The sequence below is a fragment of the Scomber japonicus genome, chromosome 11 (assembly GCF_027409825.1).
Source record: "Scomber japonicus isolate fScoJap1 chromosome 11, fScoJap1.pri, whole genome shotgun sequence".
In the NCBI taxonomy this organism is placed as follows: domain Eukaryota; kingdom Metazoa; phylum Chordata; class Actinopteri; order Scombriformes; family Scombridae; genus Scomber; species Scomber japonicus.
The window spans coordinates 21,093,197-21,165,285 of record NC_070588.1 but is presented as its reverse complement, the minus strand read 5'-3'; the positions used below and the strand labels follow the sequence as shown (position 1 = coordinate 21,165,285).

The 72,089-nt window shown below is 39.4% G+C and overlaps 4 protein-coding genes across 5 annotated transcripts; 3 read left to right on the top strand and 1 right to left on the bottom strand.

The window, feature by feature from the left end:
- The first annotated feature begins 3,091 nt into the window (after positions 1–3,091).
- gpr45 (G protein-coupled receptor 45) lies at positions 3,092–4,258 on the top strand. The gene has a single exon (XM_053328904.1). It carries the CDS (start codon positions 3,098–3,100, stop codon positions 4,256–4,258), a length of 1,161 nt encoding a protein of 386 aa, XP_053184879.1. The 5' UTR covers positions 3,092–3,097.
- Positions 4,259–8,070: 3,812 nt separating this feature from the next.
- Positions 8,071–10,719, top strand: c11h2orf49 (chromosome 11 C2orf49 homolog). The gene is made up of 4 exons (XM_053328770.1): positions 8,071–8,182; positions 8,400–8,563; positions 9,544–9,796; positions 10,185–10,719. The coding sequence occupies exons 1-4, from the start codon at positions 8,078–8,080 to the stop codon at positions 10,236–10,238; spliced, it is 576 nt and encodes a 191-aa protein (XP_053184745.1). The 5' UTR covers positions 8,071–8,077; the 3' UTR covers positions 10,239–10,719.
- A 1,317-nt stretch (positions 10,720–12,036) lies between these two features.
- On the bottom strand, positions 12,037–14,747 carry fhl2a (four and a half LIM domains 2a). 2 transcript variants are annotated; one of them, XM_053328439.1, is made up of 5 exons: positions 14,588–14,747; positions 14,295–14,470; positions 12,687–12,861; positions 12,378–12,564; positions 12,037–12,290 (listed from the first exon to the last, which is right to left on the bottom strand). In XM_053328439.1, the coding sequence occupies exons 1-5, from the start codon at positions 14,741–14,743 to the stop codon at positions 12,139–12,141; spliced, it is 846 nt and encodes a 281-aa protein (XP_053184414.1). In that variant the 5' UTR covers positions 14,744–14,747; the 3' UTR covers positions 12,037–12,138. The 2 variants fall into 2 exon arrangements, with proteins under 2 accessions (XP_053184414.1, XP_053184413.1); XM_053328438.1 differs by having other exon boundaries at positions 12,687–12,856; positions 14,296–14,470.
- A 20,689-nt stretch (positions 14,748–35,436) lies between these two features.
- nck2a (NCK adaptor protein 2a) lies at positions 35,437–70,220 on the top strand. The gene is made up of 4 exons (XM_053328416.1): positions 35,437–35,656; positions 60,435–60,676; positions 68,800–69,581; positions 69,969–70,220. The coding sequence occupies exons 2-4, from the start codon at positions 60,451–60,453 to the stop codon at positions 70,161–70,163; spliced, it is 1,203 nt and encodes a 400-aa protein (XP_053184391.1). The 5' UTR covers positions 35,437–35,656; positions 60,435–60,450; the 3' UTR covers positions 70,164–70,220.
- Positions 70,221–72,089: the final 1,869 nt, after the last annotated feature.

The following is a 72,089-nucleotide window of genomic DNA, read 5'->3' as shown; positions in this document are numbered from 1 at the left end:
TTAGTAATGATTGTTTTAATTACTAATTATCTTATATTAACAGTCAAAAATGCAGTGATATTCACGTTACAGCACGATTAAACAAAGATAAGAGCATGTATGTATCATGTGCTGTGTAAATATAATTTTTAAACTTTATTACTAGTAACGATTGTTAAGTTAACTGAAACTAAAACGCATGGACAGAGGCACACTAGTAAGACAAAACATAATACTGAGGGCACTGCAACGTTTTTTCCTGTTTATTTATTTAGTATTCATTTATTCTTTAAAAAGTCACAAGGCTGACCGAGTCTCACTGTACTCAAGGGTGTTATTTTTATTATCCTAATTTCCATATATATGTATTTCCCGCACTGCTCCTTTAAATCAGTGACCACCTGCTCTACTGTCGTCAGCAGCATCTGCAGGCTGAACGATGGCGATCGATACAGCCACGAAACGCTCCAACTGGGATATTTTGGGGAACACCTCGGCACGCAGCGGAACAGACACACGGTCACCTCTAAGATCTACTCAACACTATGTAGCCGTCAAGGTAGGATTATTGATGCCTGCTTCATGTCTGACATCCTCGCCCAAATTCCTCTTAACCCCCTATTTGCTGCTTAGCGAGAAAAAAAACCTGGTATGTTAACACAGATGCTTACAATGTAAACCAAATTGTCAATTTTTGATTGTGCATAGGTGTAAGCTAACCTATGCAGCCTCAGTGGCGGGAATGTAAAAACTGTAATATCACTGAATGTAAGTAAAGAATATTCAATAGAGTGAATACACAGGACCAGTAAAAGGTTTAGACATACACATTCAAGGGAATGGGAGGGAGGGTGTGTCCAAACTTTTGACTGGTACTGTGTAAAACTCAGCCTGCACTGGATCTGCAATGAATAACTACATGTGAATAGTGTTTCTTATTGAATCTAAAATACAGGTGAGTAAACGACTAGTGTATTTGTTTGCATTTTCTTCAGCTATGTTGTTGTTCTCTTATGTTGTCTAACATCATTTGAATCTCTTCTTAACTCAGCAGCTGAGTAAAACCACCAGTTTTTTGTTGTAATAAGCTACTTGGAGCACCCTGCAGGGAAAATCAGCTTCTTATCATTTTGAACATGTGTTGCACTTTATCACCCATCTCTAAAGGTGAAGCAGTTATCATTTTAGTACCATTCAGGCCACATGATTACATGATCCCATTGTTGCTAACACTGTTATTTTCTTAGTCACATGCTAATTTATTCATTTATTTATTTATTTAAAAAATGTCCATCTTCAGTGACTTTACCAAAAGATAATGATATAGTACATAAGAACCTTCAAACGTATGCATGTCACCTTTGCTCTGAATTTCCCGTCCTTGAAATAATTGTTTTTAAGTGTCAGTTTAAATCATAAATTGTAAAAAGTCACACGCGTAGTCAAACCTGTAATAAAGAAAACATTTTGTCATAGACACTTGCACAGGGGATGAGAGTATGGGCTGCTTGTTGCCATGGAGCTGGTGACCTTGTTGCCTTGGCAACCACCAGCAACACTATGCAGTGGCCTGTAAGGGGTTTTGTGCAAGAATGTAGCTACAATCATTGAAGGGGACAATTTCATTTTACCTGTTTGGACAAATAAAGTCATATACTGTGAGAACATTATTCTCCTTATTGTGAGTGAATTATATCTGGCATTTTCTCAATGATATATGTACTGTATGTTTTCATTTGTACTGTTGACATAAGACTGGAATCTACAGACCTTTTTCATAGAAGACATTTTGACATGTCACAGTCAGAAAAGCACAGGTGTAAATATTAACATAAGTTTCAGGTCATGAAATTGTGCACACCGGCTCGCCGTCATGGCTTACTGGGACATTTATATCAAATAGAGATATTAATGTTACAAGTAAATACAAGTCAAGATGTCTGCTGTGAAAAAGACAGACAGTATTACACTCAGTTGACTTGTTGTGACCCTTAACTGGTCTCCTTGTCTGCCATCTCCTAAATACCAGGCCACCTGGGAGAACCTCATCTGAGGCCTGAACACCCTAAATGACCTCAACACATTGTTAACACTGTCCCACCAGCAGGAGCAGGAGGTGGGTACCATAGCAACAGACATGTCTTGTGTGTGTCCTGAGGATGCCTCTCTGTTTTGTCAAGGTTTCATCAGAGTCTGAAGCATTCAAGAAAGAGCTTCTGTTAAGTCGACGGAGGAGACACAACTGTGCCATGGGTTTGTACAGTAAGTGTGTTGTGCAAATGTGTGTGAAACATTATACATACTGTGCTTGTTGAAGCAGGGTAGGTGGTGTGAATGTTGTGAATGTGTCCAGCTCGTCTGTTAATCATTAACCTCGTTTGAGCCAGTGAGCAGCACATCTCATGTCTTGTGTGACTACTCTCGATGTGGGTTATCTAGAGCTTATATAACTCTTTCAGCATCAAGGGGACGTCATTCCTCCCCTCACTGTTTCAAATTTAATTAGCGCTGAGTAATACATCACTGAGCAGCTGAACCTCTCTGACTATCGAATGAGATACCAAGTTTTTTCTGCGGCTATGCCATATTTACTGCAGCTTCTATGAAGACAGGAGGCACATTCTTGTACTGCAAAGCTGCAATTGACGATAATTTTCATTGTAGAGTAATCTGTCCATTATGTTCTGGATTATTCGATTAGTTGTTTGGTGCATAATAAGTAAGAACATTGTGAAAAATGTCAATCACTGTTTCCCAAAGCACAATGTGATGTCTTCAAATTTCAGTCCACATTTCAAAGATACTCAGTTTACTATAATAGAAGATGAAATAGACCAGAAAAAACACACATTTGAGAAGCTGAACTCAGAGAAATTGGTAATTGTTTTCTCAAAAAAATGACTCAAAGTCATTCATTTCAATATGGATGAATTATTGATATACAGGTTGCTTTTGACTGTTTCACAAAGTATTTTCAAAAATAATTTACATTGATGTTTCTCTGTTTCTATTTCAGATGTTGCCATGAAAGATGACCATCAAAAGACAACCTAATACCGAAGCAATAATAAAAAATGTACATCTTCTTTTGGGCTGATATCCCCTAATAAAAGCTGCTATGGCTTTTTGTAATGAAAGCTTTCTGGACGGGTGTGACTTCATGGAGCCGGACAATGTAGAGCAAGCAGAAGAAAGTATCTCATCAGAAGCTGGGAGTCCTCTCATATCGGTCACTCTGCGTGTGACCCTGGCAGCCATAATGATCTTCATGATCACTATTGGTTTCCTGGGCAACGCGATTGTGTGTCTGATTGTTTACCAGAAACCTGCCATGCGTTCTGCCATTAACCTCCTCCTCGCCACACTGGCTTTCTCCGACATCATGCTCTCTGTGCTCTGCATGCCCTTCACTGCGGTCACAGTGGCCACTGCTGACTGGAGCTTTGGGAGTGGTTTCTGCCGTGCATCCATCATGCTGTACTGGCTGTTTGTTCTGGAGGGCGTGTCCATCCTCCTCATAATCAGTGTGGACCGTTTCCTCATCATTGTGCAGCGGCAGGACAAGTTGACCCCACATAGGGCCAAACTGTTGATTGTAGGGTCATGGATGTTGAGCCTGTGTGTATCTCTGCCATCTGTGGTTGGGTGGAGGACAGGTGCTGCAGGCATTGGGGGCGCCTGGGCACCTCAGTGTGTGCTGGGATACAGTGAGTCTCTAGCAGACCGTGGGTACACAGTACTGTTGGCAGTCGCAGTATTCTTTGTACCATTTGCGGTCATGCTGTACTCCTACATGTGCATCCTCAACACGGTGCGCCGCAACACCCTGCGCATCCATAACCATACCAGTGAGCACTCCTGCCTTCCAGCCCTCAACCAAGTCAGCAAAATGAGACTTATTGGGCTGCAGCGGCCCCCTCAGATCAAGGTGGACATGAGCTTTAAGACACGAGCCTTCACTACTATCCTTATCCTCTTTGTTGGCTTCTCGGTGTGCTGGTTGCCTCACACAGTGGTCAGCCTGCTGGCCGTGTTCAGCCGGCAGTTCTACTACAGCTCGGTCTTCTACCCAATCAGCATAGGAGCTCTGTGGCTCAGCTACCTAAAGACAGTCTTCAACCCCGTCATCTACTGCTGGAGGATCCGAAAGTTCAGAGAGGCCTGTCAGGAGTTCATTCCTAAGAGTTGCAGACTGTGTCCCAGAGTGCAAGGCAGGAGCCGGAGGAGAGTGAGACCTAGCAATATCTATGTGTGCAGTGAGACTCAGTCAGCTGTGTGAAAGAAGGAAGACCAGTTCAGAAGATGCTCACACCAGCAGCTGTTGACACTGGCATAAATTTTTATTTTTACTCATTTATGAACAATTCAAGGCTACTGCTTTAAAGAATTAACTTGATGGCCATTATGAAAGTTGCTGCCATTCAAACAACTGCATATTGCATATGTTTATTTCTGTTTCATTTATTTCTGGTGTATTCCATGAATGTTGTTTCAGACTACATTTTCAGTCTTTGAGTAGTAGTAGTGATAATAATTCTCTTGTCAGTTATGTGATGAAAAAAAAGTAAGGTTTGGTGCTGAAACACAACCTTGTGTGAGTTGAAACAGTTATTTTGAACCATAAGTGTGTCAACAAAGAAATGGGTTAGTTATTATGCTGTGAATGTGTACTTGAATGTGTTATCATTTCATGAATAATGAAACCAGGTAAATAAATACAGTTTTTAAGAGGGGTTGCTTTGACAGACTGGAGTGCTTTTGATGAAAAACACAGCCAGCAGCCAGCTGCTTCTACAATGTACATAAAGTACAGAGGTACATAATGTAAACAGGCCGCAGAGTTGCTGGGATACAAAATACATCTATTCACTGTGGTTTAATATGTATCAGCGTCACTGAAGACAACATACACAGAGGTTATTATTTCCATCAAGTACCACAGTTAGGTAATTCTATTATAAGAGTGAGGTCTGCAAAAACGAAAAAAGGGAGTAAAAGTTAATTAACAAATTAAGTGAATGTGCTGGTTTTGATTCAGTCATGTGGAACATTTTAAAATGTGTGATTTTAATATTGATAAATGATTACTGCATCAATTTTGAGCTATTAGTATAATTGCAATAAAAGCTAAAAGACCATCATCAATCAAATGGGCAGCCTCCGCTTCCCTGAGAGAGGTGGTTTTGCTGTACAAAACAAAACAGAAGATGGTGCTGTTCTTTCATTGCATGAAATTGCATGAGTCGTGTTAGACCCATTTCCCATTGAATTGAATCATCTGAATTGCCTTTTGTTTCTCTTCAGTCATTCGTTGTATTTGACTTATTTGAACAAATCAGACGTGCGTGGTGAGCTGAAGGTCTGGCACCAGGCTGCTTGACTCTAGAAACAGAAACACTGATGCAAAATCTACAGCTGCTCTGATAAATCTTCTTACAGGGAACACTGATTTCTTCATCTTTATAAAGTGTGTTAGCAATATTCTCTTGTGTGTTAATTTCATGTGCAAAGTAAAAAGGGAAATAGCTTTTATTCCTATAGACATCGATTACATTCACACACTGGATTTAAAGGAAAACTTACTACTACTATCTACTACTAAAACATGAAGGTCCATTTGCCTGCTTACAATATTGTAGAAAGTAAGTGTTTTTCCTCTGAATTTGATAATGTATTTTAGTTATGATTTTATTATTGTCAATAAGACGCAAATCTCCAGTAAATCATTTTTACTGTATATGGACAAACACTAATTCAGCACAGGCTTTATTGATGCCAGCGAGTCTGAAGGCTGTCTTTGAAAACATGTGATGGGTCCTTTACATTTACACTCAACCAACCCACCGTCTCTCTACCATTGTAGAGCTCACGTTTGCTCCTATATTACAGTGCTGACCTATAACTTACATGAACTACTTAAAGTCTGATTGCGAAGATGTTGGAAGAAGGGACATATTTACTTTGAGGCCCACAACAGGCTCAACCAGTACACTAAGGGCTATGGTTCTTAAAAAAAAACAACTTCAGAAAATCTTACATCGATTAACAGTTGTGAGACACATGTTTACAGTGCTGTAACAAAGGTAAATTAGGGCTAGTGTTAACCATAACGTTTAATAAGTTATTTGTCTCCAGTTCCCTCCATTGAGGAGACTGCAGATTAAAAGTTGTTGTGCAACCAGCCAACGTAAGGCTGCAGGGAGCATGTGACTGTGATGGGCCCTCTACACATGCTGAAAGTTTGACGTCTTCTTGTCTGGAGAGAAGTTAAATCTAAATCACTGGACTTGAATTCTGATCAAGGATGTTAAGGCATTCATCTGAAAGGCTTCTTCACTTCTAACTACTGTGAGAAATAGCACTGATATTTTTCCCTTTGAGGTGATCACACCTACCTCCTGGATGTATCCACCAACAGTTAAACATGATGCGATTGAAAACAAGGTCTAATTACATGACTGACTGAGAAGAGCCTTCATGTCTTGCAGCTGCTTTAAACTCATTATAGGTGCAGCATGCTCTTATGACATCTTTGATATTGTTTCAAATTGCTGAAGCATGATTCCCTACTAAGACATAATAGTGTCTAAAAGTACTCTGTGTTTGCCAGCCACAAAACACATGATGTAAAAGGATTATTCTGGTTCATTAAAACCTGGTGTTATGTTTTATAGTGTTGGACATGGTTTCCATTGGTAAAAATAACACTGAACTCAGCAAATAAATTGAGATGTAAACATGGAGGCATTGCTAAAAAATGTCAGACAACCGGGCCTTTAGTTTCAGTGTGGCTGGTAGAGGCAGATTTTTATCAAGCTATACCGGCAAAGGAGATGTAATTTACCTTTACTTTATATGATTAATAGTACAATATTATCCCAGTGTGTTCTTTCAAACATGTATGATGAACAAAACATTAAGGGGACACTTATCCACGGTTGACCTTTGTAAAAGCAAAATACAGCAAAAAGTTGTGTTTTCTTAATTTTGTCTCCTACATGACCACATGTGTTGATACAGCTTCTATGAATACTATTGACCATGGATAAGCCATATGTTTGAGGTAGTTTATAAACAGTGTCACACTTATGTACACAGCAGAGCAATGAAAAAAGTGATTTCTCAACTGTACAATGTTTTGGTCATTATGTAACTTGGTTCAAAACTGTGTCCTCTGTGTTATATCTGCTGACAAATGAAAATCACATGAGAATACCATAGTCCAAACTTTCTACTCTACTACATTTATTTGACAGCTTTAATTACTTTTCAGATGACATCTTACAAAAAGCATTGTGCAGTTAAGGTCACATTTCAGATGTTTTTGAGTTGTTCAGCTCCACCAAACAGTGATATTTTGCCTTTAACTTCTCACATGGTTTAATTTCAATCAATGTTCTAATGCCCCTTTAATTCACAACATTTGACTGGATTGGAGAAAAAGTCCAAAAACTGAAAACAGATTTGTGAATCTGAACTTTGTTTTTCTTCTTTCCTCTCCCATTAATCATCTCACTGTCCCTTAGATTTAACTGGTCACCCTTGACCATTTGGACAACTGGACTAAACTAGTTAACTGTTCTTGTAGTTCAAACAAGCTCCACCTCCAGCAGCTACAACATTAATATGCTGCTTACAGACTGATGCTTCAGTATTAATAATCTAAATATGTCATATCATAATAATAGGCCTGCTACTATATATCATTCAGATGGACCAAACCACTACTTCTACTTCAATACTTGAATAGATTTTGCTACTTTCTTATATTACTTTGACTTTTATATGATTTTTCATATGTATGTATTTTCACATCTGTGTTGGTACTTTTAATCAAGTTAAGGATCTGAGCACTTCTTCCATCACTGAAAATAGCTAATAGACAACATTTTCCTGTCATGGAAAATATTGCATATATTACACACCATGTTAAATCAACTAATAGTTATAGTGGAGTAACTGGTACATTTATACTAGGTGACTTATTTCACTACTTGTGATAATAAAAAGTGAATAAAGGTTATTATAGGCAATATTTTCACAGAGGGAGTCTATGGTCTGTGTTGTTGTGACGCGGTGCATGCCGGGAGTAGCAAACATGGCGACAGGACAAGATGGGAAGGCTGGTAGTACCTCGGAGGTGGATCTCTTACTGCACCCCGAGCTGTTATCTCAGGATTTTATGCAGATGATTTTAAACGAGGTGAGTCAAGGTTTGGATAGAAATGTGGAGAGTGTCATGTAATGCTGTATTGCGGAGGTAAAATAAGCATACTGTGGTGTTAGCATACCGGCTAATAGTCAGTGTAGCTTCTTTTTGACAGCGGCTGTTTTATAAGTTAACGTCATTCATTCATATAATATTACATGTCATATCATATCTGGCGAGATGACCTAACAGTTCTTCGTATCTAAATCAGAAAAAGGTCAGTACCAGAGATTGCACGAGTCGGGACCGGCTCACAGAGCTTTACCTTCAGCATGTCATCCCGCTACCGCAGAGGACTTTACCCAACAGCCGCTGGGGCCAGAGGGTGCAGAAGACCCGGGGGAAACCGACCATGGCCGGCCACCGGGCAGACAGGTAACCGGCTACACAGAGGCAGACTGGACGGGTTATGTGATTGCCTGCCCGACAAACAGTGGTGGAAGAAGTTTCCAGATCCTTTACACAAGGAAAAGTACTAATATAGTAATGTAAAAACACTCTATTACAAGTCCTGAATGAAATATCTTACTTAAGTAAAAATATTAGTAGCAAAATGTAGTTAAAGTATTACTAGTGGAGTAGAAGTAGTAGTTTGCTCCCTCTAACTGATATGTTATTATATATGACATAATTAGATTATTAATACTTAAGCATCAGTGTGTTAGCAGTATGTTGCTGTTGCAACTGCTGGAGGTGGAGCTCGTTTGAACTACTTTACCAAGTTGGTTTAGTCCAGTGGTGCCCAATCTAGAGGTTAGGGCCCCTCCAAAGGGTCCCCAAATAAATCTGAGGCAGAGGATTAATCATTAATGGGAGAGGAAAGAAGAAGTAGGATAAGAAGAAAAAAGTTCTGTTTTCAGTTCTGTCAATCTGTTTTTAATTTGTTTTCCTGTAATCTTTGATTTTTGGTGAATTATTGGATCACTTGAACATTTATTGAAAGAAACCATGTGAGAAGTTTAGAGGGAAAAAAAATCACAATTATATTTTTCACAAAGTTAAAATATGTATTTCTTACTGTGTGGAAACAATTGAAATCATTTGTATGCAAGGTAACACGAGTCCAGGAAAGCTTGATCATTATCTAATGTGGATCTGTCACATCTGGCTGACACCTGGTCCACTCAGTAAGGTCAGTATTGGTGCCAGTATGGATTTAAGGGTTGGGAATACTCCTACAATTTAATCAGTCAATCTAGTTTGTGGAATTAGGTAGCTGTAGAGTAATTTAAAGGAAAAAGACCCTCTTTGGCAACTCACTAAAATGCCATAGTAGAAGAGAGCCTTTATTATCGATATTACTTCATTTGTATGAACCACTGATTATTGTACTTGTGTTTTTTGCTCTTTTTTAGTACTGGTAACGACCACAATAGGAAAAGGCCTCTGATCGTATTTGATGGCAGCTCTTCTCACTCTGGCCTACTAAAAGTGAAGAAACCAGAAGGGTCAACAGGAATCACTGACCGATTAAAACCTCCTCCAGCTGCAAACTTGTCCAACCCCATCCGCAGGCTATCTGGCAACACATCTTCCTCCTCCTCATCCATCCAGATGTCTGTGTGCAACAATGACACAGCAAACCTCAAACGAGACGCAAACAGCTCGGTGGGAATTTCTTTTTGTCACCTCAGTTATGCATTGGTGTCGATGATGTGTCAGATGTATTATTGCTGTGTTCAGTTGTTTGTATTATTGAAGTTAATCTTGTTATTACTAAAATACTTGAACAATAATAGTGGACAAACAATGTATTGAAAGTTCTTTCAGTTTCAAAGAATAGCAGACAACAGCTCAAACTATGTTGAACAAAGGGATTTACAGCAGCCTTTTGCCTTTGAAACACTCCCAGCACCAATTGCAGAGCTATACACAGATTAGAAACTGAACTGCCAGAAAGGAAAATAGTTCCAGGTGTCTGTAACTCAAATCTTTTCAGTCCTAGTCACTCCTATTTGTAATTCCTGTTCCTATGTTTCATCTTCCATCTTTTCAGGGTCTGAAGTCTCCAGAAGTGAAGAAAAAGATCCAGCATGTGACATGGCCCTGACCTCTGACCCCTGTTCATATAGACCTGATGAGAGCTTAAGTACTGGCAGACTGATCACTCCCCTCTCATCAATGAACACCAAACGTTGTTGCCCTCTACCTTTGCTCTCCTTTTCACAGTTAACCCATTAATTGCATCCCAAGAGGGATGGAAACTATTTTAACTGTGTGTAAAGGCCGCCTCTCTGCTCTCGTTCAGTTTTGAGGTTGGACAGGATGGAGTGGTGCTCCAAAGATCGCCCTGCGTTTGAAGACATAAGCTTCCTTGTTGCTGTCGACAACACCAAGTGCCCTTATATCAATAATCAGCAACTATCTGCTAGTCCCACAAATGGAGATCATCTATAGGACAAACCGACTCAGATCAAATTGGGACTGTTCCTATTTGTTTCTGTTCACAGGTTGATTCATGTGAGAGGGTCTTGCTCACTGGTTTGCAAGGGTGACACAGTGAATTTCTTGCTTGGGTTTTATTTAAAATGTTGAAATGGATAGATGACATAGTTGCTCATTTGTGTCAGAGAAGATGAATAATAAGAATTCCCATTACATTTATCACTTTAGTGGACAGATTGATTTTTGCAATCTCATAGTCTTTGACCCTGACGGTCAAAGTGATGGACACATCCAATAGACATTGTGAAAAAACAATATTCTGTTTTTTCTCTGGTACCTTTAAAAATAAAAATACAAATGATAGTTCCTACTAAAGTGTGTCTGTGTACACTTGAAGTTTTAAACCAGAAGGAGGTGTGTCATTTTTGTTCTCAGTGAGCTTCATTCCACTGAGGTTTGGCTTTATTCAAACCTTTGTCCTGTTTCATAAGTTATTCTGGGTTTTTAAATATTAGTGTGTTGTGCTATTGTACATATATTGCACATATTGTGGAATGAATGATTTTATTATTCAGCTGGATCATAATCCACTACTACAGTAAGTAACTATTTTGACACAGGAAACAAATAACTTAAATTCATTTGTTTGAATATCGCCTTTTTATAATTCAGACATACTGTAAGAAAGGGAATATGGACTAGAAAGAGAAAATGGTCTTTTTGAAGTAAATTTATTCGCATTTGTGGATAAATAGACTTTGCAGGTCTGTCTTTTAAAACTGTCGAGTTCATTAAAAACAGAGGGACATGATTCATAAATCATTTTGAATTGCCAGTGTCATGTTTGTACCAACAGTTTTTGTTTTTTTTTAGATAAATTGTCTCAATACAGATAATCACTGTTGTTGATTTAATTACAAGAGAAAAGTCAGCAGCAGGTGACATGTTTGATATGCAGCTGTTGAACTGAATATTTGGGTAAAAAAATAAAGAGACCAACCAAACTACCCTAATTCTTCTATTAAAGTTGTTTGCACTTCCTGTTTAAAAGTTGCAAATAGAGACATGTCACCCCTTCTTGATGGGTCTGTTTATGTTTTTCTTTGACAAGTCTGAAATTCATGTGATTTTATGCACATGGACAGATAATATTTGTAAGAGTAACTATGCTTTTTTAATATATGTAATTGAATATAGCAAAATGCAATCACAAAACAAACTAATTACAGCATCAAGCTAGTCCATGCACAAAGCAGTAATTATTATTACACTTCAAAGCGGATAATTTGCATTCATGTAGATTTGTCTCAAAATGCATCATACAATGCCTTTCTTCTTACATGTTGCTGTTTATTTTATTAGTAATGCCTTCTCTCTCACAACATTTAAATCCTCTGAATTCAAATAACACTGTTAGTAATTTGTATTTCATGTAATATATCCATGTACAATCAGTGCTTGGTTGTAAAATGTTCTGTGCTCAAATAGTATTTATTTTATTTTTGTAATTCTTCTATCATAACGTGGACGTCCAGTCAGATGTGTCGATCGTCACTCAGACCAAATTAGATGTCCTTGCCACACTCAGGGCAGAGGATGTCATCACGCTCGGTGAGGAAACCACGTCCAACCAGAGACACGGAGCACTTCTTACAGTTGAAGCAGTCATTGTGCCACTGGCGCTCTTCAAAAGAAATGTACTTACTGCCTCCAAGGCCTGAAAATGAAAAATGTTAAAGTCAATACAAGAAAGAAGCATGTTATAAACAACTTAAAATGAGAGAGAGTGATAATTAGTGATTACCACTAATGGGGGTGGTGCAGGAGGCACACTTCTTGGCATACAGGTTGCAGAAGCAGTTGAGACAATAAGCAAAGTCATCTCTAGAGGTAAACCTCTGGCCAGACAGCTGCTGTTTGCAGCTAGTGCACAGGAAGCAGTCCTTGTGCCAGGGTTGATCGCGGTAGGTCACTCCACCAGTGGTGATGGGCTAATGAGAGGGAATAGAATTATCATATTATCACACTTTAATGCACACATACATGTAAACGTGGTTCTTTAAATGAAGTTATAATCTGTCTGAGTTAGTGGTGTGATATTTGGCCATCCTACCTTCTTGCAGTGCACACATTGCATGGCAAACTGCTTCTCATAGCAGGGCACGCAGAAGTTATGGCTATCCTTAGGGATGAAGCTCTTGGTGCCAATGGGCTGCTGGCATCTTTGGCAAGTGAAACAGGTCTCGTGCCAGCTGTTCCCCTTGTGCTCCATTTTCCTGGAGCCTTCATATAACAGAGAGTGAAGGAATAGGGTGGCGTTTGTAATAGGATACAAATGAGAAAAACTGAGAAATATGAAAAGAAAATTGGATCAATCATCTGATTATATGTTTTGGTGTTGCTTGTATGATCTTGTGAGAAAACTCACACTTAGAACAATCAGTACAACAATTTGAGCTTTTGTTATTTTTCAGTATCATCTAAAGAAATTTCCTAAAATGTCAAGAGCTTGCATTATTGTTATCTCAGTGTTTCTTTTTATCTAAGAGCTCATTGAAATATGTAATGGTCTTCAGATGTTCTAGAGCATGTCATATTTTGTGAAGCAATGCAAGGCAAGGTAAGTTTACTTTCACAGAACATTTCATGCATAAGGCATTAAACCATGAAAAAAAGGAAAACAACATAAACAATTAAAATGCAAAGTAAAAGAAACATTTAAAAGGAAATTGAAAATCCAAAATTACAGGATAGGTATAGAAGTATGAATACTTACGGTTAAGTCAAAGGCAGCACAGAACATAGACATTTTTAACCTGAATTTACAGGTAATTCAAAGTTGGAGCAAATCTAATTTATAGACAAGCAGCACTTTAAACTTTTTTATCTGACTCAGTGGAGGCCAGTGCACAGACCTGAGAGCTGGTGTAATGTTCAGTTTGACGCCAATAACATGATTCTGAATGAATGGGAAGTTGTCTCAAAGTTTTTTGAGGAGATTTGAGAATATACTATTACATCAATCTAACCTGCCAGAAATGCCAGAAGGTCCTGGCAGGGCACAAATAATCTGATTCTTGTGGCGTTTCAATGATGGTAGAATGCTGACTTTGTAACTGATTTTGATGTGGCTGTTAAAATTACTGTAATTAGGGTCCCAAATTACACCAAGATGTCTGACATCCCTTTGGCTATGAGTACAATCAGGATGCTACATATACATAATTCCCCTATAGAAACACAACTGTCCTGTGCATAATTAAGCAAGTTTCTTGTGCATGTAATGTGACACATTTGGCAGCCTTTATATTTAAGAGTTAATCATAAACCACTCAGATGCACCATTGTGTTACTTCCTGCAGATCTACTGATTCTACCTCTGTCTATCATATTACATAATCACAAGGGTGTACTGGAGGTATCTCTAGTGCTGGAGACAGACTTAGTGGTTAGTGAACTGAACAACATGAAATGATATAATTTGGCAATCCATTCTTTTACCTTATTTACACCAACTTTGACAGGTACTGCAATATTTAATGGATACCACAAGGAAATATTTTACTGGCCCAATAAGTTGTATTAACAGATGTGATATAAACAATCTAGAGTTTTCAGTAGAACGCAGACAGATTTAATTTTAAATTGAGCGATGATTGAGCATCTTTTGCTATCTGTTGTGCCTTATTTAAATCTATTGCCCTCTTAGTGACTTTTCCTACCTGGCATGATGGTTTTCTTGCAGTCATGGCATTTGGAGGAATACTCATTGGAGTAGCACTCAGTGCAGAGCAGTTGTTCATCCTTGGTGGAGAAGGGCTTGTCCACAAGTGAGCGCTTGCACTGGAAGCACTTGAAACACTCCTCATGCCAGTGACGGTCCTTGTAAGACAGATCCTACGGGGGCATCAGATGGGCAGTTAGAGATTTATTCATGGTAGAGAAACCCAGGGAGAGATACAGAGATAGTGTGGAAGTTCTTTTTATATACAGTATATTTTGTGACATCCTTACCCTAGTGTTGCAGCCAATGGGCTTCTTGCACTCCTCACAGGTGTTGGAGTACAGACTTTCATAACATTTCACACAGTAGGGATTTTCCTCTCTCAGAACATATTTCTTCCCAAACAGAGACTCCTTGCAGTAGTGGCAATCGTAGCGCTCAGTCATTTTGACACAGGGTCAGTTGCCTGAAAGACAATAACAGTGAGAAAGTATTCTGTCAAAGGCCTGTGGCATGATACAACAGGAAGTCCTTGACAGGTATCTGATCTCGTTTATCTTTCATATGAAACAAGTTTCTCGGGATGATTAGATTTCCACACCACAGCTTTGCCTAAGAGATTTTGTCAGTGACTTTGATCAATGTCATACTCCATAGAGAACATTTTAAATTCATGTGAATAAATGTTTTCACATAACTAGGCACATGTTTTTTCTGTGGTGCATTTTCCCCTCTTTCATCTCTCTCTCCCATCTTTGAGCACTCCTTCATCTTGTGTTCGGCGACAGAAGTAGAAGGTGACAAATGAAGGGGATATAAATAACTCCTATCAGTCCTGCTTAGAGACAGTCAACTTCTGCCCTGTTACATACCAGCGCTCACCATGCCACTGTATAGTGACCAGTGACCCATCCATCATCTCACCTCCAGCTGTCAGCACCAGATCACAGTATCCCTTGTCATTGTGTGTGTGTGTGTGTGTATCTGTATGTGTGTTTGTTTGTGAGTGAGTGTGTCACCAGTGCGTAAGTGGGTTTGAATGACACTCATAATAATGGCCTCTCACAATCTGCAGCTGTTTGTGGTCTGCCTGTTAAGCCCTCTGGTTATCCCACCTAAATACTCTTACTCTCTGTTGGCCAAAGATAGTGGAGGCTATATACTGTATTTGACTGTATTTGACTGTATGTGGGTGTTTGTGAGAGAAAGAAAGAGAGAGAAAGAGAGAGAGAGAGAGAAAGAGAGAGAGAGAGAGAGAGAGAGAGAGAGAGAGAGAGAGAGAGAGAGAGAGAGAGAGAGAGAGAGAGAGAGAGAGAGAGAGAGAGAGAGAGAGAGAATAACTTAAGTCACTTTAAGGGACAAATGCTGATTTTTGGGTCAGTGGTTAAGGTTATGGGTTAAGGGTAAGGTTAGGCAAGTTCTAGTTATGATTAGGGTTAGTGTGAGTCTCCAGGTAATTCAATTATGTTCCATGTGTCCATCATGTGACCATCATGTGTGTGTGTGTGTGTGTGTGTGTGTGTGTGTGTGTGTGTGTGTGTGTGTGTGTGTGTGTGTGTGTGTGTGTGTCTTTGCAAGTAGATGAAAATAAGGTACATACAGCTTTCAATACCACCCCAGACTTTAAACTACTATTCATGTAATATATGTTCATTGATTCCTCAGCTGGGCTTTGGGCATAGAAGAAAAGTGTCACTTCCAGTCATCAATTCCCTACTGTTTCATCCCTCTCTGTGCTTCTTAGTGTCTGCATTGCTAGTTTTTTTTTAATTGAAGTCCTCTCCCCTATTATTATTCCATTTATCTCATTGTTTTATTGTCCATCTCTCCCTTGATTTGTGATCGTTGTGTATTCCAACTTTGGTGATTCGACACGAGATCTGTGAAAGATCTGTGATGCTGCTGCCATTAGAGCTTCTGAGTATCTTTTATCTGGCTGAAGTTGAAGCACTTAATCTGTCTGTCCCCTCTGCTCCGAGCCTTCTCAACCCCTCCCGCATTCCCTCATTGTACTGTTGCTCCCACCATGACTCACCTAGCTTATATAAGGATTTATCTGACTCCTAAAAATAAAAAAGGATAATCTGAACTGCCACAAATAAAACCTTAAGGTATTCAGACATGTCCTGCAGCTGTTTCTCTGCTTCTGGGTCCCCTTTGATGCTGCCCATCTGGGAGTGTTTCAGTGGAAATGACTTGATGCCAAGCTGAGTCACAGCCAGTTAGATGGCAAGCGCTTGACCACTGTGCAGCCTACTCTGTCCTCAGAAGGCTCCAGTGCTTAAAGACAGCATATCTTTCTGAATCTTTCTGAGAATGCTAATACTATTTTCACAAGAGCCTGAAACTCTCTTCATGAAGTTCTCTTCATAGTTATTTTTGTAAGGAACTTCTCCTGAAACCTTGGAATACATTCTAAAACCCTTTATTCACTCTTCCAGATGTTTTAGAATATGAATGAATGTTATCTGATCATTCAATGAAATTTGGATGAAATGCAAACAACAAATTAGCACTTTCTCTCTCACCATATAAACAACTCTGGAAGAATTCCTGATCAAATACATGTTTGAACAACAGCCTCTAATAATATCTGTGTAAGTGGATTATGGAATGAAATGGTGAATTGGATTAAGCTCTAAATTGAACATGTTTCTACATCATGAATTATGGTTTACTCCTGAATTGCACTACAAATTAAACTGTATAATACTCACTGTAAAACGCTATGCTCTAAAGTCTAAATTTTCTTAACAGGTATGTTACTGTGCCTTTGGAGAGAGTCAAAGCTTTAGAGCCATATAGAAAGCAAACGATCAGACCAGTTTGCCAAAATAAACACCACCACTTCTACTCTATTACCTTAACCAGAACAAAGCTGACACCTTCATTTCACATTTTTTGCTGTGTGCAAAGTGTAAGGTTGATGAGGAGGGAGGAAAGAAGGCTGGATCTGATCCGTGCAAACAGGGAGTCAACAGGAGTTGTGCATTGTTTGGACAAATAAATAATATAGTAAAAGAAGTTGTCATGCTGTCTAAGGGAGTGACAGCAGTACAGAAAGTGGGTAGGGGGAAGAAGTGGTTAAAAAGTGAGGACACTGTGGAAGTGGAAAAAGGGAGAATATGAGCAGGTGGGTGGGGAGGCAGATAGGTGGATGCCAGAGCACAGTGAGCAGCTGTGTTCTGAAGAATGGAAGACATGGCAAATGAAGCCCAGTGAGAGGATGAATGGGTGGAAAGATGGACGAGTGAATGGATGGATAGTTGAGCAGCTGAACAGAGTTGGGTCTTACCTTCCTGTCTCAGGAGTGTGTGCCTGTGCGGAGTCTGGGGCAGACTGAGAGAGGAGCCTCTGGGTGGGCTGTAGTAACTCCTGATTGCATTACTCCACCCATCAGGGACTAATTGAAAATTGGGGAGGGACGATGAAAGGGGGGAAGAGAGGGGGTGGCAAGGGGGCAGGGATTCTTTTTTGAGATGATCTATAAATACAGCGGCTCTTAACTGAGATAACCCTGAGGCCCCCCGTTACTCACTCATCCAGTCACCAGCGAGACCGTGAGGCCTTTTAAGGTCACCCTGTTGTCATTCATTTGCTCACATACTCACTCAGTGATTCATTTTCTCACTGGCTCACTAAACTTTTACTTTATCTTTCTTATATTTTTGTTTCTCCCCACAACAGCCTTATCATATAATAACTCCCTATACCGCTTCCTGGAGAGAATCCAGTCATTCTTCTCCACTGCTGTTTTCTTTAGATCAGGAGTATCCTTGCTTATCATTATCATAATATACATATGCATACCCACATACACACTGTTACATAATGCCTCAATATTCTTGTGGCTTGTGATATTTTGATGGAAAGGATTTCAAGGGTCAAATGTTAAAGATTGTTGTCCTGTGAGATTTGTCCCTACTCATATGTCTCATCTGTCTCTACCTCCCTATATTTTTCCTCACAGGGGAATATGCACTCAATCCAAAACCTCTAACATGTCGACTATGATATCCAGTCCTGGTAATGACAGACACCCGATGGTTTCTCCAATAATTGGAGCACTATTTTCTGCACCTCCCTTCAACACTTGCTTGTTCACACTGCTGCACCCCACCATTCTGCCTGCTGCTCTTCCCACCTCTTTCCATCCACATTCCAAGGCTCTCTATCACTCTCTCTCTCTCTCTCTCTCTCTCTCTCTCTCTCTCTCTCTCTCTCTCTCTCTCCCTCCCTCTCTCTCTCTCTCTCTCTCTCTCTCTCTCTCCTCTCTCTCTCTCTCTCTCTCTCTCTCTCTCTCTCTCTCTCTCTCTCTCTCTCTCTCTCTCTCTCTCTCTCTCTCTCTCTCTCTCTCCCTCTCTCTTTCTCTGAAGCAGGCTTTCCTGACCTGATGGTCCCTGGACACCCTCCAGTGAGAAAATGCGTCAGCAGTGCTCCACTAAGATTTAAGTGCTCTATTTGTAGCACACCATAAAGACATTGGTGCTTTACAATGTGTTAAATCAGTTTGTGTCTGTGCTAATATTTACATGTATTTATGTTTATGTGCATCGCCATCAGATGTTGTACAGACAGTCATGTCGCCCATGAGCCATAATAAATTTGGTGATCCTCTGACTTTTCACAGGGTCCCATCGTGGAGTCAAAATTTTAATTTGTCCACTACTTTGGTTGATGACCAAACCTGCAAAACTAACGAAATTCCAATCAGCCTCAACTGTACTTTGTGTTAAGTGATAATTAGAAAATGCTAACTAAGATGGTGAACATGACATTAAAGCTCCTAAACATCAGCATGTCAACATTGTCATTGCCTCATAGATCCATGAGCATGGCGGCAGACTCTCTTGCTTAGTTAGCGGTGACATGGATGAGTATAGTTTTGATTTAAAAAACGTGTCTCCAATCTGAAGAGTTAAAAGCAAAGACCTGAGCTGACCTGTGTTCTTTACTACAGCTCTTATATGCATGATGCTCTAAATGTCAATCGAAATTGTTTTAATCATAGATAATACCCTGGGAATGTTTTCATAAAATGAAAAATACAATTAGAATAAAATTTTCACCAAACAAGTTTGAAATGGGCATTTTGAATAAACAGGAAGCTGTGTTGTTTGGACCCATAAGCAAACTGAAGTCAGATGACTGTTTGTCAGACAGAAGACAGAGGACGACATTGTACTAATTCAGAGAACAAGACTGGGAATAGATTTGATTTGATTACACATGTTTGTAACAGACATGTGGCATCTTTTCATTCATGCCTCTAATGTGTGTTTAGTAAAAAAAACTAAAAAAACAAACAAAAAAACCCCAAAAAACCATCTGGATTCCACCCTAAAACTTGAATGGAGATATAAATCATGGTCACCATGTTTCTTTTTTATGGCATACGTTATACACATTGTTTTAATAGCCAAGGATTTAACCCAGTCATGGGTTACTTAATTTCAGACATGTGGTCGAATTAATATATCAAAGAACAAGTGAAACATCGCCCAAACTGTCCTACCACAACCCTCAGTTCTCGTTCCTCCAGCCTATGTTCAACTGCTATGAAGCTATGAAGTCTCTTGCCTGTGTTCAGCACACAGTTATCCCTCCCCCACCCAGTGGTCCCCAACTCCAACTCAGCTGCTAAGGCCAAGGGATAAAGATGCAGCTGTCTGGGCATGGCAAGACTATCGTGATGCTAAAGCTCCATGCTTACTTCTGCTGCAAATACAGCCATGTGGAAAGGTCAGGCCAAAAAGACCCCATCATCACTAGCGGACTGTTAATCATTAATGCCACAGCAACCAATTGGACAGGAATTTCTCTGGGTCATCCAAGATCCAATATGATCCTCTAGAAGAACTACACTGCAATGCCAGTCAAGTACGTTGAAATGGATCCAGCCAACTGACTTTAAAGAACGTGTTGTGTCATAATGAAGGTCTCAAATGGGCAATTATAAGTAATGAAGAGGGATGGAATCATTTTGGACTCCCACTGTGGGAATAGGGGAAACTTACAGCTCATCAAATATAGCAGGAGTGTGTCTATCACATTGATTTGATGTTGAATACTCATTAAACTGCATTAGCTGCATTAAAGGAAAGTCAGTATTTTAGGAAATATGCTGTTTTGTTCTTCGCCAGAGCTGGATAGCTTAGCTTAGTATAACGAAGGAAACAGTTGGCCTGGCTCCGTTCAAAGGTGACAAAATTGATCTACTAGCACCTCTAAAGCGTACTCATGAACACATTATATCTCATTTACTTAATCTGTACAAAGACTGACGTGTAAAAGCAACATGTTTTGGGGGTTATGTGCCAGGCAATTCCTTGGCTGGGAGAGACTTCAGGCAATTGTGCTCTGAACAAAATATATGTGTTAATTAGTGAGCAATGGAGGTATTCGTAGGCAGTAGGAAGGAGCCAGGCTAGCTTTTCCTCCCTGTTTCCTGTCTTTATGCAAAGCTAAGATAACCAGCTGTGGGCTGTAAACCTATATTTAATGCACAGACATCAGTAGCGTATCAAACTTCTTATCAGCAAGAAAGCAACCTAAGTTTTGGTTTTTCCCAAAATGTCAAATTTGAACAATATGCCGTTTGAGGTAGGCGTTAATAACCGGTGCATAGAGTTAATTTTGTAAAGAACACCTATATATATCAAATCAATCAAATCAATCAAAACCCTCCCTCCCATAGGACATATTTTAAAACTATAGTAAGCTCAGTGGTTATATATTGTTGAGTGATCAAATGCTGCTGTCAACAGGGCAGTCTTGGCGCTGTCAAACCGTATTAATAATAACAAAAAGTTATACAGTCCTGTGATCCTCATGACTGTCCTGAGACTTGAATGACCTTACAAAAGAACTGGGAAAAGAGATAAGTTTATTGGCTATTTTCCAAACAACTACAATCCTTCCATCCTAAGCACAAATTTAGTGTGCGGTTATTGTGTTAGAGCAAAAGAGTGAGCTGTGTGAAGTTGCGAGTTATGAATTTGGAAACAACTGGTTGCAAATTACTGCTTCATCTTGATTCTACAATTTTATTTCAATATTCTACTGACTGATGTTAATTTTGTTGCACGAGACCATGTGACTGTCATCTATTCTTGTAACTGCTTGAATAACTAGTAGTGAGATTCACAGAAGAGGTTACATTAATGTATTTAATAACTTTGTAAATGAAACTCTGTGGTAGAGGAGAGAACAGTGTGCACAATCATCCAAAAATATATTCTATCACAACACAGATCATATAGGACTTCACTGAAGGAGCAAAAGTAAAACTTGGCTTAAGATGAAAATATCTGTCATTTATAACTACTGGTATAGCTATATTGCTGTTTTGGCAGAGTGCACTTCAATGCAGTTTGCTGTTGTTTTGTTTTTTTACTATTTAAAGCACTTTGTGTTACTTTACCATGTATGAAAAGAAAAATAAAGTTGGATTAATTGAATGATTGATTTCCATACTGATTAATATTTTCCATCTCTGGCCATAAATTGAATAAATGTGCTCTAAATATACAAAACTTTGGCCTTTCATGTTTCAGACACTGTTCAACCATCCCACAAAGAGTCAGAGCTATTTATATATTTGTCCCACACAGGTAGACAGTAGAGGTCCCATTATTCACTGTGAAGCCAGATGGAAATATGTGGGATTACTTTTCATGACATCTGACCACTGTGTGCGCAACAGTCTGCAGGATGATTTGAAACTTGAATCTGATAATTTTCCAATCTTTTAAAGCAAGACTAAAGAAATGAAGAAAGGTGCCGACCATTAATTCATTCAAACAAACTGAAATATAGACTAAACCACTGTGTGTATTTTCTCCAAACTAAATCATGTCTCCTAAGCACCTTTCTGTGGTCAGTGTGGTTGATTTGTCACCTGACTTCAGTTGATGTTGATGATTAAAAACCTCCTATTCTCATTTTCACTCTTTCTTTGCTTGGTGCCATGGCAGTGATGTTGGTCTATATATGACTCATTCAAATCCTCAGTCATTTAGCCTGGTGTTGTGTTCCTAGACTGCTAAACCCCTGCGAAGATTGGTGGAATATTTCAACCTTAGCAGTCACTTTATTTAGAAGATGTCTTTAACTACACAGACAATCAATCTAACACACACACATATGCAAACTGCCCCACATACAAAAGTACAATAATCTCCTTAAACAGTAGGGAAGAAATTATCCTTATATCAATTTTAATAGTTGAGATGATCATTCTATTTGCAGTCATCAGTGATGTCAGGTGATTAAATGATCTGTTTTAGTGTATTCACACTACTTTTATACCCATCTATTTTATGAACTGTGTTTTCTTGGATGAGAGTACTTCGAAATTTTAGGGATTTGCTCGTTTAGTCCTTATCTTCTCTCCTTCTGAAGGAGCTTCAGTCTACATTCCAGCTCTTCTAAATTAGTTTCAGTGAGAAGTCCCAGTCTTAATGAATTGGTTGACTATCTCACGTTACCATTCACTAAGAAGGTAAAAGTCTCATCTGACCTCACTTATCTGGACAACAACTGGGCCCCTCTGTTTCTAGCTGCATTTATCTTACTAATTCTGTCTGCTGCAAGGCAAGGGCAGCTGTCATGTTGGCGCTCTGGCAGTTAGTACCAAACCCCATGTCCCTGAATACAGATCCAAAAGATCTGGGAGGGAGGTGATGCTGTGGCAGCAGCTTGGGGCAAAGTGTTTCCAACAGTACCCGTGTTTCATGTGCTTATTCTGATAGCTTATGCATATAGGTTTTGTAAAAGGAATTACTTTTGGTGTGTTCAAAAATGGAATCAGGGGTTGTTTTGTTTACTTCAGTTTAAACATTTGGATTCAATCATAATGCTGTGATATACTTTTTTCACACTGTGGGACATTTTGACCTCATACAAGCACTGTTTATAAGGGTAGCCTCCTGTCTTTTTCTGTGCACCGTGTGGTCTCCCAGTATAAGCTTTTAATGGTTACAGATTTGTTTTCAATTTAGCTTGTCTGCTTGTCAGTTCTCAGATTTCCAGGCATTTCTTGGAAATGCTCAAGTGAATCAAAAAAGCTAAGGATGGTCTCAACTTCATTTTAATTCACTTTTAGTCAATAACATGTTCTAAATTTTGGTAACCTTTAAAATCGCATCACTTGAAATTCAATTCTGGTGCTATCTGTCATGCCATAGAAACTTCTTAAACAGGGATGTTTTCTTGAATGTGGTGAGATCAGATGCCTTCAAATATATTGCAGTGTCATAAAGGTAGTTTATGTGATTATAATGTGCCTGAAAGGATCTCTTTCAATAGTGCAAATAGTTCCTGAAAAAAACTTTTTTAAATGATCCAAACTAATTTTGCCTAATCTACTGTGGTACACAACTGTACCTGTGTGTTCCAGAAAACCTTCTAAATGTCGTGGCTGAGCAGCAGAAATCAGTATAGATCACAAACAACACAACTTCTCATCCTTAATTCACTGAATTTGCCTGTAATGAGTCATAGCAATGTAATGATGCAGTTTAACTGCATTTATTTTTCCTTATGAGAAATATATTTACTGAATTCTGTCAGAAAAAGTTAACAAGACAAACAAGAAAATGATTAAATTGTGTGTTAGCATGGTGTGCGTTAGCATAACTATGTTAAGAATATCCAATTATGCCTTGTACGGGGTACCTTAAATTGACTGAATCAACACTTCCATTTAGACTTACTTCATCTCTAAAATACTCAATAATGTTTTTAACTGCATCCAACATTATAGGCATATTGTATCTATGCATTTTTGTTGCCAGGGTTCTATTGTGTATTATGTCCTAAACCAATGTATCTAACATTTAAGATGCCTCTGCTCCCCAATTACTTTACAATAAGTAAGTAAAACTAAAATGGACAGTTAGTACGATACAATACGATGCCATACAATACGATACGATACGATACGATACAAAATACTTTATTAATACCCCAGGGGGAAAATTGAATGCCACCATAAAAATAGGACAAACATCAGATAGGACAGTAAACAACTAGTAACAATATACAACAGGTAACAATAAGCAACAGGTAAAAAATCAATCAGATCTCAAGATAGTACAATACAATAGAGCACACCACCATAATAAATAAATAGTGTAAACATCAGTCGGGCTGTATGACACAACATCAATATCATATTCACGTATCCCAACATTACCACAATCCTTAATACATCCACCAATACATTAAAACATACACTGTTTTAATGTGAATATGAAGCTACCATCAGCAGTTAATCATAATCTTCATGAGGGCAGGATTTTATAGCAGTTATTGCATCAGATTGAACTGGGTGTGAATATGTGTAAAAATAATTTACAAGATTGAATCAGATAATTTAATTTCATCTTTGAGTATTATGCCCCTGTTGTCCTCAGAAATCAATTACTCAAATTCATTATAAAACAACAACAACAAACCAAAAAAAACCTCCACACATGATTCATATGATTCACATTTCACTATGCCTGTGGGGTGCAGAATGGCAAACATAGCGCAGGAGCCACTGGTTCATCACATACATCATCACTTGCAGTCGGGTTGACTTGAGGACGGGTTCCTTTCCGCTAAAATAAACATCTAGGTCCATTACTGTTGTAACTTTAGCTCTGCTCAGCTGCACAACTCTCAGCAGTCACTCAGTGGGATGATTTGCTTTTAGCAGGTGAGAATATGAGGGGCGTGGATCTACAATGGAAGACATCCTGGCTATAGCGGTGGCAGATAGAGTGTCGACAAGAGTAACCCTAGCCTTGATTATTAAGTCTTCTTGGGTTCAATCGAGGAGAGAAACAAACCATTCCAATCATTTTACACTTTCATAACATTTGAATCCCCTATATAGCAGTAGCATTGTTTTATACAATGTTACCTCTCAGACTTGCAGATTTTTAAAAATAATTTTATGTTAAAGGAATTTCAACTATTTAATCTAATAAAACAAAATGTATAGGTCAGAACGTTTTAATGATCTTTTAGGATCAGCTGTGTTTTAAAATGCTTAAAAACTTAACGTAAAACGTGGACCTGGTACCAATAAGCATGTGTTTGCACTTACTCTAATTGCTTTGGAATAAGATTGCTTTCTAATTAGAGTATGAAAGTGACTATCCGTGTTGAAAAAGAGAGAAGAGTAGTGTGAGTGTTAAAAGTTCACCACTGGGTTGGTTATTTTAACACCACGCTAATGAGCCAGCAACGGTTGGAATGTGTTTTGTGTACTTATGATGATGTGGAAACAGTGTTCAGCTTTTCTGCCAGGGATGCTCTGCCCTCTTGTGATTGAAAAATGTAACACTTCAGGAGCCAAATTATTCTGCAAGACACTTTGCCTTTTAATCAATATCACTTCTCTCACATTTGACTTCAGAATTATTTTTGGCCCAAAGCCTGCATTAGCCCTCTGTCCAGAATGTCATGTGAGCATCAAAACACTTTTACACATGTAATATTTACCATGTTAAATGAGTGAATATTGCTCATGGAATCAGTACATGTGAAAGTAATAAAGAAAGAAACTTATTGCACATTTGGATAATAACTCAGTGAGACATTAGTTTATGACTCTGCAGAATTGATCCCACTAGAAATGTTAACTTTCTTTTAAGGGTCAATGATGTGACGCTACTTTTTTGTGTCCCTCTGGTTTAAAACAAATGCACACCTTCTTTTCTTGTGGGCCAAGTTTAAACTTTCTGCTTTTAAATCAGTTAGAGAATATATTAGAGGATTATGGCAATAATGTCCCATGGTGTAACCCTAGAAAACTTGAACCAAAAAAATTACACTTGCTTAAAACCCCTCAAATATTAAATAAAATACCACATCAACTATCTTACATTATCACTCTTTCATATAAAATAAAGGTTAATGGAATACAATTGTTCTAAATATTAAATATAATTTGGGGAATCATGTCAAATCACGTGAACCACACAGTGTCTCAAAGTGTAACCACAATTTAAAAGGCCATTTTGTTAACAGGAAGTGGTTTTACAGAGACGGACCCCTGATGATCACAACTGCTGCCTGACAAGGGTTTAGCTCTTAACAATTACTCATACACTGACATTTTTTGGACTTTGTCAGGTTTACTCAGTTTATATGTCCCATGGTGTAACCCTAAAAAAAACATTGTTAATTCATAAGAATTCATTGAAATTAATATTTACTTTAAGTTTACGAATTACGTTTATTGAGACCAAAGCCATGTGCTTACACAGGTGTCAAATTTGATTTTAAAATGAAATGTCAAAATCATTTGAGTCCTATTAAAACCCTTTCAAATATCAGTAATTTATTATGCTAATTATGTTAGATTTCAGTTTATGATTCTAAAGAATCAAACCTACTTTTGAACATGTATGTACAGTAGTTTTAAAATACCTAAAAATCCAATCATTCATTTAAATGGGAAATGTTACTCAAACATAACATTTGTGAAATATAATTATTTTCATTTCTGCTATTTCATTACTAATATAAGCAAAACTAAAACAATAACACTAAATAAATAAAATGGATTTTGCCCATTAGATGACATCTTCTAGCAAAGAAAAAGTGACTCATCACAGAGCATGTGTGAATGCTTGAATGCTGCTGCATGAAACAGCTAGGTGGGAAGAATGTCTTCACCTGGCCTCAACCACCTGCCCTCTTTATAACACAATAACATCATCTCTGAGACACCTGACCTCTTTATGATATAATAATATTATCTCTGAGCCACCTGAGCTCTTTATAATACAATAACATCATCTCTGAGCCAGAACCTCTGAACTCATGATGGAAGACTGGACCAGCTCCTCTCTCTCTCTCTCTCTCTCTCTGCCCACACACATCTTTTAAAGATACGTTATCCAAAATTCTTATTGTCTGATTAAATATTTATCAACGGTATTCACAATAGAAGACAAGTTATGAGTTGGCTTATGAGCTGTTGCTCTCAGGTCATTTTTTCTTTTCTATGATACAACACAAATGAAATTTTAAGATGAAATGACCATGATTGTTGTTGCAGAGAATTTACAGGTGAAGAAATTAGTTCATACATTAAATTAAATCACAATGACTGGATTTCAAATATAATATCCTAATCATTTCTTGTTGTCAGATGTTCCTTTTAAAACCCTTTCTAATTTCTCATCTTGCCAACTCTTATTTGTCACTGACCCTTAATCTGACAATAAGATTGGCTCATCTTTACCAAATTGTAAAATATAACCTGTTATCATGTAGCCAGCACTTCCCAGTCCCTAGCTAGCTAATCATCAATGTTTAATCATCTTTACAGGACCCCAGGAGAGGTCATCAGTCATACCATAACATACACAATGTCTTCAAGAGTGCATTTCAATGTATTTGTTTTTATCACTCTGACATAAGTGTATAAATATAGCATCATTTTCCATGCTGTTAGCATTGCTATCTGCAGAAACAAATCACCTCAGTTTCATACAAATGTATTGTATTTACTTTATATAACATCACTTTTTCATTTACAGACACTGTTTATATATTGTGTGCAATATATAAAATCTCATTTGTCCCTAGTGTAGCATATAGTAAAAGCTCATGTAGTTTATTTCCTCACCTGTTCTATCTGTGCATTCATTTTCATACTTCATTTAGTGGCATTTCAATCTCTCTGTGTGAAATCAAAGAAGTTAATCTTATCTCATGTAGTAAAGTAATTAAATAACGTTGAGTAAAGTGTTGGTTGTTGTAGTATTCTGAGCATGTCTGTTGTAACCGCTGTCTATTGTGATGACGTAAGCAAGGTGCGCCGAAGCGTAGTTGTATTACAGAGACAATAAAAGATGGAGGCACACGTTCGCCCAAAATACTTGTTCTGATTATTTAGACAATTAACTGTCAATAACCCAGAAACAATACATGGTGTCAGAAAATAGTACACATCGACCTGCCGATGGAAGATGGAGAGTACAGGTGTCCCCACGCCACGGATGGATTGGGATTCGTCTAACCTTCCCGATACCTGGAGAAAGTTTCGCCAGCATGTGGAGCTGATGTTTTCCGGTCCCCTCTGCGCTAAAGAAGAGGAGGAGAAGTGCAGCTATTTGCTACTTTGGATCGGTGAAAAGGGCCGTGATGTATTTAACACATGGACTCTTACAACGGATGAAAGGAAACTGCTGAAGACGTACTACGACAGGTTTGAAGCCTATGTGACGCCAAAAGCAAACCCCATTTTCGCACGATATAAGTTCCACGAAAAGACACATGGGGAAAATGAGAGTTTCGACCAGTTTGTGACTGAGCTAAGGTTGCTAGTGAAAGACTGCAGTTACCCTAATAGCGATGAGATGATTAGAGACCGTATTGTTTTTGCCATAAACTCACCAAGAGTGCGCGAAAAGCTACTTTGCCACGGTCCAGACCTCACGCTGGAGAAAGCTATTGACATTGCTCGTTCACATGAGCTATCACAGCAACAATTAAAGACAATGGTTAGCCCTGTTGCTAATATGGCTAGTCAGTCCGTGCATGCAGTTAGCAGGAGGACAACCAGAACGGAGAAAACGCGCCATGGACGTATAACGACCATCGGGACAGACGGTGACAGGAGCAGAGAGTGTGGTGCATGTGGACGAGAGCACAGCCGCACAGCAGAATGTCCAGCAAAAGGACGTCAATGTAACAAGTGCAAGAAATTTAACCATTTTGCTAAAGTTTGTAGGACACAAACACCCCAGAGACAGGCACAATTTAAGCCCAAAAAAGTGCATGCCGTCTCAGACTGCACAGAGCAGACATCACCTGATCTGTATATTGACACTATAACAAAAATACATGCCAACACAGCCAGAGAACAGGCATTTGCAGAAGTAGAAATTGGCAAAGCGAGGCACAAATTAAAATTCAAAGCTGACACAGGTGCCCAAGCTAATGTGATACCAGCAAACACATTCCACAAAATGTTTGGAAGTGTAACGCTAGGCCCACCAGACAGTGACATCTCAGGATATGGAGGACAGAGGCTTAAAGTCAAAGGAGCTTGCAGGCTAACATGCAGATACAGAAATGAAACAGCCATGTTAGATTTTGACATAGTCTATGTTAAAAATGCTTCCCCTGTCTTGGGTCTGAGAGCATGTCTTGACTTAAACATAGTTAAACTGGTACACACAATCGAAGTACAGCCAGGAACACACACAAGCATCACAACAGAGTTTGCCGATGTGTTCAAGGGCATTGGACTATTTCCTGGAGAATGTGTCCTGCACCTCAAGCCCTCAGCTACGCCAGTAGTGTGTCCGCCTCGCCGCATCCCATACGCTCTCCGCAGCAGGCTTAAGGATGAACTGGATGAAATGGAGAAAATGGACATTATCCAAAAAGTGACAGAGCCGACTGAGTGGGTAAATGCTTTAGTGGCAGTGGAAAAGCCTAAAACTGGAAGGCTTAGGGTGTGCCTTGATCCCCGCCCCCTAAACAAAGCCATACAGAGACCACACTATCCACTTCCCACTCTAGATGACATCACACCGAGACTAGCTGGAGCACAATATTTCAGCGTACTAGATGCCAGATCCGGCTACTGGACTATCAAACTAAGCCATGAATCATCCATGTTGACCACCTTCAATACCATCTATGGCAGATACAGGTTCAAGCGACTCCCTTTCGGAATCATTTCTGCACAGGATGAGTTTCAAAGAAGGGTGGATGAGGCCTACGAAGGGCTTCAGGGCATCGCAGCCATCGTGGACGACATCCTGGTGTATGGCCGCACCAAGGAGGAGCACGATGCAAACCTGCGTGCCATGTTGGAGAGGACTAGAGAGAGAGGAATAAAGCTAAATGAGGACAAGAGCGTCATATGTGTGCCTGAGGTGAGCTATTTTGGTCACAGACTGACACGAGAGGGTATCCGGCCTGACCCTAACAAGGTCAAGGCGATCAGAGAAATGGCTCCGCCACACAACAAGGCAGAGCTGGAGACCATACTGGGCATGGTCACTTACCTCTCCAGATTTGCCCCCAGACTCTCCGAGGCCACAGCTCCCCTCAGACAACTGTTAAAAGAGAGCAATGAGTTTGTGTGGGACTCAAATCATGACATTGCTTTTCAGCAAGTGAAAGACCTGTTGACACAGGAACCTGGCCCTGTACTCACATACTTTGACCACACAAAGGATGTTAAGCTGCAGGTCGACGCATCAAAATGTGGATTAGGAGCAGTGCTACTCCAAGGAGAGAAACCAGTCGCATACGCATCCAAAGCACTGACTGAGACTGAGGAAAACTATGCTCAGATAGAAAAAGAGCTGTATGCAGTGCTGTTTGGATGCAAACGGTTTCATCAGTATCTCTATGGTCGACAGGTGGTTGTCGAGTCAGACCACAAACCGCTGGAGTCAATCATGCGAAAGCCTCTGGCAGCGGCTCCCCCACGATTGCAACGAATGATACTGCAACTACAGCGGTATGACATCATCATTATACACAAGCCTGGAAAACAAATACCAGTTGCAGATACACTTTCCAGAAAGCCCATCGAGTGCAGTGAGAGTTCACTGAGTGAAGGTATGGACTTGCAAATACATACTGTGATCAGCAATGCGCCAGTAAGTGACAACAAAATGGCAGAGATCAGAGCCGCCACAGCACAAGATGAGCAGCTCTCAATGTTGAGGCGAATCATCACCTCAGGGTGGCCTGAGTCGCACAAGAAATGTCCACCTGAAATTTCAGCATACTGGAATCACAGGGACGAGATATCAGAAACAAATGGCATCCTACTAAAAGGAGAAAAGATCATCGTGCCCCACTCACTCAGGGCAGAAATGCTTTCACGCATTCACACAGGACACTTAGGGATTGAAAAAAGCAAGCAACGAGCAAGAGACGTACTTTTCTGGCCTGGAATGGGAAAACAGATCGAGGCGTTGGTAGAATCCTGCAACATCTGCATGGAGCGACGCAACTCTGTCCAAAAGGAGCCGATGATATCGCATCCTATTCCAGAGCGACCTTGGCAAGTGATCGCCACAGATCTGTTCATGTGGAACAACACCGACTATATCGTTGCTGTCGACTACTACAGCAGATATTTTGAGGTGGAAAAAATCACCAGCCTCACATCCAACACAGTCATCAAAAAACTCAAAGCCATGTTTGCTAGGTTTGGAGCACCACAGACACTAATCAGCGACAATGGACCCTGTTATAGCTCGCAGGAGTTCAAAGACTTTGCTCGTGCATGGGACTTTGAGCATGTCACAAGTAGCCCACTGTACCCACAGAGCAATGGGTTAGCTGAAAGGACTGTCCAAACAGCTAAAGCCCTCATGGACAAAGCGCACGCACAGCGGACAGACCCCTACCTGAGTCTGTTAGAATACAGAAACACCCCGGTTGATGGACTGAAATCGCCAGCGCAGCTGTTGATGAGCAGGCGTCTGCGTTCAATCCTCCCGACCACTGACAAACAACTTGAACCAGAGCTTGTCTGCCGCAGCACAGTTCGCGGCAGGAGGGAAACCTGCCAGAAACGACAGAAACTGTACTACGACAAGACTGCAAAGGCACGGCCTGCCCTGCCAGCAGGAGCCACAATCCGCTTCCAGCTGCCAAGTGGAAAATGGGAACCTGCAACAGTTATAGATTCAGCAGGTACACAGAGGTCATATAACATCCTCACAGGTGAAGGTCATATGCTCAGACGCAACAAACGACACCTCCTAAAGACTGAGAACAGCACAGATCGAGAAGCACCAACTGGTGACCCTGATCCTGAAAATGCTGAGCCAATGACTATGCAGCAGGACATGGTAGGCCAAACAGGCCTCAAGGAACCCCCGTACTTTACCACCACTAAGTCAGGTCGCATAGTGAAACCAAGAGACAGATTAGACCTGTAAAAAAAAAAAAAAAAAAAAAGTTGAAATGTGAAAATGTGTCACATTGTTGATGTTGAAAGTGTTTATTTTGATGCTGCAGTTAAGAAATGCCAGAGTTAACAGTGTAAATGTGACATAGGGTACTGTTAATGTTTACAGAAATGTTTAAAAAAAAACTGAATTTACGACTGGTATGTTCTGCTTTAGTTATATCCTGCATATACATATTGACGGGAATAACTTCCTTTAAGTAGCTGACCTATGTCTAAAAGTGTTGAAATAATATTGTTGACAGCTATTGGTATATTCCGTTTTTTTGAAAGAAAGGAGATGTAGTATTCTGAGCATGTCTGTTGTAACCGCTGTCTATTGTGATGACGTAAGCAAGGTGCGCCGAAGCGTAGTTGTATTACAGAGACAATAAAAGATGGAGGCACACGTTCGCCCAAAATACTTGTTCTGATTATTTAGACAATTAACTGTCAATAACCCAGAAACAATACAGTTGTGAAATTAGAATTTCATCTGTTATCTCTTTGGTCATTCAGCCTGTTTTTTTGGAAATTGTATGTGTGTTTTTAAAAGTTCACTCTTTTCATTGTAATATGACAAGTATAATATTTAGGGGTGTAACAAATAACTGATTTGAATCTGAAAATCTATTTTGATTTTAAAAATGCAAGTGGACCTCTGGTTCGGTCTAAATGTAGCATAAACTGGCCCATGGCCTGATTAAAAAGTTATGAATCAGTTTAATGTTGCTGCTAAAAGGGTACACAGGCAAGTGGTGATTCATTGTGTTGCTCAGAATTAGGGGAGACCAGGGTTGGTTTTCACACGTGTTGGTTGTCACAGTGCTTATTACAGACACACCAAAGGGTAACATGATATTGATATAAGATAATTAGCATCCTGCCCATTTTGCAAAACATTGAGGTGAGGAGATATTTTGTATTTTTTTATGGGTGAGAGTATTTTTTCATGTTGGTGTTGTTATTGCATTAAAAGCTTGTAGGTTATAAGTCATTTAAAAGTCAAACACTTACTAAAAAGCCAAAGGCAATAGCTTTGATTTGGGTCCATTGTTAGCTAGCAAGCTAAAGCCATGTGGTAGCTAGCTTAAAATGTTTGTCAAGAAGTCAGTCAGGGATGGTGGTCTCATTTATGTGGGGGTTAGCTGTCACACATATGACAACCAACAGGTCCGGTCCATACACTGATATGTTATGAAACAAAGGTTTTAATAAAGGCTAGATTTTTTTCAGCACTGTAAATTCCTTCATTTTACTTCTTATTACAGAGGCTAATTCTAAAAAATAATCACCTGGTTCAAATTCATGGTGTAGACATGGGGCATTGATGAGTACTGTTATCTGTAATCTATTTTATTTTATTTCAGACAGTTGCTATGATGTTTCAGTATTTACAGAGCAGACTGATGTTGAAGCCTGGTGTGTAAAAGTACAACACTGAGGCACTAACACACACTAACACACAGTATGAACACAGATCTGAAGCCTGAACCATCCACTAACTTTATTGTTTTTTACACTATAATAGAGAACAAACTTCCAGCTTCACAGTTCCTTTGTATAATAAAGAGAGACAAACCTATCTAAATAAATTACCTCTGGGTGTCATCCTTCTCCAGTCCATGGTGAGAGAGGAGCAAAGCCACATTAGTCTGTTTACAAAATTAAAATGATATTTGCAGGTTCTGAAGTTTTACTGGAAATGTCAGACTGGATACAGGCTTAATTCTCTTGTGTTGGCTCAGCACTTATGAAATTACAAAATGAGACAAGGGATGTCTTTTTAAATTGTTATTGTAATTTTCTACCTCAGCAGCATGCTCATTCTCTGATCTGAGTCTACATAGAACATTCTCTAAATGTTTTATTTCTTTTGCCTCCTTTATTAGTTTCTTTGACTCTTTGACTGAATTTGTGCCAATAATGAAGATTGAATATTAAGTTTGTTTCCATTGTCAGAGGGGCTTTGCAAAATTCTCAACAAGCAATGTATTAATAAACACAATGACATGGTTCTGCACTCATACATGTCAAAAGTAACAAAAATCCCAAAAAATACTTGTTCCCTGATCTTTGATAAAATATATTTATTTGAAAGTAAGCAATGCCACATTTATAGGATTGACTTATGTTAATGTAGCCTATAATATAAAACAAATATGTACTTTAAACAAAGAACTTTGACAAACACAAACTTCTGGGTGAAAAGAAGGGTAAGAGTTGAGTTTTAATATTAAATATATATATAAAATAAAAATGTATATATATACATTTTTGTTTTATATGAATGGACTTTCACGTCTCGTCTTTGACACATATTTATAGCCTACATATCATACTTCCCATTGTCATCAGCAAGGGGCGACATAGTCCTCCAGAGTTTGCCCCTTTTCCTCTGGCGTTGCTCTGTACTGGTCCCGGCGTTGGTGACGTCACCAACCAAAACCGGCGATCAAGCTAGCCAAAAACAGAAGAATCAAACCGGAAATAATATTATGCTTCAAAATAAGTGGAAAACAAGACTCGATCATGTTTACAAAAATCCAGAGAACTCCGTGCCAGGGACTCCGGGGGAAAAAAAGCATGAACAAAAATTAAGAATGAATATAATATAATAGCTAACTGATGAAATTAACGCCTGAATGATGATTTACTGAATAGAATGAAATAAAGACACACTCCTTTACAGCTATTATATTCTTATTAGTGTAAGTTTAAATGGTCTTCAAGTAATCTATTGATTACATTCTTTATTGGGGAAAAAACTAAAGGGAACTAAAGTAGTGAATATCCCCACTGAACTTTCACTGTATATCGTACAAAACATCTGTTATAGCCTAGCTAAGTTCTCCACTGTTTTTTTTTAATGTAAGAAACAAAACATCTCTTTCATTACGTCCTGTTTCCTAACTGTGTGTTGAGCAACTGAGCTTTTGCAGTAGGCCTAAAGACATTTCCCTATAAGAATTGCTAAAGTTTTTCTAATTCAGACTCAGATTCAGATTCTGACTTTGACTCTGATACTTATTCAGATTCAGATTCTAATTCAGATCCTAATTCAGATTCTAATTCTGATTCTGATTTAGGCTGCGATTCTAATTCTGATTCTCATTCTGAGTCATTTCCTTTGAAAGGTGAGAACGGAAGTGGATTTTTCCTCGTGCCTAGCTTGGCGCGAGTAATTGAGGCGGAGGCAGCCAGCCTGCGACAGAAAAACAAGCGAGAATAGGTCGAGCAGTATATTGTCAGTCCACGTTTTAAACGGAAAACAAACTGTGAAACACACGGCTATGTGGATTTAAACGTTATTTTTGTCGCTTTCACGCGGGCTTAGTTACTTATTGTTTGCTAGTCGGGTTTCTTCATTTTTTCTTGTTGAGTGTGTCGCCGTTTGCCCATTCTCACTGGAGTGAACACTAAGGTAAGCTCGTAACCGCAAATGAACTGTGCAAGTTGGACGGTTCACTTTGCCCACTCAGCCGCTCTTTAAACGTGTCTTTTTTTGTTTCACTTCTTTCTGAAAGTTTTAATCCCAAACAGTCGTGAAAGTTGGGAGCAAAGGGTAGCTTAACTCTTCTCACTTTCTAGGTTTGACGCTGGTTCTTTGTCCACTCTGATGTGGTTTAACTAAACGTTGTGCTGCTGGAGCCTCGGGTTGCCTTGCGTATTGGACTTATTTCTATTAAATAACAAACAATGAATGGCTTAATTCTTAGTTTTTCCAAATAAAAAAAAAATAATGATTGAATATATCCACGTAAACATTTGCATTATTTGCACAGGATGACTTCATGAAGGCCTATGAGCTCTGGCTTCAGTCTACAAGCACAGGTCTTTAGTCATGTTTGTTTTCCTAGACATATTTTGTGTTAGACTTGTTTTCTTTTATTTATTTACGTGCTTTAAATCATATGGAGTCATCTTTTCATGATGGGTGTTCAGTGTATTTGTTACAAGCTAACACAATGAAACCTATTTGTCTAAACACCACAGATTGGTGACTGGTGCCATATGCAGTCTTGTTAATGTGTCTAGTGGCTCTTCATGGTTACTACAAGCCCAGTGGATGATAAGATGCATGGTGTGTCTTACTTGGCTAGAGTAGTTGTTTATTGATTGACCATTTAAATTGAGGAAATGGGGAGAAATATTTTCCCCCAAGCTGTTGCCAATGTAATGATTCAGGATATTTCAAGGTTACAGGCGGTCGATTTAAGCGCAGGTACATATCAAATCTTGGCACACCTATTCTCCAGACACACCTTTTGTTAAGGGTGCCATGGTAACGCAGAGTTCCAGGACAAGGTTCGCTCAGAAATGACAGGTATGTGCACGGTAAGGGCATTAAGAGACTGCTAGGCCTGTACTACAGAAACTTCTTATCTTACCTCATAATGTCATAAGTCAAGAACTCTCAAGGCAAAAAAAAAAAAAAGTGATTTGAAATGCCACGCACACTTCTAAAGTTAGACATTTTAATATCCAGTCTTACATAAGTAGGATTACTACTGAAGTTAGCATCAGAAGCTTTTGTTTGACAGTCCTTGATAGTAGATTTATTGTTGAGGTCCTTTCTGTTGTATTTGTTTGGTTTCCCAACAATGTTCAGCCTTATGTAAGCTACTTGTGAGTGTGATTCAACTCTGCAAACATTCTGTCATTTCCCGTATTAGTTGAGCGGTCAACCATTTACCACTTACTGCTTGTAAATAATAAGAGTCCCGAAAGTCAGATATGTTTAAAAGCATTAAATTAAACATTTACTGGTTCTTGAAACAAATTCAAACAGCAGTAGCTACTTGGGGAAACTAATAAAGCTCTCCTAAAAAAGAAATTTGACTCTAAAAGCATCCCTTCAGGTTGCTGTTAAAAAGTTGAAAACATTCAAGCATCATTCATTTATTGTTTAATTGTGGCTCACTACATGTACAAGTAACATAATTCTTACAGTTAATTAGATTTGAAACAATTAGTTGATTGACAGAAAAATAATAGACAACTATTTTAGTCAAGTGGGCAATGTCAGTGACAGATAAAGAAATTCTAAAACATTGCCTTGGGCTTAACAAATTCAAAGACATGTTATACACTAAATGATTGGCGGCTTATTGATGTGTTAATTAATAATACAAATAATTATTGGTTTAATTCATATCTAAAATTGTACAGTTGATGTGCAGTCAGTACATAGCTTACAAAGGCCCAGAGGGCAGAGACGACCCATTTCGAAATGAATCAAAAGACTGAATTGGCTCACAGAGACTGAAACTAATGGTGTGTTTAGGTAGCCTTTATAAATTACTACTGTCAAACGTTTTAAAAGTTAACCACAGGAACCCCCAGTGTCTGTTATAAAATGATTGATGCAGTTTTATGACATCATCGTGTGTTTGTGCCAGCCTATGTGTAATTAGTAACATATTCAGGCTGATAAAAAACAGACTGTCCATTGGTGTAATTCATATGACGTGCCACTCCTGACTCATGAACACCTAAAAAAAACATTTTTCCAGTTATCTAACTTGAACACAGCATTTATGAAGTGGCCAGGTTGTGATGGAGATTGCACATGTCCCTGGCTGCTTGCTGAGTAGTTGTGCATTGGCCACTTTACACATGATGATGCATCAGCTCTTTTGGCTTTGAAGGAGGTCTCCCCTGATTTGGTACACAAATCTTTCATTCTGTCTGTTTGTTTCAGATGAACAAGCAGATAAACAAGGCGTGGGATTGGTGTAACTTGTTAGTAGAAGACGTATGAAAGTCATGTTTATTCAAGAATGATACATTTGCTGCCTGTGTAAGCATTTTGCTCTACTTCCAAATTTGGTTTTCATTGAAATGGGTTGCATGACATGCTTAATTCTTGTTTTTCTTATATGAAAAACTATATTTAATATGTCATTTGAGCTACATTTTTACAGAGGAGATAATAAGCCAAATTACTACTAATTGCTCTGCTTGTGTTTCTCTCAAATTATGCTTAATGGGCCTAAAATGTCTTCACACAGAGTTGGTGATTAAATGTCCTGCAGCGCCTACACAAAGTTTTGTTCATGATTTTTTTTGGCGGGTGGGGTGGTGGGGTGGTGGGGTAGATCTGCTGGAAACAAAAACATGTTTACGTGACATGTTCACAAATTTTAAAAACAGATGTTTTTGCTTTTAAATTTTTTTTCACCATGTTGGGTGATGTGAACGTAACTGTCTATTTAGTAAAACGTCAATAGACACCATAGATAATGAGTTTAGCATTTATGAATGGCACATAATGCAATAATTAATACATTTTAATAGCTAATGATTAGCAATAAAAATAATATAATTAAATAATACATCATATTAAATGATAATCGCTTATAATTTGTGGTTAAGTAAGTTAAATAATTAAATAGAACAGGTACACTGAGTTCCTGTCAGACGATGAACTAGATTTACATCTTTTAACACTCTTCATTGCAGTGTGATATTTGAGACTTAACATTTATAGTCCTTCCCTTGAGTGCTGAAAGATGTTACTGTGTCATATATTAGCCCCCTGAGTTGCATATTTGACATTTTTACGATTTTTTTCACCTCTCCATGACAAACTGCTTTTCTTTTGTTAATTCAAACTAGTTTAAAGTTCCTCTAAAGTTCATGGTTTGGATTGCGAGTTACACTTGGAGCCCTCCTTTAGAAAGCCAGAGCGCAGAGGGAGAAATCATGCAGGGAATAGAGATCAGCGTCAGAATTGATATTTTGGCTTTGAAAGCGTAATGTTTACCTCCCTCAGGAAATCCTAATCTCTAATGGAGAGGAGAAGGAATTAAGGCGCGCAAGCACAGATGGGTGATCAGGAGACATACTACAGCGATACTCATTAAGAGCATCATGTTGGTAGTAAGATAAAGGCCATCCTATTGTTATTGTAATCATCTGTAATCTGGGCAGCCCTTAAATGGACAGTATTCGCAGTTAAGACAATGGACCCCTTTTCTGTAACCTCGTGATCCAGGAAGGAGAAAGAGGATTTGTATTAAAGCTAAGCACAGGGAAAACACTGACCAGTGAACAATATGTGTGTCCACTCCTTTTCAGTGTGATTAATTCCATAATAATTAAAGCCAACAAAACAATTCCAACGTGACGTCCTGTAATTACACGTTTGGTTTGACCAACAGTCCAACAACCATAAATATGGAATTTGTACAATCATATAAAAGAGAAAAGCAGCACATCCCCCCATTAGGCAAGCTGGAACCAGAGAATCTTTGAGCTTTTTATTTGATCATTGTTTAAAATATGAAGCCTTTTATCAGTCGTTTGAGCTCTGCTATGTATTTGTTGTTAGAGTTTATATAACTTAATGGTATCAGTAGAATTTTACTCGACACCACATTGCAACTGTGCAATAACTGTTAATTGTTGTCGATTTATTTTTTTTATCTGTTTGAAAGGCATTTTTAATATCTAGACATGAGCGTCTTGTCTTTTTCCTGTAACTGACACCTTACTTTTTCTACGACTTTATTCTTGGCCTCTTATCAGTAGTTTAAGGTTTCAGCTCTTTGTCCTGAGTGTTCTCTTTTGTTCCTTAACTTTGTCCGTTCTCTCCTCCTCGTCCTTCATCTCTATCATCCCCTCCCGCCTCTGCCACACGGCTTGAGTTCCTAATTCATGCCCAACAACTGAACCAACAGTCTGTTAGCTCCAGTGTCCTTGTGTCATCACTGGGCACTAGGCCTAATCCTACTCTGGGACACAGAAGGGGGGCCATGAAGGGAAGGAAAGCAGTGAGAGTGAGAGAGTAGAGCTGGCTACAACACAGCAGTACAGTATCTCAGCCTTACACTCACTTGGTGGTGATGTGAAGGCATGAGATGGCACAGGAGGTGATCACAGAGTGATAGAAAATCTGAAACGTGGTGATGAAGGAAATATCAGAAAGGGAGGAGCGAGGGGTACAGTGTTTTAAGCGCAGAAGAAAATGGTGGCCGATTCTCGCAGGGAACCGTGAAGTCTAATCTCTTAATTTGTAGTGTTTGTTAATTCATGGATTGATTAAAAAAAGATGAGGTGGTGAGCGCCCCCGAGGTCTTAAATGACATTACTTTGGAGAATGTAAATTTGACTCCTCCGCCCTCGGCCGGGAAAAGTGACCATGAATTGCTAAACATCCTGAGAAGTGTTTGTTAAATAGTAAGGAGAGTGATGCAGCATCAGAGGCTTCTTCACGCTTTAGTGGGTTCATATTACATACCAGAAAAACGGCACTTTGGGCTGTGGAGTGAGACAGAGCGAGGGATGAAACCCAACGCTACTCAGTAGGAGAGTTTCCACCTTGGACAAGAGTTCAGGACCTGATTTGGCTCCACACACACAGACAAAGCATAAATATTAGAGCTGAAACGACTGCATGAAATCAATAAAATAAGACCATTGATTTATTGAGTGAAGTCACTTACAAATGAGACTTTAGAGTGGTTTTCTTAGTTTTCTATGATATCACTGTTGGTCCTGGGATTTTGGAAATTATGATGGGAATTCTTCTTTTTCCAATATTTTACACACAATGTAATCCAGAAATAAATCAGTAAATTGAATGATTGAAAAATATTATTGTGAGTTGCATATTTTTGATCATAACTCAATTTTATTCATTTTCAAGCAAAAATAACAAAATTCCACTGGTTCCAGCTTCTCAGTTTGCTTTGACTTGTAATTTCAAAATGACAAATGGGGAATTGTTAATGGGAATCTCACCATGTTCTGACATTTCACACCCCTCATTAATCAATCAAAGAAAATACACAGCAGATGAATTAATAATGAAAATAATTGCTAGTTGTCTTGTTCAGATGGCTTGCATCATCTAAAAGTTGTGAGATAAAGAGAAGCTTGTAGCTCGTCCATCATCTGAGTTTCTGTGACTCATGAAAAGAGTTGAACGACTGTCTGTGAGTTTGTTCTGTCATGTTGTTTTCACTGGAGGCTTCAATGGGCCCTTCATGCTCTAATTGATTTAATTAAGTGGACATTTTCCTCTTTGGCTGCACTAATGGACGAACAGGCAGTATGCAGACAAACATTCAGTTATCTCACCCGGAGCACAAGGGCTTTGCTTATCTGTATTTCACAGAATGATCCACGTTCCGAGTTTCCCTCAGAGCAACACAGCCCACGATACACGCATCTCTCTGAGGTTCATCCTCATTTACAATCTCTTGCCATTCCTGTGAACTCGTCAAAAGGCATCGAGGCTCTAGTAAACATGGGGATTCACATTTGGTAAGGGTTTTCCCTGATGAGCGAGGGTGGATCGTTCTACATACTAAGGGTCGACCGATACATCAGCCGGCCGATATATCGTGCCGATATATATTTGCATTTTTTACTGGTATGGTGTGTTTGGTGTGTATGTGTGTGTGTGTTTCTGTCTGTCTCACTCTGACTGAAAACGGTCACGGTGGTGTGTGTGTGTGTGTGTGTCTCTCTCTCTCACTCTGACTGAGAATGGGACAGAGCAGCCATCACAGCAGGGTGTGTGTGTGAGCGCTGCTCCTCATCTGGAGGGAGAAAAAGCAATATCGGCTCCAAATATAAAAAAAAACGGCAGTACGTATCGACCATCAGCTAAGGCTGATGTAAAAAAAAAAACGGTCTCGGTATTGGCCATAAAAAGTCCGTATAGGTTGACCTCTACTACATACTCCTCATTTTATTGCCTGTTTGGCAGAGCACTATACTTGATTTCTACCACAACCAATTCACTTCAATGATGGCTTTTTTCATTTAATTTCAAATAATGTTGTACTGTATGCCCAGCATAAGGGGTTAAAACATGTTTGGTTGTCACCTCTCAAAAAACGTGTCAAGTCATCCCACAAAATCCCTGTCAAAGAGTTAAGTTACACATTTTAAGTGTTCAATGGTAGAAAAACTTTGAAGATGTCCAATGTTACGAGATTAGTTTAATACCCATTTCAGACAGAGGATGCACCTATGTCGCAGGTGTACATGCGTTACACCTATTCCCTTTGTTTTTGTCTGTCCATTTGCACTCTCCTCTCTCTCTGTCCATTAAATGACGTTTAAAATCAATTGAATTTATTTCCATTCATGAAAGCAACGCCAGGTCACTAAAGCTGGTTAGCCTCTGTTCTCAAAGGATATTAGTGAGAAATTGTATCAGTGTAACTGGGCCAAGGTTGGTGTTCAGTACTTTTTCAAGTACAGATTAGCACGCCCTCAACCAGACACGGATCAGTGAAAAAAAGCTTACTTTGCAGTTTGAAGCACTGAGAATAATGCACACTCTCAGCTGTCTGGGCCACATGGCATGAAAACCTCTGAGTTACTGGATCAGCAGTTGCTTATCTTAAATTTAGAATATTGTATTTTCATCATTATCACCAATCCTTGAGAGCAAGTACACAGTGACACATGTGACTTAATCCTGCAAAGAGAATGTGTTTTTAAGTAGCTTTCTACAAGATAATTGAGAAAACACAGCAATTAAGAGAAGTGCTGACACTACATACAGTGAAACAGAAAGTGAGAGCTTTAGCAGTGCGTGTGTTTGCTGAGGCATGCATGATGAGAGGGATTATAGGGATGGAATTCAATTCTAGTGAAAACCTGCCACCATCTCTGGTGCTTCTACAATGCAGCAGCAAAACAATGTTGTCAGAATAACACAATGAACAAGACGACACACAACACAGAACAGCCCAGTGAATCTGAGACCTGAGAGTTCAGCCTCAATCAACTTTTACTGTAACACAATATGAAATCTGGCAAGGTGCTGTGTTGTTGGCCAGTCAGATGTGTGTAAGCTTTGTAATATGTCCCCTATTTCCAACAGGTTACCTTGTGATCGCTACAATAAGGATGAGTAAGGTTAGGATAACATGGAGACTGGTGTTGATACTGCTTGCTCCGCCTTAATTTAAGGGAATTTAAAGTATTTTATAAAATTTGCTAAGTGATGATGGCCTGCTTTTAACTGTTCTGCACCTGAGGAAGAGAGAGAGTAAAGGGACGATGTATGATTGTTGCGTTATTTAGTTTGTATGAGATCTGGACATAGGACTGGCTGTCTATTAACAGCTCTGTTGCAATAAATGCACTCAGCTAGTTGAGATGCAGATGTAAGAAAACGTTTGAAAATGTATGACATACATTCAAGAGCAGAGAGTTGTTAAATGATGAAAGCAGAGAGACCATTCGACCATCACAACCAGCAGCGCTAAAGTTAATGTAGTGTTTAGCTGGGAGACTCTTCTTTACAGTTAATAAGTGTGGATGTGTTTCATCTGATAACGAGTGTAACCTTCACTTGAGGTTAACTTGTTGCTTTGAACTGAGCTTTAGAGTCTCTCGCTAACTGGAGCCGTGGGAGGGAGAGGGAAGTTAACTTAACTGTAGGCAAACAAAAAAGCTGAACGTTAAACAAATGAATGAATGTTGTTCAAATAATGTTATCGGCACTGAATGCTGCTGGAGCTTATCGTTACTGGAAGCGTTGCCAATATGTAATCATCTAGCTTCATGAAGAAAAAAAAAATCATTGCCGCCCTGATCACTTTATAGACTTGTAAATTCTAAAGTTTTATAAATGGCTGTGTAGTGTTATGACGATACTTGAAATAACATGTTGTGACCAATGACCTTACTTCCCTCGTTCATCATACTCAGTGTAGAAGAAGTGATTTCCCATCAAAATGTACTTGGATTGTTTTTGATCTTTTGCCACTCTGGTTTCCTGCTGGCTTACAGTTTGGTTGCGACTCTCCAAGCGGTAAACGGCTTGTGACATATTGTCACGCTTACTGTACTGCTCATGTCATTGACCTGTAAAATAATTATGCTAGTAGCTGCAGTAGACTGTTAATGTCTTTTCCCAGGCTGATATCTGAGCCTAGTCTGCCTAAAGATGTCATATGAAGGAAGTGGAGTAACTCAGTCTCCCCAACCATCTGGACAACAGTCTGGGTAATTATGGTTGATATTTCAGTGTGATGAACAGATTTATGCTTTAGAAACCACAGCTCTATTTTGATATTTCTTCTGTTTATGACCTGAAATGATTGATTAGTCAGTTGAATATTTTGAAAATCGATTCATTGTTAGTTTCGTCTGTGTTTCGTCAGACAAAACAATGCATTTGAAAATTACTCCTTAAGCTCTCTGAACTTGTGAGGAATTTGTCTCTATTTTTAACATTTTAAGATTTTATAGATCGAACACTTAGCCGATTAACCGATAAATATCAGAAATCTACAAATAAGTAGATTATGAAAATAATTAATTGTTAACAAATTGTCGCAGCACTCAAGATTAGGCAGATCATGTAGAATCGGCATTATTTTTTAACATATGGGCTACAAAGACTTTTTCTTCATTTATGTGTCGTGACCTGTGCTGCTGCGTGCTTGGGAGTTGATTCAGTTGCTGAATGGAGCAATATGATAGCTCTCCTAATCCATTTGTGCCCTCTCTCTCTCTCTCTCTGTTATTCTTTCACACACACATGGCTACAGCCGAAGGAAATCCTGCTTTATTTATGAGATGTAGGCCTATAGCTTAGAGTGCCACAGGACTCTCTTGAGAATTCAAGACTGCACACACACAATATTTGGCCTGTGGATTCTCTCTCTTGCTCAGGCATACAGTCATATGCACGCGCTGCAGGCCATCTTTTTACCATATCTGCTGTTTTGGCTCGGCAAAACCACAGTTATTTCAGTGTGACCTCAGTCTTCCTCGGCAGTGAACAGAGAGCTGCTGGCTGAATGTGGTACTTCAGTGTTTTATTTGGCAGCAGTTAAGTGGAATAAGTGATATCATCTCTGTGTCATACAGGGAGAAATGCCATCCTATGCACAGGCCACACTAAATCACTATAGTGGTATTAGTGTGAAGGGTAAGAGATCACGCTCTGGTAAACTAGAACAGGAACAGGAGAGTTCAGATGAGAAGTATTTTAAAGAGGAACTCCACTCTAATAATTTGATATTAATAATAATGCAGTATGTGCCTGTAAATAAACCTGATCATAGCTTCAGTAACAGTTCTGCCTTAAACCAGGAGGAACAAGGGCTCAATTGGTAGCATAATTAATAGCTAACACTAGTGTTCACCTTGTGTTCATTACATGTTTTAGTACATTTCTGTCAGCTCACATGCCACCTTCATGAATTAATAGCAAGATATGTGGTCCCTCTGGCACATTATGATTTATGATACTAGATCAGCCAACGGTAATACCGACATTTCTTTCAGTGTGGGAACGTGGTGGAAGGTTTGAAGCAGATGTGGGGCTAGAGAAACATCACCAGCCAGCAGGACAGGAGTAGGCCTCACACACACATAATCTACAGGTACAGTACAGAGAGAGAACAATCAATTTTGAATAGAGGAAAGGTTATCATCTCATCAGTTTGTTTGAGGAACAGCTGTGGCTATATGACACTAGCCTTAAAATTTGTTATTTGCAGATTTGCACTAAAAGTGAAATCCAAATTCTCAACTTACTCGTTTTTTTTGTTTGTTTTTGCAACTGTTGCAAGTTACTCACTGTCACTCTTCATATTTTAAGACACTATAAAGAGGCATTGAAGTCAGTGGTTAGAACAGAAGTACAAAGAGTTGATTTTATTGAAGGGATACATGGTCTCATTTAGTGGCATTGGTTTAAACTGGCAGGTTTAAGAACACTGCAGACCAGCACATTGCAAGTTGTTGCAAGTTTCAACTCGTCATGAATCTTTGGTCTAAACTGGTCTTAACATCGTCAATAACAGCTACTATTACTACAGAAACTATCCATGTAAAACATCTTACAAGTATGACCTTCATTACTGAAATGCATAAAAACTCAATGCCTACTATGTCTTTATTCGTGTCTGTAGTCTCTTATTTATTAAACTATCAATATATAGTTCTCTGTGTTTAGGGATATTTACAATAAAAAAACAGGGAATAATCAAAAATAACCAAAAAAGAAGAACATTTTGGAGTCTTTATGTCATTGTGTGGTAGCCATGCAACTAGCAGAGACTCCCATACATAACCCACACCCCATAAAACCACAACTTTTCACCCTTCAGTGTTTGTAGGGGAGAGATTCTGGTTGGTCTTTTTTTTCTTCAGACAGAGGCAAGCTAGCGGTTTCCTGTTGTTTCCACTCTAAGCTAAGCTAACTGGCTGCTGGCTATAGCTTCACATTTAGGGTACAGGTCGTGTCAATCTCCTCTAACTCTCAGCAACTCAAGAGCATAAATTATAATACTTCCCAAAATGTTGAACTTTTCTGATAAATGTTTTTGGTGACTGAAAAGATGAATAATATATAGTTTAATATGCCCTAATTCATCAATTTATCAGAGTCAACCAGAAATACCCACATTTATTTTTAAAAAAGTCGGGCAAGCAGTATGAAGAGTAAGAAATCATAATCTTCCCCTCATTCTCTCTGTGTAGATTTTTTCCTATATTTAATCCCACAGCACATCCCAGTGTGTCAATGTGTTCTCCAGATGTTTGGCAAAGCTGGGTCTGATGCTGTGATTGAGTGCAAGCATACAGCGATTTCATGCAGTTTTAACAGTAATACAAGGCTCTCTAGACCTGACATATCTGGTTTATGTTCATGGAAAAGAGAGATGTAACTCTTACAGATGCCATTTCCATTTTCAACATACTACTCTTGTCTTTGAGAGGCTCTGACGTCAACGCAACGTTATATAACATATGCAAACAAACACGCGCATGAAATACAAGCAAGATACCAATAACAGCTCTCTGCTTGTGTTCCTTGTAGAAAGACTTTCCCATGTGTCGTGGAAAATCTGGATAAATTTAGATTGTTTTTTTAGTCAGTCATGGAAAACAAATAAAATCGTAAAATGTTCCAGAAAATGTTTCCTGTTCCCGGAAGGGAAAAAAAAGATAATTTTTCACCTTTACCATTTGCTGAAAGGAAGACTGTGTGACATCCTTGCAGCAGGGGATAACTGATAATCATTGATCTGTTTAGTTTAGCCAGATATTGATGATCACTTTCAGTAGGAAATGATTCACACAATTCAGTTTGTATAATCTGCTTTAAAGGTGCAATGTGGGGAACACACTCGGCAGAAATGGGCCGCTACATGCCACTAAATCCTACACACTGCACCTTTAACACATTTCTTGCTTGTAACACAGACCGTTAAAATGTGTACTATTTATTATTACTGTGTCCACTCAACAGTTGACTATAAGTAAAAGGTCAGAGTCGGTATATCACCTGTGTACTTGGGTGAGGACGGTTTACGGCGTTCAACAGGTCTGCATTGTTTTGCACCAGTCTTTCTGCAGTGCTCTTGCTACATCAGTCCGTTCTCTCCTGGGAGCCTCAAGGTAGTCCCTGATCAAAGAGAATAATTCAGGTCCGTATCCGAGGGAGGAGGAGAAAGACCAGTGGAGCAGAAGGTACAAAGAGAAGGTGAAGCTCAAACTGGGAATGAGTCAACAGTGGTTTGTGTTACACAGTGAAGAAGAAAGGGAGTAAGAACATATAAAATTTAAACATGAGGTAAATGTTTCTAACTCCGCTCACAAGATGCAGTGGGAGAAAAGGCACTGCTGATGCATGACACTGATGGTGAGGATGTCATACAACTTAATGTCAAAAAACCCCAACTATCCCTTTAAGAGAACTACTGTGTTCTTAACAGGAATTTCCGCATGAGCTAACCTCATTTTACATCTTCTTTCACAACCTACCTCCTCCCACCCCCGCACCCCCACTGTAAGGACATTTTTTAATGAATTTAGCAGCCCATTGGGTAATTGTGCGTCGCTTTCATACAACTCATACAACATAGGTGCGTATTCATCACATATGACGCATGCAGTGAATGAAGTCAAAGCTGCAAACTGTGCACACAACACAATCGTGCAAAACAATGATGGATGCGGCTATTTTAGTTATACTCCCATGTTACCTCATTAAGAGCAGATTTCTGTCTACCATTTATTGCTTGCAGGGATTCTCACAGATGCATGGTAATGTATATAATAACCTGCATGGGACTGTGGAGTTTGCTGTCTGAGAGTGAACCCCCTCAGCGACTGCCTCAGGGAAAGTTTTGTCTTCCTTAATAATCTGTTTTCCCTGTTTCAGTCCTCATGCATTTTTTAGACCCCAAAAAAAGATTCACATGAGGTTGGTGCATCATCCAAAGTAATTGGGACATCAGTTCTGGAAAGAGACTTTGAATTGCAGATTTTTACTGCTGCCGTGAGCACCACAGTCACACTTTTATTCTAGTGCTTATACCAATAAAACTACCTGCATGGCTACGTGCTACTTAGCAGAAAGAGTAATGAAATGCATAAATTTTGTGTTTTTGAGTGGAGTGACCTTTAAAATACTTACTTGCTACTGAAATGCTAAAACTAAGTAAAGGAGCTGTCAGGGCTGTGAGGAATTTGGGAGGGTTGATGTACACAAGACAATTTGAAGTAAAAACACAAGTGTGCTGCTGCCTCTGCGTTGGTGGGAGATGTAAACAGCACAGCACTTCATGAGCAGAAGCAGAACAGTATTAGGTGGCTTGTAGAATAACATTTCACTTTATTTCCCTTTTATTTAACCATGGTAAAAGTTCAGCTAAGCATAAGATCATAGTAAATAAATAAAGACAGTTTCCAAAACTTTAAAAGCAAGTTTCTGTGTTTATGTGTTGTAGATTATCAAATATGGCCTAGATCGTGCATCACAGAGTTTATACTTCCATGCAGAGTGAAATTAGTAGAACTTGTGTCTTCCTCTTTGGAAGTTTTGTATTTCTTGGTAGCACTTTGACAGATGCACCTCTTAGGAATGTACAAAGTTAGTAGTGTGTCTGAAAGTGCACCTCTGCGGTGAACCACACAGTCAATGTTTTCAGGAGAGGAAGCTGTAGGTAACAGGAAAACAGACTAATCAGATATTCTGAGCACAACACGTAGGCGTATATAAAGAAATTACAGTTGGTTGAATTTGGGCATGTGGTTGTCTAGCTTGCATCTGTATACTAACACAAAGGACTGGAAGGGTCAGCTTATGCTTGAGCAGAACTGTTCGTACGACGTGTTGTCCAACCATGTTGGAAATTGTTAATAGTTATACCATACAGTCCCACTTGAAGGACAGTCACCTGTCGTAGAGAGAGGGGAGACGTGATATTGTTTAAATATGAGGATAACATCGCACATTTTCACACGGTCTCTCCTGGAAGACGTTTATAGTGTCACACTTAGTTGATCTCACATAAAGAGTGTCAGAAATTAGGGGGGGGGGGGCTCCATCCTGACTCCATCCTGACTCTTTTCTCACTTCCACACAGCTGGCCGTTCATGGTGTGAAGTGGGTGTGAAGGTGTGAATGTTGGATCATCAGTTTTGGGGGAGGAGGTCACCAAAGCCATTCGACCGTCCAACAAGCAGTTTGAGCTGGAGCTATAAACATTTTGATCTTCACCCAAAAAGTATTGAAGTTAAACATCCGGGAGGCTTTTTGTTTATCTTAGAACAGTAAGCTGTCTCATTGCAAACACACATAATTAACACATTGTCTGTGTTTATTGTCTTTAATTATCTGTCATCATCATAACTCTGTCTTCCCTGTAAAAACAAACCATAGTTGCCTTATTTACTTGACAAAATGTCATGACTGTCACAGCTGTAGTCAGAAAGAAGCTATGAACAGGCACATTTGATTGTTTGTTTATTTTTCAAATGACAAAAATACCTTAATAAGTATATTCTCATTACTCATTTGCCTGCCTGTCACTGTCCTTCACTCATGAAGAACACAAAGTGCCTTTATACTCTTTCACAGTTCTTATCAGTGGATCCTTTTACTGCCGAGTGCTCCTTTTTATATTGTCTCTGGATTTCTTATTGACTTCATTAACTATTTGAAGTGTAAGAAAAGCTTATTTGCATGTCTTGTTCTGTTTGATTCCACAACCTGCTCATATTCATTTCATTCAGTAAAGAGTCCTGGCCAGTAGACTGCAGTGTAGAAGCATTTCTTTCCTCAAGTTTTAAAATTCTTCTTTAAATGGCATAGAGTACTGCATATACTCAGCACAGTTTTTTGGATGGTCATGTTAAATTAATCATTGCTTCAGCTGAAAGTGTTTCATGTTTAGAAGAAAACTAACAGTTACTAAATGGTTGTTCCTCAACATTTTTGACAAAACATACATTTGCAAAGCTTTGAAGAGGGACTGAATTCACATTAAATTGGCTAATTTTGAAAATGGTGTTTACATATGTTTCAGGACTTGAGGATATCCGGTCACACATGATGCCTGAACAGAAAAAAAGGTTAAATATCTTCTTCTCCGTCCTAAACAATAAAACTCTCAAGTCACTAAAGAGTGGGAAAACACATTTGTGTGTCTGACTAAACCTACACTCAGTCCCTCATCACCTGTGTGGTGTTTTAATACAGTAAAAGTCATGAGTTAGTTATTCAACCTATTTATCCAACACGTCCTCATGCCAACAGCACATCTATTTCTAATGACTCCCAAAATGACATAAGAGTGCTTTCCTCTAAAAAAACCAAATGGTTTTCAGAACAACCCATAGGAGTAAGAATTAACCTTCAAGTTCATACATAACTGGACAATGCTGAAATCACATATTAACACAGCTATATAACAAATGTACCAAATTTTACTTCATACATCATGTGTGGCAGGCAGCTTACAGCCTTTGCTGCATCTTATTTGACCTGAAAGTGACCCCCATTTTTCTACACACATCCACATTTTTTGTATCTGTAAGGATTATTCTCTTTCTGTCTTAGACACACACATTTTGTTTCTTTCCCCCGTCTCCCTCAATCAGAGTAAAATGAGCAGCGCTGTACATCAAAGCTGTACTCACTACATTTGCACCAATATATAACTACAGTGCTTTCTTGCCTCTTCTTGTTGTGCCAGAGGACATGGATACCAGACACTTGCATATGAAATAAAAATAAAAAAAACAGTTCCCACTACTGAGGAACAAAGGCTGCAAAAAGGATTAAAAGAAATACCCCGAAAACTACAATAATAGATAATAATGGCTTGTGGCAGAAAGAGGTTGTATAGAGAGCTACACAGCCTCTCTTCTGAGAGCGAGCTGCCCAGAAGAGATATCATGTGTTCAGAGGGCAGGGAGGTGTGCCAAGTGAACAAGTACTCTACTGTTACTGAAGGAGGTGAAGTGGGCATCAAGGAGTAAACAAACTAAGTTTGAAGTCAGAAATTCAGATCTGAAAGAGAAGAAGAGAAAAACAGGAATATAGTTAGAATTCAGTGCAATAGGGATTCATAATTATGATGGAATAATGATATCAAATTAAAATGAGACACTATATGACTACATTTAGCGAATACTGATCAAAGCAGCTACTCAAAATGTGATCTAACAAATTAGGGACTTGAATTTGAATTTTTAGTAGGAACAAAACATCAGTACTGTGTTATACCATCTGTGTCCACTGATAATGTGTGATGCAGGGATTAAAACAACAGTGATGCTTCACAATCAGACTCGACTGCAGTGCCAGCACTCTGCTGTCAAAAAAGGATGTTAAATGCCTGTAGTTGTTGCCTGCAGTACGTAAACATGCTGGTAACACCTTTTAAAAATGGATTTCACCCTCATACACAAGTGCTCAGCAGAGGCTCCTGGAGATTAGATGCTCTCTACCCCTTTTCATGGCCCTCTTTTTCTCTTTGACTTAATTGGGGGGAGGGGGGTTTAAACCACCACCCTGTGGACGCAGATCCTAAATTCAACTTTGTGTAGAATTTCACTTGATCCTATCGAAAATCAAAATGTGAGGGCATAAAAGTCAGATACTTTGGAAACACCCTTGTCAGTGAAAATGGGACCACCCAGTGATTGTTGTCATGGAGACTCACTTAACAATGTCGGCTCTGCCCAGGAGAGGAGGGCTGAAGTAATGACAGAAAATGAAAGTGACATGTGAAAAATTGCAAAAGAGAGGATGGGGGAAGGAAACTCCTGTTAAAGAAAGAAGAGAATTCCACATTCATCATCCATTGAAGCAAGTTCAGACTTAAGACTTTTTTGTGTTGTGGAAGTGTGTGAAAGTGCAATATTGCAGCTTCAGTGGCTGACATGAGTAAACCAGTAACACTACCACATTATTTTTTAATAAACATAACTCTGATCACATTAGAGCGATAAATTAGATTAGGGCTGCAACAAATGAAAAAAATCATAGTGATTAATCTGCTGATTATTTTCTTAATTGATTCTTTGGTCATTAAGGTGGAATATGGAAATGGTGAAATAGCTCGTTCATCCTATAAGACCATTATCAAAATAGTTGCCAATAATTTTTTTTAGTCTGTCCACTAATCAATTAATCGAATATTTTTTCCAGCTCTAGATTAGATGCAGGATATTCTGTAAATGCATGTTTAAAATATTATGTATATGTTTTAATCTAGTGGGAACAAGGTATTATGCTGCGTGGCCAAACTATAATTTTGTACACACAAGTAATTAATCTAACTAGCCACTCATCTGGGAAGTTGCTTTTAAAAATATGAATATGTATTTCCTCCAAACTTTTTTTTCACCTACAGTAATAAAAGTAAGTAGTCATGAGCTGTTAAATGTTATCTAAACACAATCAGCTGTGTGGGAAATTTGTATTAATAAACTAGAGTCATAAAAACAGATAAGGTATCAAAGGTTGACACCTTACCCAAGTTCCCTTTTTTGTTTTGTTGCCATTCAGTCAAATTGATTTCCATGAGAAGCAGTTAACACACTTTACACACACACCACAAGATTTCACTATGAGTTGACATGCGAGATACATTTAGATATTAGTGATAAGTACTACACATACAGCTCAGCAAAAATAACTCAATTCTTTTTTCTAATTTATGGTGTAATTTTATGTCATTGATTCTAGTTGAAATCAATGCTAGGGATGAAATCTGCCCATTGTCTTTTAAAATACACAGTTGATGATTGTTGGTGAGTGCAGAATTTGACTGTCTTGTATTCTTTGGTTAAAATAACACCTGTAATTCAGTTAATGTGGTCCAGAATGAGGAAATAAAAAAGATATATCGCTGGCTTTTAGTTCTGGTCCAGTCCACATTCACACTCACTTGTTAGGAACCAAAAGGAAATCGTATGGACTGACGGATAACTCATTTTTGGCGACTTTCATCTTGCATCATCAACAAGTGTGATGACTAAGTACAAGTCATGCTGTGCTTTAATGCCTCATTTGTTTTATCACTACTATTAGTTTAGGCTGTAACTTGACCTCATAAATTATACAGAAATGTGACAAAAAAAGATCTTGTAGTGAAATATTACATATAGTTACTATGACTTCCTCTTACTATTTATTCATAACGTGATAAAACACTCCCGTTTGAACTCTTCCACTTTATGATTAATCAGGGAAAATCCCCACACTCTTGTGCTGACGTCACCGTGGACTTATAAAGATAGGGAGATGGTTTTTTTTAACAGTTTACAATCAGCAGGTGGATTTAATGCTAGTTGTCCTGTGCTTGGTCTGCTTTGCTTTCACATTACAACAAGCTTCCTGGTCTGGTGGTTTAGTTTGATCGACAGCTTTCACAAACCAAACGGATTAGGTGTGAAAGCGACCTTAAGTTGGCATGCTGTACGTTTGAGAAGCATGCAGATTTATTGTAAATTATCTTGTTTTTGCTGAACACGACATGAGGATCTTTATATCTCAGCCAGAGTTTTATTTCTGTCCTGGGTTTGTTTGCTCTCTGGTTTACATCATAGTTTGAAATAGCTGAGTTTGATAAAGAAGAGCCCTCTGTCCTCATGTGCAGTCATATGGTAGGGTGATAGCAGGGCCTGGCTCTATTTGTGTTGACTGAGTGTGCCATCTTCTCAGCCAGAACCCTTCTCGCTGTTGTTTTATTCTAGCTGTCCCTGAGTGCTTTGAGTTTGGGGCTTATTTTAGTCACTCCTAATGGCATACATTTCCATTTTTACCCTCCAGTTTGGGGCTTTTTGACTGTGTGGAAATGTGTGCATGTTGGAGTGACATATTTGAAAGCTTGTGAGTTTATAAAATATTACGTTTTTTCACTCACTGTCTTTTGGCTTTTTAGTAACATATGCACTGCAGGAGTGTAGCAGCTGCCGTACATGTGGAACACATCATTAAAATTGACTGCATGTGAAAGGGGAACCTATTTTTGTTGTTGGAGACAAATCACTCAGTGAAGAGGAGCAGTAGGCCTCTGAAAATGACAGATTCTTGTCCACAGATCCTGAGTTCGCTGTCCAGTTTACCGCAAATGTTTCAGACTCTTATTGCCAGTAGGGAGTAAAGCAGTCCTCCCTCTTGTGAGAAGCAACTACAGCAAACAGTGTGGGACGGAGGGGGGAGGTGGAAATGTTCTCCCATTGGCTGAATACTAGCTGTGTTTGACCTGAATGCCAAACACAGAATGCTCTGCCAGACGTTTTTTTTTCCCCCTTTAAACATCCCCTCTTTTTTTTTATAATCCTCTTTTACGTTCCTTTTCTCTTTGTGTGGTGTTGAAAGAGCCTCTGAGCTTTCCCCCCTCAGTGAAGGGAGTTGTGAAGTGCTGGTGAAGCCCAGCTCAGCAGTCTGTCGCTCATCTTTCCTCTTTTAATTCTCAGTGGAGGAATGGGGTTCACGGGGTAGCATGGAGCCCCACAGGCTTTTCTCTTTTTAAACTCGCTCTCTCTCCGAAATCTGTTTGTTTGTATTTTGTGTGTATTCGTATTCTTCCTCATAGGAAAAACATTTGTGTCGAATCTCAAGCCTGTTTAACCACATTAAGGAAACTGATTTTGTGACTGATTAAATGGACATATCATGAATGTGGATCCAGTTTTTACACCAAGTTGACTCTCACAAATGCTTTATAAGGAGAGTCAGACTGATTTCTGTGTAAACTGTCAAGAGTGACGCCACATTAACTGACATCTGGATGAGCAGTGTTACACAGTAGCTGCCACTGTGACATACATGATTGCCCTCAGAGGAGGATGAACTTGATTTGAAGTGGCCTTTCCATCACTCCGCCTAATGAGCAAGGTTGTCAAGGAGACAGAAATATATTGTTATCATGCATGAGGGGAGGCAAAGTACTCATGTAATAATGAGGGGAAATCTGTTAATGTGCCAACCTACATGGAGACACAAGTGGCAAGAAATGACACTAAGGTGGAAAGATTCAAATCTGAATCCATTTATAGATTCTTATCATGTTTATCTTTTAATATTTACAAGTAACTAAAGACTAAAATGTCTAATCATCTTTTTGTTGGCTGAGAAGGCAGAAATAAGTTGTTTTATTGGCAACCTAATTAATGTTTATAACCTACATCTACAACCTGAGACAATAATATATGAAATATTGATTATATGTATACGACACATTTAATCCCTGATTCAGAACTGTTATATTGCTCAGATTAAAATGCTGATATCAATCAAACAGTTTCTGAAATGTACTTTTTGACTCATCTCTTGAGGGCACTAGTTGATTAAAAAATGCAATATTTTTCAGCAACCAAAATAATAAATTGCCATGTACATTTGTTTGAATACATTTTAATGAGATAAGGTATCTTGACTGCTTCTACAAGTTTTTGCAGCAACAGAGAACAGATAAGTTTAACTGGGTGATTCTTAAACCAACATAATGTGAAACTACAAAAACACGACTGACTTGTGTTTGTACGGTGTGGTGTTACAGATGAATGACAAACACACACATACCAGCTGCACAGAGCACATTAACCATAGAAACTTATCTTAAATGTTCTCTGCTGGTGACATCATTCATTTTTAACCAGTACCAGCAACATTCAGATAACTGTCACCCCAAATTCACAGATCACAGTCTACTGCGCTTGGACATTTGGTGAGGTTGGTTTAGGCTGGTATGAATGGAGTCAATTGAACTCTGTCGACTGAACAACATGAACAAGAGCAAGACCGTCTGAAAAGGAGGTTTTTGGTTGCTTTTCAAGTGAAGTGTGGTGCAGTTTATCTGTGGTGTGACTGTAAATCAGACAACCACAGGATCCTTTGATAGTAGATGATTTGATGATTTCAGCATAAATTCAAAAGAACAAGACCAGGTGAAGATATGGCTGGACGGTCTATGGTCAGTGTGTGATATTTATTATATAGTTTGTTACAGGGATAGTCAGTGGTAGTGTCTATAATTCCTGGAAGTCCTGGATATTAAATGATCATCTCCAATTTCCTGTAGTGGTCACAGTAATATATGCTGAAGTGTACTGAAGTAGTAGATCACATGACGGGGTTAAGCTATTTTCATTTCAAAATACTCATATCTTGGGATGTTTGAATTGAGTGAGAGAGACTTTCATTTGTTTCACTGTGTTGTGTTGATGTCTCTTGTTTTTTTTACGCTGTATTGAATGTTTTGTCAGGCTGTCAGATGATTATTTGCGGTTCTTTAACTGTGCACACTTCCTCATGTATCTATGATCATGGAGGCTGTGGTGGAAGTTATGAATGAATATTTTGACAGCATTTTGGTGCAAATTCAGGACACCTATCACCTGCAAGTTACAGCAGTTAGTGACAGTAAAATTAGGCACGCCTTCAGAGTAGCCATCCCATATTAAACTGATATAACAGCTACATGAGTCGCATTTTTACCTGCAAGACTTTTAATGCTGTTCATCATTTACACCAGAGAAATAAAAATCCTGCGTCATAGTATGAGTTCACTTTATAAAATGCAAGCAAAGCATAGAGCGTCTTTCCTGCTGACACTGCTGTCAGTTGATGGGTAGATCACACTGGATGGTAGAGGAGGAGATGGTGTGTGATATGTATCTGTTTGAACAGGAGTTTAGCCAACTTTGCTGCAGTTAACACTTGAGCTGAGAGCGTCAGAGCTCTGAGCAGGAAACAGTCACTCTGCTTCATGCTGCTCTCCTACGTTTCCTTGTGCTCATTTATTCTAAAAGTGCAACATCCAATAGGGAAACTCCAATACTAGGCCAGCCAACCAGTCTTGTAACTTCATCACTCAGCGAGTCAGTCAGTCATAGACATCCATGGTTATAGGTCTGGTCCTCAGCAGGTCCAACCAAAACCTATAATTAAATTAATCTTCTAGCCATTAATTTGACATGAAACAATCTTATAAGTGTCATATATGTTTATACACCGCTGATCTAGTGACAATAAAATACTGTGGAGCGTTTTCCGAAACAGACTTCATCGGGCTCGCTCATCCATCCATCCACAACAGGAGGAATCACCGCAATAAAAAAGGAAAGTAGTAGCTGGTCTAATCCAGCAGCTGTAGCCTGAAGCGGATAGAGGCCACAGCATGCTCACATACCTCCTGTCTCCTGGAAGAGTTGATGTCACCATTCCTCATCATGTCATAAATCTGCTCCTCCACTTCTATTTCCTGCACTTCCCGGAGAATCACAGCTGCTGCCTTTTTGTTCCTTCCTGTATGGTCGAACCGACCCTTGTACCCTCTACCTTCTGCTGCCATTGTTGCTGTAGTAAAAGTGACATCTTGGAAGGTTTAGTAACTTAAGTTATGGCAAACTTGACATAAAGTTGCCCAGTGGCGTGTTGCACAACTCCCTCCCCCTCCTCCGCCTGCTCAGCTGTCCCTGTCCCAGCCTGTGAAGAAATCTAGTTTGACAGCTTTAATGACGGCAAGCAGAGGCACATTCACAACGTTCTACTGTACAAACTGCTGCACACAAATTTTTTTGCTGTTTGTTGTAGCGATAGGAAACATCTGAGACATTTTTATGGAGTGTCACATAAGCCTGTCTTTGGTTGTGACTGTAACTGTAAAAATGTATTCCGCGATGGCTCCGCTGTCTCTGTGGTTGTGGCCTAATTGAAGTGGAATTTAATATCTTCAGCTGGAAAAAAAGCAAAGCGCTTTAGAGTGCTCCCATTTGCATTTCCATGAAATGTAGTCTACACAGAAGATATGAATCTTTCTACCAGTAATGGGATCTTTTATATGTGGCCTAATTTGTGCAGCTACACTTCTCATGAGTCATAATTCTCTTTTGTGCCTGTGCTTTATCTGCACTCTACCCTCTCATTAAGGAATAAATATAAATGAGTGACATTCAGAATAGACCAGTTAGTTACCACCTGCAGCTCTGCCCTAATACTTACAACAAGGCTACTTCCATTTTAAGTACACACCTGTGTGGTAATCCCCCTGCATCTTAATACACAAATTTATCAGTACTGGGTTTTTCCATTTAAGTGTCTGTATGACTTAGCAGCCGTTTTCATTCTGAAACTTACCACAACATATCTATTATTAAAGCAGTCGGGTTGTAGAGGAAATTAAACTATCAGTTCAGGTTCATGTAGGGTGTTCCGCCATAAGTCAGTAGTTCGCAACCTGGAACCCATTTTGAGCAATCTTGAACCCCCCCCCCCCCCCCCCCCCACCACCACCACCACCACCACCACCACCACCACATCCCCCAAAAAAACCCAAAACAATTAGACAGAAAAAGAAATTGTATTAGGTTAACTTAAGAGAAAACTTACATTGCTTTATTGTAATACAATAGCATAAAACCAGAAGTCAGTATTGAGGTAAATAAAGGCCCTGCTCACTAAATATGGTATGTCTGTAAAGACCAAAGAATCTTTTTAAAGTACATACATTTATCATTTTACAGACACCCAGTAATTACACCACAGACCACCAGGGGTTCATGGACCAATAGTTGAGAAATAAAGCCCTAAATCAGACAACAATGCCCACATCAGATGGGATATAAAATACAGTTTCACTAAACAATTGCCATCATACTAGCTTTACCGCATGACCTTTCATTCTGTGTCTGTGCATTCACCCTCATCTTAGATCATCCTTTTTCCTGTGTACCGTTTTTACTTCTTTTATTTATTCTGGTGATCTTGTTTCTGGCTGTCGATTGTTGACTTGGCGGTGTGCTAAATATAGACCGGATTGCTGGGATGGTTTTCATACCATGAGATTCCTTTTATCACAGAAAGTTTTCACTGAAGAGGAAAATAAAAAATGTTGCCTGATCGCATCATGCATACTCTAAAATAGACAATTTCCAGTCACCCTGAGTCATGAACAGATGCATGTAATTCCTCAGCTGTTGAGGTGGTCCAGTAAACCCATGTCAGATCACCTCACCTAAAGCCTGGTGAAATAGAGCATGTAATCGCTCAGTCTGTCTCCAAAACTAATAGGCAAAGCTTTGTGTGTGTGTGTGTGTGTGTGTGTGTGAGAGAGAGCATGCAGAATGAGCACATAAATTGATTTTGTGTGTTTGTGCTCTACTAAAGAAGCCTTTTTAGAGGTACTTTTTTTGGACTGAAAGTTGCCTTTTGGAACAACTACTGTCCTGAAGCCTGTGTGCCCTCTAATCTTTTCATCTGCTGGTTTTACATAGCATCTTTTTCAGCAACATTTTGTGTATGTGACTCCTCCATATTTTGTAATTGTTACAAAGAAAAATTATTGTGTGGCCAGCAGTTTTTTGAATTATTTAAGCATCAGTTTAGACACTAAATATTACCATGAACTTTAAGCTCATATTAAGCTCAGTTATATAATTTAGCTTGGTGATAAACTGGCAACCTGTCCAGGATGAATCCTGTTTAATGCCCAATGTGAGCTAGGATAAGCGGTTTAAAACGTGGGTGCATGGATGAATATGGATTAATTTGTAATGACTTGTCACTGACTGACACATACACACACACACCTCAAAACTACCCTTTAAATTGTTATAATAATAAATTGAAATGTGTAATAGGACTGTCATGCAGCCTTGTTTCAGTTCATGCCCACCATTGTTCTGAATGTGACACAACTGATCCTTAGTTAATTATAAACCAGAATAAAATGTAAATCACCTAACAGATCAATTAAGTGACTTATTCACTTTTTTAAATGCAATATCTCATCAGTCATTAATTCATTCAAATACTCATGATCAACCTATCTGCCCCCTAGTGGCCATGTCCACAAATTAAACACTTGTGACAAATTGCTACTGTGCTAATAATGATACTGAAGTTGCTGTATTCGTCTGTGTGACAATATCAGATTAGCTCAACCCATCACTCTTCTTCTCCACAGGGGGACTCCATGAAAGATGACAGAGGAGGTGATTGTTGTAGCCAAGTGGGACTACACGGCCCAGCAGGACCAGGAACTTGACATCCGTAAAAACGAGCGTCTCTACCTCCTGGACGACTCAAAGACCTGGTGGCGTGTCCGCAATGGTTCCAACCAAACGGGTTACGTGCCATCAAACTATGTTGAGCGCAAGAACAGCCTGAAGAAAGGTTCGCTGGTGAAGAACATCAAAGACACGCTGGGTAAGGAGAATTTAGTTTCACTCAACTTTAAAAGTTAAAGGTTGCTTGTGTGTATAAGTTGTCACTGTCAGTAGATTATTTTCAGTAAAAGTGGAACATTTCTGCACTTCCTTTTCAATATTTTCAGCTCCCTGGTAGTGCGGATAAGGCATGCTCATAAACAGTGGTCAGTTTGTGTGCATGCATGTGTGTTCCTGCCCGAATCTCCTCAGAAGTAAAATCAATCCCTCGCTGTGTATCTGTCCTTTCTGGGAGCTGACACTGTGCACTCCAGGGATCTTGTTGAGTTGGCCGTTGCTCTCAACTGTCAGCACACTGTCTCCCAGTCCCCAGCCATGAGTGAAATATATGAGACTGTGTGTAGCCAACTTATGAGATGGACTTGATGTGTATATAGTATTATAGCATAAGAGGATAGAGCTCCAGAGTTACTCAGACTTTTTACTAAGTGGCAACTTGTAACATAAAAGGGTGGTTTTAGTTCCTTTGCAGCAAGCTATAAAACATAATTAGGGGTCTGCGAAAATGAAAGTTACAATGCATTAAAGACATGACTTTCATAAATGTCATTTATAAAGGTTCATCCTTCATCTTCCCATTTAAGTACACAGTGCACAACAGCCCAGTCTCTTTTTTTCTCATCACAGTTGTCTAGAAAAATGAGACCAACATGTTAGTTATGAGAAAGGTAGAAAATACATTATATTCTTGTTTAACAATTGGCAGACTTGTTCATATATTTAATAGAACAATTTATCTCACCTGACACATAGAAGTCCTTCGGGAACTGCTCGGCTCTGTACTGAGGGGTTAGTGTCGCGTTTTCGAAGTTTTTTCGCCAACGAAGACAGAGCCGTGGCCAGCTGCTTCGCCATGCTTACATTGTTTTGAAGGGGGAGGGGCTCAGTGTGTGGAGGGGGCTTGTTGTGCCACCCAGATTTGCTTCCCTCCGTGCAGTTTCCCCAGACATATGTTCCTCTTCCACACAAAAACAGCATTTCAGTCAAATTATGTCAAATTCCGCGATATTCCATGTTAAATATAAATTCCATTTTAATCGACCAATTCCGTGATTCTGTCCACGATTCCATGATCGTGGAAATCATAGGGCCCTACATTCTGAGTAAGACTGAAGTACGTCCACAGCATTGAGTATTTAACCGTCAAGTACTGAAACTTGACATTCAAGACTTCCTCACTTAACCTTTTATTATGTATTCATTTGTTGTTGTATGTTACATAACTTTATACCATTATGATCACTTTCCACACACATTATTCACTCCAGGGGAGACCCAAGCCTTTGCTGTGCATGTTGTAACACTTAGTCTCACTGGAACCAGGCCACCTGTTTGGACATAGCTTAGTTTATACACATCATCTTGTGCATGAAACCAAATCAGTTGTGCGTAAAAAATCAGAGCTTGCCAGTAGCATACTGTAAGCTCTCCCATATGTCAGTGAGCAATTATCTTGTGTGTTGGTATTTTTAGATTGATTTAATATTTAACGAAGCACTCTTTGTTACAGTTGTCAGGGAGAAACCATCCCCTCTGAGCCTTAAACTGCTGCTTCAAAACATACATGGTTAAGTCTCTCAGGCATCGTAAAATTGGTTTTATTTATTATGACTGATAGCAAGACCGATGAGCTCATAACCAGTTCCTAAAAGATATTAGGCTTCCCAACTTCATCTGATCTAATTTATTTTTATAATTGGGAATTTGAGAGCTGAAGATAAAATTCCCCTAATCACCATCTGAGCCGCTGCCAGTCTGCAGTCACAGAATACAGATGCCTCAGCAGGAAGCAGCCTTGACTGAATGAGGTGGCATCATTTATGGATGGCTGCTAAACTGGGTGTTGGTATACAGTTCAGGTCAAGAAGGAAGGAATTTGCGTAAAAATGATCTACTTTCTCAAGACAGGAAATTAATCAATTTTGACAGTTTTAGCTTGACTCACCACTTTTTGTCACGTTGGTCGAGGGAGGCAAATGAGGAGAAAATAGAAACATCTGGAGGAATTTCTAACAGGACAGAATAATCAAGAAGCGTGTTGTTATAAAAATAGTAACTGGTGGTGGTGGTGGAGGGGAGGGGACGAGGAGAGAATAGACAGAGAGATGAAGGGAGTCTGGTCTCATGTGCTTATTCCTCTCAGCTCTGTGGATACCAGCCCTCAGGGAAACTCTGCAGCTTTATGTGGGCCAGCGTGGCACAGCCTGCCACCGTCACCCTGACCAGAGCTCATTGTGCACAGAAAGAACATTCATCCCCCTCCTCACTCCCTGTCACCAATACTGCTCCCATCAGCCCCTCTCTCTTCAGGCTCTGTCACTGTAGTCCTCTGCTTTTCTATGATCAGTAGATTGATTAGTTACAAAATCAGCGGCCTAAATGGCTCTGCTGGAATGATAGATTACTCGTCTGTCCCCGACTGTTACATATCGACTACAACATTATGGCCTAGTTCCATTTCAGTCCTAAGTAGTTTGCTTCCAGCCAGCATCTCTACTGTTAAAAGCCTGAGCACATCCAATAGAGCGAGAACATTTTCTTGATGAGGCGATGAGCAATAGGTGAGGTCAGGGGCTAATGGAACTTACTCACACACTTAAATAGAGATATGATTGGCTGAGAGCCGGATTACTTCATCCCATTTGTATCGCTTTTTTTTTTTCTTCCCTCTCAGCTCCTCGGTGAGTCCACATTGTTATTATGGACCTTTGCAGATAGTCCATGATTACTGTTATCTCCACTTTTCTCCTCAGTTACTGTGATTTAATGCAGTTGTATCATTGACATCCATGCAGGCAGAATTGAATGGCAGCGTGCTACTTAGTGCCCCAGTTTTCTCTCACATGGAGAAAAATCAGTAATGGCTTAAAAAAATTCAGCAATGGTCCCACTCAGTGTTTGAATCAGGCCGGCAATTACTGGTGCGAAATTTTTGTCCACCTGAGTTTTTTGTGTGGCCTCTCTGCCAGCATCGGTGTGCGAGTGCGCGTAGGCGAATGTGAGGCTGTGTGAAGTGGTTTGTCTTCTCCTCACATGAAAAGCATTACATAGCCGCAGTCCATTTGTCCATTGTCCACACAGTAAGTCTCAGGCAAAATAAAACTGTTTCCTGTACAAACACGCTGCATAACTGTTGTAGCTGTGTGAGGCACAACATATTTCTACAGTAATTCAGTAAGATAGCTAAAGTTTCCAAAATACTCTAATCATAGATGTTTCATGAAGAGTGCAGCAGGTAAAAGGAGGTACATTGAACATTGAACATCTGAAGAATTAGTCATTTGTGGGGTGTTCTGATTGTCAAGTAGTTTAAGTTGCATACCATACGTCTTCATACATTGATTGTGGGAAGGGGGACCTTTGTTGCATATGTTAATTGATGTTGAATAATGATAGAAAGTTATCTTAGAACAAGATACAGCTATGCTAACAGCAGTGTGCCTGCAGGTTTTTTATTCCAACCAATCAAGAGCACACATGATTCGAGCAATTAACTGTCTGAAGACTGAGATGAGTTGATCCAACCTGCTTGGTTGAAGCCTGCAGCCACATGCTACTGATTTCAATTTGATTACCAATTCAAGTCGATATTGATTAGTTTGGGGATATTTTTGTTCAGTTTTGCTTGGATATGAAAGAGACTCTTGGAGAACTAATGCTGTAAATCGCCCAAAGAACCCTCTAACCTGGTGCATTAATGTGTTTCTTATTTGACATGACCAACACACTACAGCAGTCAATACAATATCATGCTACTCTACAGTCTCTGTGAGTATTGAGTATCCAGATAAAAATAGTACAAGTGCTTTCTTTAGTGCAGAGATGGTACACAACATGTAGACACAAGTGTGTTATTACCTTTAGTTAACCTGGTTAACTACAGATTTCTTTTAGCTAACAGAACACTAGCTTATGATGTTTGCACAACACACTTTAGAGCAGCTAGAGATGTGAATAATTCAACTACAAAATCTAGGTTGGTGTGATGTCTAGTGTTAGTCAAGACTCTTAGGCTACTGATCAGCTGGTGACGCGTGTGCTGCTGCTCCAGACTGACTAACCTGAGTCATCGTGCTACAAGACGTGGACTGTCCACACTGCAAAAAATGTCTTCCATATCTTCTAATGCACATGTATGAATCTTCTGAGTTTGCTGCGTCCTTACTTTCAGAGTACTCTTTAGTTAAATGTTAACTGTTAACTGAGGTTCACTGGTCTCTCATGTGGCCATATCTTTCTGCGTGAGGTGAACCAAAGGCTGGCCACACGAGACTAAACAGGGTTAAAGTTTCACACATCACAAAAGGTACATTCAAATATTGATCTCAGGATTCTATGAATTGATGTTGGATCATTCAAATTTGAATCAGAGAATCAGTTTTTTAAACCTAGCCCTGTTAGGGAGTTAAACACCAACATGCTGATGCTGCTGTAAGAATGTAATTGATTTTGCAGGTAATGGGTCATAAAAAAGTACTGTACAAATCAAAGTTTGATCTGATAAAGGTGCTATAATCATTTCTCCTGTTCATGTTGACCATTAGAAGATCTCTTCATAATGCACTTACAATGAGTGATGCCAAAATCTACAAGCTTACTTCTGTGCAAAAATGTAGTAAAAGTTTAGCAATTAAAGGCTAATATGAAGCTTCAGCCATCCAAATTGATCAAATAAAATAGTAATAGTCTTTTTAGTGCCAAAATCCATTTTTTTGTAGCTTCCACTGCAACTCAACAAGGAAACAAAAAGAGGGAATTTGATGCTAAAAAGAACCAAGCCTTTGCTGACTTGTGACTCTTTCAGTATGAACAGGAGGAGTGATTACAGCGAGCAAAACCTGTTTCAGTGTTTATGTTAACACCTGACTGTTGTTTTAAGACAGGTTTGAAACATGAACCTATCCTTCAAGGATGCAGCTGAAGAGCGACCCCTTTTTTATTCCAATGCAAATACTGGACCCACTAACAAATATTTCCATTTGTCCCCTCAAGCTTTTTGGTAGGTTTTATTGGTTTTACACAAAGTGCATTAGGACCATAAACACTGGGGGGAAACTGAGAATGCAGCATCACTGAAAGGGTTACTTAAAGCCCTCTTTTAAGTCACATCACTAGTTGACACAGTACTTATTTTTCATTTGAAGGCCAAGTTGTGCTTTTTCATCACTGCACACACTTCCATGTGCCTGTGGGTGGTGTGGTATTGTGCGGTCTCATCTAACGCAGTAACCCTCCACCGTAAGCCATGGCATGAAGCAATATGCTGCAACTTACAGACACGGAGGCTCTCATCAGCTCACTTCCCTCTGAGTTGAAGTCCTCTGGGCTTGAAACTCTAGTCTCCCTTCCACGAGATGAGTAGGTAGGTGTAGGTTTGGAGTGAATGTGTGGGAGGAGAGGATATAGCCTGCCGCTGCTCTAACCAGCAGGCCAGTCTCTTGAAGTGGAAATTAGTGAAGTAGAAAGTGTGTGTGTTTGTGTGTGTGTGTGTGTGTGTGTGTTTTAAAGTGCTTTCACTTAGCTCATGGGAGCGTGTGTTTGCTGCTTTCTTGCATGTGACTGCTTGCTACGCCATGGCAACGACAGTCTATTTTATTTTTCCTAAGAGACCATCTGATGTAGGTTGAAACAAATTGCAATTTTTTGACTGATATTGTAGTTACGATATGATTCGCTATATTAGAGAGAATGAACATTTTTTTTAAATCTAATTTTCTAATTTTCTTTTTTTCTTTTTTTTAATGATGGTGTGATTTTTGTGGCATCTGTTCCAGAGAAGGACATCTTCTTAAATCTGTAGAGTATGATGTGTAGGACAGGCCATCTCTGCAGCACAACAGTAATTAGTTTAAAATAGTATTTTTTAGTTTTAAAAACAAATATTGTGCCTCCTGCAGTTTGAAAATTGCAGTCGGTCATATTGAGATTTCGATAACATTTTGAATATTTGTTCAACCCTGACCTGAAGTATGCCAAAGAGTCAAACTTTTTCAGCTGACAGCCAGGAGACACAGAATAATCTCACACACACACACACACACACACACACACACACACACACACACACACACACACTATCAGACATGTAGGATACACACTGCTATCCATAAACATGATCTGCTTGTTATTCCTGTCTCATCCTCCTTCTTTGCGTTTTTGTCAGCTGTGGCCTCTGATGTGCTCGCTCTACAGTGTGTGTGAGAAACAGCTGCCAAGGGACCTCTCGTCTCTCTTCTCAGCTCTCTTCCTCCTCCTCCTCCTCTCTCTGCCAACAAGTTTCATGCTACTCTGTGTGAACTCGACAGTTTTCCAAACAATGTAAATGTACTATTCAGCCATGACATTTCTGTGGCATTTCAGCAGGCTCTGTGGCATAAACTTGGTGATTAGCTGTCAAGAAACTCACTTCAGCTATTAGTAGTACACATGAGTATACTGACAAAAGCTTCAACTGTCAAGTGAGCGGTTTTAAACGTTGTCAACAATATGCTGTGTCATTATTATTTGAACATGAAGTTGAAGAGGAGGACTTCTTGGTTCTGTTCAACTGAGAGACTTTAGAAACTTAGGGGCTCATTGAAGAGTGGAAACGCATGTTTAAAGGAGCATCTTTGAAAGTACATGAATGGAAAAGTCAGAGACAGGTAAGACAGGAGCTAACTTTGATCCTGGATGTGCTTTTCATTATCAAGCCCACGGTGCCTGCTCCAGTTTCCCTTCGCTGTCTGCATCATCTATTCTCAGCATTTTCATTAGAATAGATGTGTATCTTTGCGTGTCGACGGAATACCAAATAGAGAGGAGCGCTTTCATTTCTTTGGGTATGAGAAAATCTTAACCTTGGTATTAATTCTATTATCAAGAGTATCAATCTGTCCTTCACCACTGAGCTCTCTCATAGGATATCCTCTATTCTTTGCTTCTGAGGGCCTATGAGTGCAGCCTCAATTAGTTGCCTGCTAAACTAATCTCAGGTCTTTCCTGGATTTCTTAGATCTACTTTCAGCACTGCTCTAATGGCAAAATATAAAGTTTAAAGTTGCTATACTCAATATTTCTTTATTCCTAAGCAAATGACTGTGTGTGTTTGAGTGTGTGTAAGGGTTCATTTGTAGTAATGAACCTACAGAGAATTATCTTCAGCAAAGTGCACGCAAAAAAAGTTGAGAATAGTTTGGCAAAGTGTGACTAGTGAGTTTTAAACTGAGATGTTATGTGGGTCAATATTTGGATAATTTTTCTGCTTCAAGTTCAATACCCACCTCAGACACGCAAGTGATGAAACAGGCTGTTTATGTGGTTGACAGTGCATTGCATCATGTTTTCTGGTAGGTGTAAGTTCAGTGTTTTCAGTGAGAACATTGTGCTTTCTTTTTTATACGTTGTTTTTGTTTTTGTTTTGTTTTTTCTTCTTTCACACATTTATCACACATTTAATCTATGTTGGGCAGATAGGTGACATCATGAACACTCCCGGGTCTGTGATGCACCCACAGACGGGCAGAGCAGCACCTTTGACTCCTCAGATAAACCAGAGCAACAGAAAGAGCAACGTGTCTCTCAGTGGTGCTAAAAAGCTAAAATCAAGAATATTATTTAGAAGAATTCCTTTTTCACTGAAAAAATAAAGTTTAATGGGATGACATATCGTTGGCAACTTATCTCACTTTAGACAACATCAGACATGTCAGCAATGTTTTTGGTTCACATTGGTAGTTTATTACTGCGGCACACAGAATGACAGAAATGAAAGGTAAATGCTCCCTGCCGCAGAAAAATCATATTTTTGCAGCGTTGTGCTTTTCGCCGCTCTTCAGTGTTCACAGCGTTAGCAAAACAGCTTTGCTAAACCTGCTGTACATAAAATTACCAGCACCACACAGCAGAAAGACAAAGTTAGTGACTAGCTGGTGAATAGAAGACCAGAGATTTAAAAAAAAAAAAAAAAAAAAAAGTGAATATTAGACTTGCATTCGTCAAATGGACACTAATATGACTATATGTTACTCCATATCTGCTGGATATCTGCTGGATGTGTAAATAGTTATATGGCTGCTAATGCCATGTCTTCATCATTGTCTTCTGTTTCTGTTCTTGTTGCAGGTTTGGGAAAAACTAAGAGGAAGACGAGCGCCCGCGATGCTTCCCCAACTCCGAGCTCAGACACAGAATATCCTTCCAATGGCAGCGGGGGCGGAGGGATGGGAGGAGGAGGAGGAGCTGCGGAGAGAATCTACGACCTCAACATCCCTGCTGTGGTCAAATTTGCCTACTCACCAGAGAGGGAAGACGAGCTGACCTTAGTGAAGGGCTCCAAGGTCATCGTGATGGAGAAGTGCAGCGATGGTTGGTGGCGGGGCAGCCAGGGGGGCCGGGTGGGCTGGTTTCCCTCCAATTACGTCCAGGAGGAGATGGGAGGAGCAGATGACAGAGGGGAGGGAGATTCTTCACTGGGTTACCAAGGAGGCTCTCAAGGGACTTTGTTGGCCAACGGGCGCGCTGGTGGCCGTGCTGAGGTGCTCCATCTGGTTCAAACACTCTACCCCTTCAGCTCTGTGACCGAGGAGGAGCTGAACTTTGAAAAGGGAGAGGTCATGGAGGTGGTGGAGAAGCCAGAGAATGACCCAGAGTGGTGGAGGTGTAAAAACTCGCTTGGCATGGTGGGCCTGGTACCTAAAAATTATGTGATGGTGCTGGACGAGCGGCCCGGTCTGCACTCTACCATGTCGAGCTCCCCGCAGAACCGCTTCGTGGTACCAGCACGCTCAGGGAAGTTCGCTGGGAGAGACTGGTACTACGGCAACATCACCAGACACCAGGCCGAGAGCATACTCAATGAGAGGGGAGAGGAGGGTGACTTCCTCATACGAGACAGCGAGTCATCGGTGAGCATAATTTTGAACTAGAAACATACAACTTATGCCTTATTATTTGTATTGCTTCAAGTAGCATTTTTGTTATCATAACCAATGTTATTTACAGTCAAACATGTTGCATGTTTCTTTGCTGCAGCCATTTAGGCTCTCTTAAGCAACTTGAAAGACCTCTGGAGCTATCTGCATTATTTTTTAGGTCAAAAGAAATTTTATAAATTGGTTTAATTCCTTAGCTTAGGAGAAGAAGTGAAACTGATTGTTACTTTTCTTTCTTCACATGTAGCAGTTTGAAAAATGAAGCCAGATCTTGATATGTGAGAATATACTGCCACCTGCTGCATGTGTCTCCCTCCATTTCTAACTGTTGCAACAACTCTCTCCCTCTTTGTCTTTCAGCCCAGTGATTTCTCAGTGTCTCTGAAGGCTGTGGGTAAGAATAAGCACTTTAAAGTGCAGCTGACAGAGGGAGTGTACTGTATTGGCCAGCGCAGGTTCAACTCCATGGATGAACTACTGGAGCACTACAAGAAAGCCCCCATTTTCACCAGCGAACATGGAGAGAAGCTGTACCTGGTCAAAGCACTGCTGTGATTCACACATCCTCACACTTACACTGGATCTCTCTCTCTCACACATACACACACACAAACACACATACTCATACTCTCTCACTCTCTCTCTCTCTCTCGCTCTCTCTCTCTCGCTCTCCCTCTCTCTCTCCCTCTCTCTCTCCCTCTCTCTCTCCCCCTCTCCCTCTCTCTCATATACACACTATACACACACATAATAAAAATGCCACTCCCTAACTGTCTTAATCCAAGCCTTAGCTGTGGACCCTCTCGCAATGGCATCTGTACTACAGTCAAGTTTTATCTGTCGCCCTCCAGTGGTGATTAGGTGAAATTCTTCCTAGCTCTACAACCAAGCAGTTAGCCCCGAGACAGCATGCACTGTCAGCAAATATCGCGCCACATCCTTCGTGTACAGCACAATGCATACTACTCTGTCTTGGATGTGCTAACATTTGCAGTGACCACATACGCCGCTAACAGAATGCCTGAGGCCTTGTTGGGGGTTAAGCTCTCCTTCTGATGTCATACATAATGTCCATTTACTACCATGCACATTGTAGGTTACACCATTGCTCTTAATCCACACAGGAGGACAAAATGTTTAACAGTTCAAAGAAGACTCAAACTTTGAGGGACCTTACTCTAGTGTTGCCCTGTCAAATTGTCAGCCATTGTTTTATTTTGTTTTGTTCATTTATTTTTAAATGATGTCGAAATTCTTTTTCTTGAGTTGATTTTTTTTTTAACTAATTTAAATTCCTTTTGGGTGGTATCAATCATTGCTCTTTCATTCAATGACTTCACAAAGTGACCACAATCACTCTCTTGCCTTTTTTTTCTCCTGATTTTCACCATTGCTCTACTTGATTTCTCTCCCCATTTAAACTTTTGTGTTTCACTGTCATTAAACTCTGCCATGTTTCCGTCTCCACAAACCCATTCATTATTAGTGATATAGTTAAAAAGCTGGTTACAGTACTTATTGTAATGTTTTCTGAATGACAGTGGGGAAGTGTTAATGCAATAGGGGAGACCTCTGATTTCCTGTAGAGTTTGAATGTTTATCAATGTAACCAAATGTGCCACCCTGTACCCATACTACTGGCTCCAGGTCTGCACTGCACTCACTAAACTTGGCATTCATTCATAGCTCTATGCTCATGCTTTATATTGTGTCACATTGAACAGGTTTCTTGTCTGTTCTCCAGTATGTGTCTGTAGCTACATGAAGATACTGACTGAAGAAAAAAAACAAAAACATTTTGGTAACACTTTTGAGTAACTACACTTGATCTCCTCCAGCTCCTGCAAATGAATGCCATTATAAAACAGTTCCTCTTCTGATCGAGTATTTTTCAAGGAAGAATATATCTTTGTGAATTTTGCGAAAAAAGGAAAAGTCTCATCATACACGAAAACCACCTATAAAAACTCAATGATAACTGAGACCCCCGATAACAAATCAACAAAGGAGGGGCAACCGTAAGCTCTATGTTTCTATATTCATAAATCCTGAATAAAATATCATTCATAGGTCATCAAATAATGTTCAAAACAATACCAGCCCAACAATTGGGAGAGGCAACAGCTGGTATTATTGATATTCATCTTGTCACCATCAAGACACCAAATATACTGTCATCTGGTTTATAATAGAAAAAAATTCTAGTCCTACCAAACACTTACTTTTACATTTATTTCTTTTTCTATGTGCATTCGTTTACCAATGGAAGTGTTGATCATGGGGTCCTCAGCTTTTATATGATATATCTGAATGTTATTGAGCATTGTTATTTAATTCTTGTCTCCACTGTATGTATATATTCAGAATAAGATGAGGTGCATAAATGAATCGTTAAGATCAAACTATGGTACTGTATCGCCGACAACGTGATGAGAATTGAAATACTTTTGTTCAATAAAAAGTTTTGAAGAATATTAAAAT

Bases quoted from the DNA above. Each gene is read 5' to 3' on its own strand.
- nck2a (XM_053328416.1), top strand. From the start codon at position 60,451: ATGACAGAGGAGGTGATTGTTGTAGCCAAGTGGGACTACACGGCCCAG. The intron at 60,677-68,799 runs GTAAGGAGAATT...TTCTTGTTGCAG, and splicing joins GAACATCAAAGACACGCTGG to GTTTGGGAAAAACTAAGAGG. The intron at 69,582-69,968 runs GTGAGCATAATT...TTTGTCTTTCAG, and splicing joins TACGAGACAGCGAGTCATCG to CCCAGTGATTTCTCAGTGTC.
- fhl2a (XM_053328439.1), bottom strand. From the start codon at position 14,743: ATGACTGAGCGCTACGATTGCCACTACTGCAAGGAGTCTCTGTTTGGG. The intron at 12,565-12,686 runs GTAGGATGGCCA...CCCTCTCATTAG, and splicing joins AATGTGTGCACTGCAAGAAG to CCCATCACCACTGGTGGAGT. The intron at 12,291-12,377 runs GTAATCACTAAT...TTTCATTTTCAG, and splicing joins CTGCACCACCCCCATTAGTG to GCCTTGGAGGCAGTAAGTAC.
- gpr45 (XM_053328904.1), top strand. From the start codon at position 3,098: ATGGCTTTTTGTAATGAAAGCTTTCTGGACGGGTGTGACTTCATGGAG.
- c11h2orf49 (XM_053328770.1), top strand. From the start codon at position 8,078: ATGGCGACAGGACAAGATGGGAAGGCTGGTAGTACCTCGGAGGTGGAT. The intron at 8,183-8,399 runs GTGAGTCAAGGT...TATCTAAATCAG, and splicing joins TGCAGATGATTTTAAACGAG to AAAAAGGTCAGTACCAGAGA. The intron at 8,564-9,543 runs GTAACCGGCTAC...GCTCTTTTTTAG, and splicing joins GCCGGCCACCGGGCAGACAG to TACTGGTAACGACCACAATA.